The sequence below is a fragment of the Trifolium pratense genome, linkage group LG2 (assembly GCF_020283565.1).
Source record: "Trifolium pratense cultivar HEN17-A07 linkage group LG2, ARS_RC_1.1, whole genome shotgun sequence".
In the NCBI taxonomy this organism is placed as follows: domain Eukaryota; kingdom Viridiplantae; phylum Streptophyta; class Magnoliopsida; order Fabales; family Fabaceae; genus Trifolium; species Trifolium pratense.
Genome location: NC_060060.1, coordinates 49,253,953 through 49,326,041, shown reverse-complemented (window position 1 = coordinate 49,326,041; position 72,089 = coordinate 49,253,953). Strand labels below are relative to the sequence as shown.

The window sequence follows — 72,089 nt, the reverse complement described above, 5'->3', positions numbered from 1 at the left end:
AGACTACAAAAGTTTACAAATAGTCAGAGAAACAAAACCATAAACAAATCACACAAGAAATATATAACAAGAAAGATATGACTTTCGTTCTTATGAGATTTTTCTGTGCGGAAGAAAATTATTGGAGAAAAAAAAGGACTAAAATATTATGTTGCCTATTTTTTTAAATAATTTTACGGGTTATATTCATATTAATACGGGAACCTAATTTTTTTGGATATATCTACGGGTCTTATGTTTGTACTCATATATTAGTAAAATTGTTTATTTTTTTTTATAATTTTACGAGTTATAGTCATATATTAATATGGAGACATAATCTTTGGTGTGAATTCTACGGGACTTATGTTTTTCCTCTTTTTTTTAGACTAACAACAAACAATATTCATTTATTCAAGTAACTACAGTACGTATGAATCTGCACTGAATCTGAATCGGAGGAAATCTGCAAATCTGGACAAAACAAATATCGTACTACAACGGAATTAAACCGAACATCGTACCAAGACGCGAACTCAAGACAAAAAATTCTGCAATAAGAAGGGATTAAAACAACATCAGACATGAACAACAAAAGAAAACTCAAATGAAACATAAGAATGTGTGAAAATCACTTATTTAAATAAAAAATATATATAAAACAATCAAAAGGGGGTGATTTCAGATCAAAATTAATCCAAAATCACCCCTCTTTGGAAGATGAACAAGAATAAAAAGGAAAAAGTAGGGTTTACTATGTTGTTGTTGTGGGACGGCTATGAAAAAACAAAAAGTGACATGTGTTTTTTCTCTTATTAATAAGATTTCATGTTCTTTAATAATTAATGTAGGACCATTATACTCATGAATTAATAAGATAACCTTTTTTTTTGTGATTTATACGAGACTTATAATTTTAATCATATATTAATAAAGTTGTTTATTATTTTATAATTTTGCGGGTTATACTAGATCAAATAATACAAGGACCTAATTATTTTGTTCATTTTTACAAGACATATATTTTTTTATTAATATATTAATAAGGTTGCTCATTCTTGACATATATTTATACTCATGCATTAACAGAAGGATATAATATTTTGTGTGATTTCTGCGGTGCCTTTTTTTTTTAACAAACTAAAATGAATTTTATTATTAATAATGAGTCCTGATTAGCACAAGGTGTGCCAAACAAAACAACAACAGTTTATATCATACACGTATGCAGGGTCTATGTTTTTACTCTTATTAATAAAATTTCCAGTTTTTAACTATTTTTCGTGAACTTATATTTATACTCATATATTAATATACGATAACCTGATCTTTTGTGTGGTTTATGCGGGACCTATGTTTTTTACTCATATTAATACGTTTGTCCGTTCTTTTATAACATCTACGGAACCTATAAAATACTCATATATTAATATGGATTTTTTTTTTGTGATTTCTACGGGGCTTATACTTTTATTTATTTTGTTTTACAATTTTACGGGTTATACTCATATTTAATACGATGACCTAATTATTTTGATGATTTTTGTGAGACCTATATTTTCACTAACATATTAACAAGGTTACCTATTTTTTAATAATTTTAAAAGGATATATTTATACTCATATATTTAATACATGGACCTAATTTTTTGGTGGTTTTTACAAGGCCTATGTTTTTACTAATATATTAATAAGATACTCTATTTTTCCATAATTTCTACATTATCATTTATATTCAAATATTAATACGGAGACATAAGGTTTTTTTGTGATAGTTTTACCATTGTTCTTTTTCTATTTTTTTTACCAAATATTATATCTTTCTATTTTTTTAATCTACTTCCCAATAAATTACTATTTTATGTTATTAAGTAAGGAGCGGCAACGCCGCGACTCCCGTGCAGACGCACGGGTGTCCTGCTAGTGTGTTTATATAGGCTATTCTAACCTAATGGGCTCATGGGCCAAATACAAATTACTAATAGAAGATTACTCCTAATAATAGAATATTTACTATTTATTTACAACACTCCCCCTCAAGCTGGTGAATGAATATTTATCATTCCCAACTTGGAAACAATTCTTTCAAAGTTATTGTCGTTCAGCCCCTTAGTTAGAAGATCTGCAAGGTTGCCTTGGGAAGAGACATATGGAGTGTAAATTAGACCACTATCTAATTTTTCTTTGATGAAGTGTCAGTCAACTTCAATATGTTTGGTCCTATCATGTTGCACTGGATTATGAGCTATGCTAATAGCAGATTTATTATCACAATAGAGTTTCATTGGTTCATCACTCTTTATCCTCAAGTCTTCCAAGATGCTTTTCAGCCATAGTAATTCACATATACCTTGTGCCATTGCCCTGAACTCTGCTTCAGCACTAGATCTGGATACCACGCTTTGTTTTTTACTCTTCCAAGTCACAAGATTTCCACCTAAAAAAGTGCAATATCCTGTAGTTGATCTCCTATCCACAATTGACACCCTTACCCACACAATTTTCCACTTATTCACCTTGTCTCAATAACAAGAAAATATCCACCATGTGAAATTTTATATTGGGCCTAACTCATCCCTACAAAACCGGCTTGTAAGGTGAGGGTTGCCCCTAGTATATAAACACTACACAGGCCATATCTCTTAGCAATGTGGGACTAAATCCACCCCTTCACACCCAACACAATGAAGGTGTTGGAGGCTGCAATGAAGGCAACCCAAATGCTGCAATTAGGCATATGGGGGCGGACCGCAATGAAGGCGGAATATCCAACACACCCCCTCACGCTCAGGCCCAATGGGCCTGAAGCGTGGACGATGCGGGAAGCCCAACAATAGATCTAGGATAGGCTCTGATACCATGTGAAATTTTATATTGGCATCTCTTAGCAATGTGGGACTAAATCCACCCCTTCACACCCAACACAATGAAGGTGTTGGAGGCTGCAATGAAGGCAACCCAAATGCTGCAATTAGGCATATGGGGGCGGACCGCAATGAAGGCGGAATATCCAACAAAATCATTTGTAAGAACTTGCTCAATTTAACCGGTAACGATTAATTGAGTGTCTTGAAATGTCAGGATTGACTGAGGTGAATCAGCTCCAGAGTTGGAAGAACAATGATCTTGGAGATCATAGAAGAATTTTGATATTGGCTTATATCATAAAAACTATTGTAATCATGAATTAAATTATAGTGGATAAACACACAGATGCGGGGACTGGACGTAATCTAAGTTTTAGGGTGAACTCGAATAAGATTTTACGTGTTTGATTATCTCTTTCCTTATACTTTTATTTGTACAAACATATTATACACAAATCACATTTCATTTATATTTGTGTCTGCCAGAGAATGATATCAGAATGTGTTAATAGTTTTCTCTTTAAATCTTGCTTAGCTCATAACGTGATTTACTTTTCAATTAAAATTTTAAAAGGTTCATAATTTAAATCCCTCTTTATTGTGAAAACCCTTATCACTTCATCACACATTATGTGTATTATTGAAATAATTAAATAATATATATATTTTTATGGAATGTAACCAAATAATAGATCTAAATGGTGGCGACCATTTTTTCTTTGAGCAAAACTTTCAAATTAGCCCTACAACTATGAAAGTGTACAAATGCATGTGGGGAAGTTGTGTACCATCTAATCTATGGTGAAAATACTTCACAAGGTCGACTTTAACTCAACAAAGAGGTATTATTGATCTTACTTTTGGGCATTTATTATGTACTTTTTGCTATTAGTGTTGTGAGAACTTTACTCATATTTTCTTCCTTGTCTAGTTTCATCTAGTGTGTGGTGTTCCATTTATGCCTAGCAAGACTTCAAGGAAGTCTAAGCGAATGTATGTGTCACTTTCTACAAGATAACTCAATAACTCAATTACGGTGACGAGTAAAAATGGAGAAGATCATAACTCTAAAAATTGGACTAAGATTATTACACAATTTTTTTCTTTATATTTATGAGTATTGTGCGTAAAAAAGTTATGTTAATATTAATATAGACTTAAATATAAATAAAAGTTAAAATGTATTTAATTTAAATTTAGATTGAATATATTTTAAATTTTGTTTATATTTAAATCCGGATTCTCATAAGGATATTACACATTTTACTTGACCAATAAAAAAGATATTACACATTTACATGCAGTAATAAATTTCGATCTTTAAAACTGAAATTAGACGGTTTAAATTACACAATAATAAAATCAGTACAAAAGATCTCAATTATTAATTTAAGATCAAATGATCGAAATTAAAAATCGTACGTGTCTTACTATTATTGCGTGAAATATTTTCCCTATCTATTGATTATTATTTTTTTGTCAAATACCTAGTAGCTAAAATTTCACTCATTAAGATGAATAACCGGAGAGTTCCAGATTTAGACAAGATCCCTACATATATAATACAATATCCCTACCAACTGAGCTATGCTCACGGAGATACTCTACCAATCGACTTTTTAATGGAAAATATAATAAGGTGCATCCCCACTCATAGGAAGAATAGGTGGTGTCTGATTTTTTATCTAGAAACTAATTACTAATTATTTTTAAGATGAATGTTTCACTTTATCCACTAGATACTCAATAGAAAAAGTTCCCTCCAAAAAGATTACATTGTTTTGGGAGTTTCAAATAGCCCACGCAAGGTCAGCCCGATCCGGCCTGGCCGGGGGGGGGGGGATCATATAAAGGGGCCGGCCCGGCCCAACCCGTTAACTTCATGGCCCGCCACGCTTAGCCCGCCCTGATAAGCAAAATCCTACATGGCCCGATGGGCCGGCCCACTAATTTTCATAGTTTTTTTTATTGAAAAAAAATAGATTCAACTAAATTTATGTTATATTTCTCAACTAAATCTCTAAGAAGGTTGCTTCAAAAAGAAAATCTCCAAGAAGGTAATTCGTATCCCTATATTTTCTCATATAATCTCTCAAACAACAATTCTTCCTCTTTATCCTCATCAAACAAACAAACAAACAAATCTCTAACAAATAATCTCATTCTAATACAATAAGTTTTTCGTCATATTATTATTATTACTAGTGGCCAAACGGGCACGTTCCATGTCCGTTTGTATGATCCACGTTTTCTATTTTGTCTTATGTTATGGTGAGTTTATTAATAAAAAAATTTACAGCTAGAAAATGCATTATATCATGGTGAGTTTGTTAATAAGATAATGTTGCAATTATGAAAAGTCCAGACCAAATTTTTTTGTATCCTCTTTATATATAGGTATAAATTTCCACCTCGTATCTTAGTTTTTTATATCTAATAATAAATTTAATTACTATAAAAGTTACTAATTTATCCTTAGTAGGTTTAACCATATTCCATGTTTTGTACCGATCGTTAGTTGGTTAAGTGGTGATTGGCGCTGAACTTGGTAGAGAGGACCGCGGTTCGATCCCCCGCAACTGCGATTGGAGGAGGCTGGAACCACTTGATGCCAAAACTAACCTCCGAACCAGATTAAATTGGTGGTGAAAACAAAAAAAAATTCCAAGTTTTATATCTTTCATTGTAATTTAAGTAAAATATATATATATATATATATATATATATATAGAAAAAATATAAAATAACTACAATAGAAAGATGATATGCTTAAAATAACCATATTCCAAGTTTTATGTCCTTCATTGTAATTTCACAATTTTTTTTAAAAAAATATAGAAAGAATATAAGATAAATACAATAAAAAGATGATATGCTTAAAAATAAGAATAAAACAGATTATAGATAGGAACAAAACATAAATAATAACAATAAAATGACAAAAATAATTATAGAATTATATATGAATTTATGCATAAAAATAGAACCAAAATATAACAATAAAAATATTATAGAATTTTTAACTTTTTTTTTTAATTCTTTAAGGGGCCGACCCAAAAGCCCATAGGCCGACCCATGGCGGTCCATGAAAAAGCCTGGCCCGATAAGGTCCGGACCGATAAGGTCCGACCTCCTTTTTATGAAGCCCGACCCGTGTAAAAATATAGGGCTAATGGACTGGCCCGATAGCCCGGCCCTTTTTTACAACTCTACGCAATAACATGCCAAATTTATAACTACCACAATCTATTTTTCCTACCCACACCCATGCCTTGGGACGGAGGCAGGTAGGACCTTCCTACACAATATTTTGAGTTTTTTTTTATTTTAAAAAAAAATATACATATGTAGTATATTTTGTTTCATAAGTGTAACTCAGTTGTATTGTCAAAAAAAAAAAAAAAAGTGTAACTCAGTTGATAGTTATAAGAGACATTATTAGAAAGGTCGGTTCCAAACTTAAATTTCTCCTTTCTCCACATTTTAAGTGTGTAAATCTAGTCACTAGACTCACTAAAAAAAATTGAATGTTGATCAAGCCACTAGGAACTAATTTTTATTAAATCACTAAATTAATCTATGATTTTGTAGGACACTCTCAAATAAATTCTTATGATTACTATTATTTCAAAAACAAAATCTTCGACTATATTAAACTATCAAATTGATCCTTATATCTAACTACTTATTATCAATTAAATCTTTATATTTTAACAACTTATACTAATTTGGTTCTTATTTTAACCACTTACTATATATTAATTAATTTAGTATCTTCGAAGGACTAATATGCATAAAATTTGACAGAATTTAAAATCTTTTTGAGATAATTTATAAAAGAAAAAATTAATAATTTCAAAGACCTACTTAAAAGCGCCCTACAAAATCAGAGACAAAATTACCGATTTGTTCATTTTTTACCTACACTTTGGGTCCGTTTGAATTAACTTATTTTTGAGCTTATACAAGCAGTTTATGTAAATTTTTATGTATTACTATAAGTTTGTCAAAGTAGTTTATGATAAAATAGCTTATAAAAATACAATTTTCACTAGTGTGAATTTATAAAATAGTATAAAACCTAATTTATATTGCATAAACTCAAAAATAAGTTAATCTAAATGGTGTGCTTTTGTCATGCACGTGGGGCTAATTTAATAATTTAGTCTACCACGTGTGTCCAATCATGATGATACACGTGCACAATATAGTTCATAAGTGGAGCAAAGAAGAAACTAGAAAAACAAAAGAGATAGATTGGGATGAGAAATCACACAAATATATGAATCATTTGGTTTGATATAATTTTTATTCTAATTTGGGGCCATTTTCTCAAAGGAATGTCCACCTAAAGTGGAACACAACTCCTTCATTTCTGATGAATGAAAGGGGCCATTATTCATAATACGTATCCCACGTTAGGTTAATTCCAAAAAAGTTATAAAAACCAAATTCATTTTTCATCTGTATTTTTATATTTTATAATAAATATAAATCTTGATTTCCTAAATATCTTTTTTTTTTTAAAATAAAAATTAAAATAGTCCAGTTTTCACATTACACACCAAAATACCCATTTTTTGACACATTTAAAACTCTCATTTTTAGGAGATGCGACTTCTGAACTACTTTTTTAATGAAATATGGGAGTCGAAAATATTGTGGAATGTTGTGGGTGACTCTACTAAACCTTTATAATTTTTATTTATTTATTTTAATATTTTTTGAATAATTAATGATTTATAATTTTTATTAAAGTGGGATTTTTGAATTTATTTTTTTTGAAAAAAGGGATTGAAACAATCATAATTCTCTTATGATACATGCATATACACTTGGTTGCTTTTTTAATCTAAATTTGTAAAGCTCCATAGTTGGATCTCAACAAAGAAACACTTGGGTCACATCATGCATAGAGAAGAGAAGTGGTGAAAATGAGTGTTTGCTTTGATATGAAATTAAAGAGAGCCATTCATTTCTTCAAAACACCTTCGAAATGTTTTTTTACCATAAGGGTCCATTCTCAAAGCATTGCGGCCAGTGTACCAATTGCATCACTTCATTTAATTGGTAGCTATAGCTTTCAATTTGACCCATAAGTCAAAGTGAAAGTATGATCAACATTTTTTTTTATTCATTTTACTTTATAGAAACATATGATGAATATATTGCATAATTTATTCCTTATTTCTTATATTTTGAACATATAGAATTGGATATGGTTACAAATTATTCTCCTTCCGTATTTTAGATTTAAGCCGAATAACATCTTACTCTCTCGGCCCCAAAATAGAAGAAAAAATTGGTCAAAGAAAGTTGATGTATTACCTATAAAAATTTCAAATTCAATAATTATTCTAATTAAAACCACAAAAACAGATATTGAAATATAACCTCAATTGATTGAAACCTTTTGCACTATAAATTAAACCTTGAAAATTTTGACCAATAAAGTCGAGTCTCCAAAGATTCAACCAATTAGAACATTGCAAAAACATTCAATAGTACAAATTTAGTCCTTATCCCTCTAACATCATCAATTGCTCATACAATCAAGAGTAATCAAGAGTAATCAATTCCCTCTACCTTGTGGAAAAATAGAGTAATCAAGAGTCATCATACAATCATACAATATGTTATAGAAGACTTCATTTTCTTGGCCATTAAAATTAAAATATAAGTGCTTTACATATATAGCACAAATAGAGACTTATAATGAGTTCATATATAGGTCAAAGCATCTAGTTAAAGGCACTTTCCCTTGCCTCATAATTTCATGCTTGAGTAATTGTTGATCTTTTTTTTTTGTGGCAATGTGCAATGAAGGCTAACATGCATATACATAATATGGACTATATACACATGAACTTTTGTGGTGATTATGAAGTTGTAACCCCTCAAGCATACATAAACTTTTACATTTTCAAACTTTGTGGGTGCATATTCATTAACATGTTTGGAATGTGATGTGTTTATTATTGCAAAGTCAAAAGTAAAGTATATTGCCAAAACAGAAACCTCCAATACTAAGGTGATTTCAACATCAAAATGTTCAGATTTAATAATATTTATATTATTATTGAAAATACTCTTCAAATTAAATTAGATCAAAGTTCGGAGGAAAATTTAGAGAGACGAAAAATAAAAATTGGTATAATTGGATTTGGAGGAACCAAAAATATACTTAACCCTAGAATTAATATTGATTCAATTTTTTTTAATGTGGTTTTGGCTAAGACATCATGTTCTTCTGGTACCTTTTATGAGTGGTTAGCATAAAAATTATGTTTAACTTATGTAAGTCTATACTATATTTAAAAAATGTCAAAATTTTGTCCACTATAAAGAATTTTAAAACAGAACAAAAGATTTTTGGAATGAAAACATATCGTTTTTATTTATAGATATTAAAATCAAAATTCATTATATTTGTTAGAAATGAGAGTTGGGACTAACTAAGCCCTACAAAACCGACTTGTAAGTTGAAGATTGCCCTCACTTATAAATACATATTTATGTCATCTCACAACCGATGTGAGACTTCTTAACAATATTTGTAAGTACGAAAAACTTATTTAATATTAATCCTAATATCTTTCTATATAGCCGGCGCCTTTATAAAAAAGGGATTTTTTTTTTTGGTTTTCACCCTCTGGTTTCTAGGGAAGGGGGCCCTAGTAGTCCAAAGTTCGGGGCGAGTTCTGGCATCAAGTGGTTCTAGTCCTCTCCCAAATGCAGTTGCGGGGGATCGAACCGTGGTCCTCCCTACCAAGTTCAGCGCCAATCATCACTGAACCAACTAACATTTGATAAAAAAAATAATTTTAAACTAGACTTTTTGTGAGAAAAAATAATTCAAACTTATTATTTTATTAAAAACTAAAAAGGGAAGAACATGGCAATGTTCATCCTAAATCTAGATATACAGAATGGGGGTTCACAATACAAGCACATAAAATATGATGAAAAGTTGTTTGTAATGGTATAAAGGAGCAATTAGTCAACAATATAAATTATAATGTAAATGATTTGGTGGATATGGAATGCGATAAAATTCTCATCTCTAATTAAAAGATAGTAATACTCTATATGATTAGTATAGGCTTTTAATTTCCTTCATTAAGCCCAAGATGATCAAGAGGTACTTCTGTACTTGGCTTATTAAGTTGGTAGAGAATCTAATATCTACCTAGATTTTGCAAATGGAGATATGATCAGATTCATTGCACAAACATATAGATACAAGTAAAAAACCTTAGCTTCTTTGTCTTGCAAACATGTCTAATTAATTGCTTCATAAACAAAGCATTAATTCTTTAATTATTGTTATTGATTAATGAATTACTAGTATATGGTCATTACAAAATCAATTTAGGATTACAAAGAAGGTTTTGGTCAAAATTAGCCATTCATTGAATGACATGTGTTACACTCAAGATTTTAGTTAATGCAAGAAGATTTGGGTGGCTTCATTTTGCAATTTTTTTTTTTTTGATGATATCTATTTTTATGGGATTTAGCAAACTCTTAATTTTTTTAATGTTCTCTTTTTGCAAATCCTTATGCTTCCTCTAGACATATAGGCTCCCTAGAAACCCTAAGATATATAAGAAAATAATGTGATCTCTCGGTCTCAATTATAAATAAATATTCATTTTTCAAATTTATTAAACAATTAATATTTTTTTAACTGCAAATATATTTATTAAAACAAAATAATATACAAAAGACGTATCATAATTATACAAAGAAAAAAAATTCCAACAAAAAAAAGAGAGTCATCTTAATTAGCCAAAAAAAGAGAATCGTCTTAAATAATTAACGTATCTAATTTATATTAAAAAATAAATGATTACTCAATGAATATGAAAATATGATACTACTATTTGCTTATGATTAAGGTCGAAGGAATTACATATACACATTAAATTGAGCGCAAATTGAACATATGCACATTAAATTGAGGGAAATCTCAAGCACAATGTGAGAAATATAAATGTAAGACTAGAACTAGAACTAGAACCGACCAATTGTCTACAAAAGGACAAATATTTGCTGGTATTCCATCAGTGTGTAAGGTTCTTTACAAGTACAAATTTTTGTCCCATGTGTAGATCAAGGGTGTATGAACCTATATAATAATAGAAGTATGCAGCCTGTCTTTAATTTCTTGAACCAGAAGATAAAAATTATTCCCTATACTATATGATAAAATAAATAGATGGAAATTCAAGAAATTGGCACAAATATCAATGTAATATGTAAATGGATCATCTGCATTCGAATTTTCAATGCAGTCGTTTTATAGCCGTACGATCACAATCGGACGATTTAGATAAATGCAGTTAATAAATACAGTTTTAAATCATGATCGTCTGATCTTGATCGGACGACTGTAAATCAAGTGACTGCACGACTACACCAAAAATTCGAATGAATGGAATCCTGGTCCATGTAATATGGACTCAAGAATGGCTATTCATATTCCGACAATTCAACATAGAAATGCTTCAAGAATGGCTATTGGTTGGCTAAAGATGAGACAAAGTTTGAAAAGAAAAAAAATCTTTAGTGACCATATCATTTGAGAATAAACCACATGTTCTATGTCATAGATTTTGAAGTAATGTTGATAGATTAATATATTTTGACGTAATGTTGATAGATTAATGTTATTTTAGATTAAGTCTTACAAACCCAAAAGAAATACAGTACTATTTAGGATATACACAAAAAAAAAAAGAAGTAATATTCCTCATTATTTTAACATGATTTTTTAATACTCCCTCCGGTCCTTTTTATAAGGAACAATTTGGAAAAAAAATTTGGTCTTTTTTATAAGAAACAATCATTAAATTTATTCTTACAATTCCATTTTTACCTTTATTAAATTGTATCCATTCCAAAATTATGCATTAATTAGAGTGATATATTCCCTAAGGATAAATTAATACACCAAGGTTAGTTTTGGAATAGATTGTAAAATTTTAGAATTTTTATTAAGAAAGATAAGGTTTCTTGGTATGTGTGTTTTTTCCAAATTGTTCCTTATAATAAGGACCGGAGGGAGTATCTTGTATAAAATTACCATTTATAAATGTTGACGGACCAAGAGAGAGAAGAAAAAAACAAAATTACAAGTACCAACATATTTTTTATGTCCATGCAAGTAATATTTCTCTTGTTGATAATAATTAATGATTAATTTTATCAAACAAAATGTAGCACACAAATTAAATAGACCCCTTTCAATATTTTTTTTCTTCGCGATTTTAGGTTTTGAATCATACTACATTCTTGTAAAACTAACTATAAGGTGATGAGTGCTCTTGTTTACAAGTTATTTTAAGACTTTCGATTTTTAGATTAATGGATTATTCAAACTTATCTACTAATAGAAGCACTTTTATCTCAAATCCGCATCTTCAAGAGATTGTCCGCTTTGGGGTTAACCCGTCACAGTTTTGTCCTTTATAGAAAAGGGCTCTCGGTGATTTGAAATGTGTAGGTGTTGCATATAAACTACTCTTAACCTCGATTACCAACCGATGTGAGATTATTTGGTGTATCCGGAACAATAGCTCCCCAGTCAAGGCTAAGGGGCTAAAGAGTGTCGACTCACGAGCATGTGCGGGTTCGTTTCCCACATGCGGCACCAATGTTTCGATCCGACCTCAAGTCCACATCTCCGAGAAATTGTTCACTTTGGAGTTAATCCATCACGGTTTTGTCATTTGTAGAAAAGGCGGTTCGGCGGTTTGAAAGATGCGGGTATTGTATATAAACTACCCTTGACCTTAATTACCAAGTGATGTGGAACTATTTGGTGTGTCCGGAATAGAAAACAATTTATAACAATTTCCAATTCTTGGCAAGCTAAAATAGATAGAAAACGCCTGTTTTCCAGGTAGCCCCTTGGTTGAGGAGTCACTTTGCAACTTAGAGGTACTTGGTTCGAAATTTGACATTAGAAAAAAAAAAAAAAAAAAGATAGAAAACATTTAGATGATTTAATGACCCTAATTTCTATATGAACCAACAAACACACTCTTCCCACTAACCATGTGATATGAATGAATGAGCTAGTGGAAGGGTTTTCTTTATATTTCAACCACCAAAAATCAGCACTATGTCTATGCTATTCTCAAATGTATCATTCTTTTAGGCGTACGCCACTATCTATGTACATGTTTTCTATTGCCTTCCTACATCTCATAACTATTCCAAGTCAAACTTGATTAAGTATCCACACAAGCACACTATATATGTATTGGTTTTTTGCAATTGACAACATCACATGTTTGCCACCTAATTATTATTTGATCTATACATTGTTTCAACTACACAACATTCAAATAGATGTTAAAATAGAATGATAAAAGAAAATTAGCACAATTTTATTAATTGAAAGCTTTAACTTCAGCTATGGAGAAATAGAACAGAATAATATATTTTTTTTCACTATCGACATCAGGTCTACTAATTAAACCGCCTAATCTGGTTCGGGAATCAGTTCTGACTTCAAGTAGTTTCAGTTCTCTCCCGATCATATTTGCGAGGATCGAAAAGTAGTCCTTCCTACTAAATTCAATGTCAATCATCAATGGAACTAGAGGTGGGAATAGGCTAGGCCGAGCTAGGCTTTGCCAAGCCTGAGCCTGGCCTGTCAAAAAATTGAAGGTCTGAGCCTGGCATGTGGCCTATCATAGGCTTAAATTCTAGGCCTGAGCCTGGCCTTTTGAAAGTCTGATGTGGCCTGTTAGCCTGTTTAAAAGCCTATTTCATATGAACATATTTAAATAAATAATTATATTTATTTTGAAATATACTTATGAACTAATAAAATAATGTTCCATTTGATATTTTAGAGAATTTGACTATATATGTCATCATATTTCAATTCTAGTTTATAATAATACATTTATATATGTTAAAAACTAATGTAGATTAATAAACTTAAATTACTTAAAAAGTTAATAGATTTATAATTTAATCAAAGTATAAATTTTAATATATAAATAATAATCGTAATAAAAATATTATTCATGTTAACTTAAATAGGCCGGCCTAGTAGGCCTCAAAGGCTTTTTTAATGGCCTGCGGCCTGGCCTTTTTAGCTAAATAGGCTTATAAAAAAGCATTGGCCTGCTCTATTTAAAGAAATAGGCTGGCCTGGCCTGAGCCTATGTAGGCTAGGCCTTAAGGCCATGTAGGCCGGCCTGGCCTGTTCCCACCTCTAAATGGAACTAATGATAATCATAAAAGAATTTAGATCTAAAAGAATATGAACGAAATGTTAGAAAGTGAGAAATAGCAACTCAATTTAATTCACACAATATGTTGTATTCCCTATTCATCTATTCTATATATAATCTTTTGTGTTTGATGTTAGGTTGACAATTTCTATTGCCCTTCCTCTCTCTTTGATTTGCGCTTGCAGGTTGCAGTCACAACAAAACTTGTTGTGTTATCTTTTCCTACCTTGATTGTATATATTTACAATTGTCTTATTTTATTTTTTTTGGTAAAGATATATATATTTTTTTTAATTGTAGTATCTACAAAAGAATTTGTTCTGTATCTTTTCTTTTCTTGATTATAGTATCAGGCCTCATTACATAAACCAAATCAATAACATTGGATTATTGGAATACTGGAGAGTTAAGATAAAGAAATAATATTGATTTGGATATAAAAAATGATATAGGGATTTTAGAAAGAAGAAAAAAAAAAAGGAGTAATTTAAAGAACAAAAATGTGAAATTTGATTAGTAGTATATTCTAAAATGTACTAGTATAAAATAGGATTAATAGCACTTTTATGTTCTGTTATTTAGGCGAGTTGTGGTTTCTCCTCCAGTAATTTTATTTTTTACGAATTTACCTTTGTGATTTAAACATTTCTTGTTTTTAATCCATCGTAGTATCTAGTGGCATTTGACTATACTAATTAGATGTTGTGACATGTGTCAACAATTTTAATGATGGAATTTTTTTTAATATCTAACTCAAAAATTTACTAAAATAAATGGGTTAACAACATTTTTGCCTCTTGCTATTTGGGTGAATTTTGATTTTACCTCCTATCATTTGTGTGAATTTTGATTTTAGGTGCCATGTAAAATGCCAAAGAATTTTCAAATTACAAGCTAGGTGGAATTACAAAAAAAAAAATATTACAAAGGAAAAAATCAAAACTCATCCAAATGACAGTGGTGAAAATAATATTAACCTATAAAATATGCAGTGGAGTATAGTTGAATTTACTTAAAAGGAGTTCTCCATAAAAGAAGAATTAACTAAAAAAAGAAGGGATCTTAAACCTCTAGATAAAACAGGGGCGGAGCTCCCTATGGGCTGGGGAGGGCTGCGGCCCATCCCAAAATTTTGATTTTAATAGGTATATATATATATATATAAACATAACTGAAGAAATTCATAAGATGCATGTTTGGTTCGGTGGTCATTGCGTGCCCACCTAACCTAGGTGGTTCGTCTTCGACTCCTAGGTAGTTTGATTTTATCATTTTACTTGAATTTCTTTAAACTACAAAAATATTGAGATTTTTATTTTTTTTTACAAATCAATGATTTGGTAATCAAGGATGAAGTTTAACTCCAAAAATCCAATGTTTATAATTTTTTAAGTCTTTCTTGATTTTGAATAAAGGTATGAGCAGAAATTGAGTGTCTTTCTAATCTTTCACATTAACAATTATTCTCACCTCATAAGTCTTATATATATATATATATATATATATATATATATATATATATATATATATATATATATAAATAAAATTTTGCCACGGCTCTCCCCAACTTTTTAGTCTAACTCCGCCACCAGATAAGGGTACAAGAAATGTTGGTTAATTGATGTGAAGAATCTATGAACCAATATTAAAGAATAAAAAACTTTTAGCCACAAATATACTTGAGCATTCTATAAGCTCATGTTAGTAGCTAATCAACCTATTATCAAGTTTTCATTTAATATTTAAAATAAAGTTAATGATCAATTAAAGTACTACTTAGTTAATTAGATAAAGGAAACAAACAAATCAATGGCAACAAAACTATAAATTTCAAAAAGAAAGAGCCAATAATGACATGGCCCTCTAATCCATAAAATATATCAGCATCTAAGAAAAAGTGTTTCTATGGATCCAAACACTACACAAAAGGTCTTTTACTAACAACTAAGAAAATCAATAATACAACAAAAACTTTCCCAAAACCAAAAATTAAACAAATAATTAAACCAAGTGCCTCTCAACTCACATTCCCCACACCCTATAAACACCATTACAAATCAAAGAACTATCTTCATCATGAGTGAAACTTCTACCCACTTTTGTAGCGACTATAACCTTCCTAAATTTGACATTAAACCAACCCTTTCATCACACACCACAATCAAAATCTTTGATCCACTCCCCTCAGCCATTGCAAAAATTGCATGTGGATCTAAACTTTAAAAGAAAGCTTGTAAATGTACAATCACAGAATAAAGAGTTTTGATACAATTGTTTTTTCAATTAATAAATTAATTATGTTCTTTGTGAAATAAATATAAAAAATCATTATAAACTCTTGCACTTTAAGAAAAATATATTCTCATAAAGAAAACCATCATTAATTCATTATCTATGATATCTTACTTATATTTTTTATTTTTATTTTTTAAAAAAAATATTCAACATTTTATTTTTATCTATAATAAAAAATTTGGAAATTTTAAAATTTATTTCTGTGATAAAGAATATTTAAATGACATTCAATTATTACAATTTTTTTCGACAAATATAATTTTAATATAATATTAAATTACTTTTATATTAAATAATACCTCTTTATATTTCATACAATAAATTCATTAACTAAATTGTTTAACTTTGTCAAAAAACAAACTAAATTATTTAACTATGGTTGAATATCAACTTTATCAAATCATGTTGATTTATCAACTTTACTGTAATTTCATATGTGATGTGTGTTTAACTCAGTTGGTGGTAGAAATATTGTCTATGTGGAAGAAAGAGAAAAGTCAGCTTATCAATGTCTTTATGCGAAAAGCTTTCCTTTTGTTTCGAGTATCCAATTGAATAAAAGGTAGCTCAATAATAGTTACGGTTCGAACTCCGAACACCCCACTTATTCATTTAAAGATGAAATTTATAGTTACTAGGCTACTTGACAAAAAAAAAAGTTTGATATAAAATTGTTCGTCTCAAAGACTAATTTCTTCTGAGACTCAAATGGATGGAGACTCTTTCAGTATTTTTAAGAGTTTTAACGATGCTCCATGACCAAGTCAGATATCAAACTCAAAACCTTAGTTAAAATAAAGTACATTATGCAATTTCATCTAAACGTTATCAAATCTCTTGGTTTTTAATTTATTTTTTACATACGCAATTTCATCTAAACGTTATCAAATCTTTTAATTTTTTATTTATTTTTATTTTTTACATTAACCTTCTAATTTAAAAAAAATGACATGATAATTCAAAATTCAGCCTAACTAAAAATTGTTGTCATAAATCGAATTCAAATTCTTCCTAAAAAGTTCATTTGAATACAATATCTTAGAGTTTTATTGATGTGCAATAGGAATCATAATATTTTTTATTTACAATTAGCTATCGAACTAAAAACCTATAACATATCATTCAAACCTCTCATCACTAAAACAAACGCCTATATACCAATCGTCAGTTGGTTCATTGGTGATTGACTCTAAACTTGGGAGGGAGGACCGTGGTTCGATCCCCCGCGGTCAGATTAGGCGTGTCCGTGTCCGACACCGACACTTATGATTACACTAAATTATGTCATTTTTCCAAAATTTTATCAGTGTCGACGTGTCAGTGTCGTGTCCGGTGTCCGTGTCTGTGCTTCATAGCCCGCAACTAAGATCGGGAAGAAGTTAAAACTACTTGATGTCAGAACTGATCCCGAATCAGATTAAATTGGTGATGAAAAAAAAAATTAAAAAAAAAAAACGCCTATAGGAATCATTACTTTAAATAGTTTAACCACACACTTATCTCTTTCCCCTCTCTAATACTCATCCTATAGGATCACACCCTCTCTTTCTCAAAAGCTTTAACCACACTTAACTTTCCCCCTCTTTCATTCTTCAGCATCACTCACACTCTCTCAAACATTCCAATCATTTCTCTCTTTTCTTCATTCAAACAATTTCACAAACACATGGTGCTCAAATCCTAACTCCATTTCAAACCCATCAAAACATTCAAAACCAAAACACCCTCAATCAAAAATCGAAAACCCATTTCTACAAATTCATTCTTCTCTTCATCTTCACATCAAAAATCACTTTTTTCAATGGCCCTCGAAACTTTACTCTTAAGAGTAAAAACAGCTTTTTCAAACAGTTTCGACACAGTTCACAAAACGACACCGTCTTCAAAAACAAACCCAAAACGCATCGCCGTTTTAGCCTTCGAAGTTGCCGGAGTTATGTCGAAGCTTCTTCATCTCTGGCAATCACTTTCCGACGCAAATATTGTTCGTCTTCAAAACGACGTCGTTTCACTCGAAGGTGTTTTGAAACTAATCTCAAACGACAAGTCGTTTTTAATCAAACTCGCTGTTGCTGAGTTCGCTGACTCACTCAGACTCGCTTCTGACTCAGTCTCTCGACTCAGTCTCAACTGCAATAACCCAACACTCCGATCTTTCCACCGAGTTTTCACTGAGTTCGCTGACTCGGGATTTGACTCAGTTGGTTGGACTCTCACCACCCCAAAAGAAATTGAATCCAAACATAGAAGAATGGAACGTTACGTGACTCTCACGTTAACTCTTCATAGAGAAATTGATGAGCTTTCACTTTTAGAAAGCACGTTGAGAAAAGCACTTCTCAACACCAACAACAAAAGCAGAATCAGTGATCTTGAACAAAAGATTTTCTGGCAGAAACAAGAGGTAAAGAATCTCAAAGAAAAATCATTATGGAACAAAGGTTTTGATAATGTTGTTCTGTTATTAGCAAGATTTGTTTTCACTTTGTTAGCAAGAATTAAGGTTGTTTTTGGAAATGGTAATGGAAATGGAAATCATTTACCTTATTTATCACGAAGTTTATCAACTTCTGCTGCTGTTTATCCTTCAGATCATCAAAAAGATCAAAACTTTGTATCTGGGCCGTTGAAAAGTTTCAAACTTGATGATTATTCTTCTGATCATAAAAAAGTTGAAAACTTTTCATCTGGGCCGTTGAAAAGTTTCAAACTTGATGAGAAAAAAGTTGATTTAAGAAATGGGTTTTTTGAGTCAAATTGTAAAGTTTTGAAACCACCACAAGGTAGTTTAGGTGATTCAGCTTTATCATTACATTATGCTAATTTGATTATTGTTATGGAAAAAATGATTAAATCACCTCAATTAGTTGGTGTTGATGCTAGAGATGATTTATATGCTATGTTACCAAATAGTATAAGATCATCATTGAGATTAAGGTTAAAAGGGTCAATTGGATTTAGTGCTTGTGATCCTTTATTGGCTAATGAATGGAAAAATGCTTTGGGTAGAATACTTTGTTGGTTGTTACCATTGGCACAAAATATGATTAGGTGGCAAAGTGAAAGAAGTGTTGAAGAAAAGAGATTGGTTCTTAAGAAATCTAATGTGTTGCTTTTGCAAACTTTGGTTTTTGCTAATAAGGTGAAGACTGAAGCTGCTATAACTGAGTTGCTTGTTGGTTTGAATTATATTTGGAAGTTTGAGAGGGAAATGACTGCTAAGGCTTTGTTTGATTGTAACAATGATTTTAATGGGTTTTTAAGTTTGTATAAATCTAGTTAAGTGTATGTTTGTTTTTGCGATGAGATGAGTGTAGACGTGCGATCTTCAATCGAGTATGTGGCTTCGTAAAATCATGGCCGGTGAGGTTGAAGAAATTATGGTGTAAATGATATTGAGATATGAGATTTATAATTTGGACGCAGAACCAAACAAGTGCTAATAAGGATATGAGTTTTCAATCAATATTTTTCTCTCTATTGGGTGGTGATTTTGGAACTCTCGGATTCTCTGCTGGAATTTCTTAATGTCATTGCAGTCGGTTTAAGTCATTGAGTAGAGATCGAAAAACTTGCATTCTCACCTTAAAAATTGAAAATTTGAATTCTCAATCGTTCGATCTTCAATTAATGGAGTATTGACCACAGAGAATCCGTTTTCGTAATTTTGCATCTCTAAAATTTATGGTGGTTTAGAGAATTGAGATTTTTTTTGTTCCAAGAATTATGTATATGAAATACAGATGAATGTATGTAACGGTAAATGGGTTTTTAGTAAAATTTACAAAAAATTGCATGGGATTTTTCATGATTCATGTCTTCCAAAATCTCATGTGAAAATATTCCTACTTGAGTTTTTTTTACTTTAATTTTATTGATACTTAATTTAGTTGGGTTGAATTAATTATCATTGTTGGTTTTTTTTATGGCTGCATCAATAGTTCCAGATTCATTCATTTTTGAGTGGTACATGTGGTGACTGACTGACTGGTGAGTAATAAACTCTAGTTATAAAAAAAAAAAACTAACTAATTATAATAAAAACTCACTCACTTATTGAATTTTTTATTTTTTCCTGAGCAGAAACAAGCTCACTCACTTAATCATCCTATCATTGAAAATTAGAAGAATTATTTAATGATAATATAATTTTGTTGTGAATTGTTGATGTAAAGTTTTTAAATTATTAACATTATGCTGACATTTCATAATTTGACTAATAAGTAGATTGAAGAAAGTGGTATTTAAAAATAATTTTAATAGTCCTTAATAAAAGAAGAAGATTTGGGTGATCACAAGGATTTAATCACTCTATTTAACCAAACATATATTTTGATGTGAGTGCGACTAAGTGGAGTAACTAAATGCCTGTAACTATATAACTTTTAACTATATACCGTAACTTTTATTTTGAATAAAAGTTACATGGATTACATCAGATTTAAAGTACAAACTACAATCTAAACGATCCAATTCAATGAGTTTTTTTGGTGATCAATAAAAAATAAGTATGAATTTTTTAATGACGTAATAATAAGTTAATTAGAAATGATGAAAAATAAAGACAATTGTGTTTTTTTTTCTTTTCTAATGATCATGTAAGAAGTGTTAATTTACGATAATTTTGAGGGATTTGAACACTGCCTTATAAAGTTATAATATCAAACTTTTTCTACCGTCGTTTGCGATAATTAATCTTCGTCGAAGAATATGTGTAGCACAAAAGGTGGGTTCTCCCCTCCCAAAAGAGTTTTCTCCTTACACACATGACATGAGCTATAAATCGAAACTCTGAATACATTTAAGAGGACCAAAACTCTTACCACTTGAACTAATTTTTTGTTGGTACACCAATTTGTTTTAGCATAAGAAAGGAATGATATTTGAAGCAAAGTGAATAAAAATTAAAAACTAACAAATACGACTATTGTCAACGAGACCATTAAATCTAGTAAGAAAAACTACTGATAACTTAAGGTGTGATATTACTTAGTTAAAAAAATGAATTATTTTAATAAATTTATGTGTTGGTTCTCCTATGCTGTATCCACAAGCTTGATGGTAGAATGTAGTAATCATCCACATTTACAATAATATTGTGAAGGCATATTGGGGCCTAATTGTTTGATTAAATTATGCAAAAGCATACAAAAAGGACAAAATCCAATTTTTTTGCTTTCAACTTGGATCGTATCTTTGCTATATTTTAGTTTCATTTGCTCTCCTTTCATGTTCTTTAATTTTTCATCTTTTTTCTAAATCTTGCTTTTTTATTTATTTACAAAAACATGGATTGATCACGAGCTTGTACAAAACAATGGTCCAATTAAATATCTAGTAAATGTCACCTCCTTTAGGAATATTTATAGCTCATTCTTTCTATCGTGTCTTGCCTCTCATATTAAACTATTTTGACAAAATACATGTTTGCAAACTTTGCATCATAGAATACAAACACTTGCAAACATTTCATATTCTATAATGTGAAACACTTACAAACTCATATATACACGAGTCCCGCCACTTTACCCTTCATTATATCAGTTTTTTAAAAAAACTCAAAACTTTTCTAAAAATCTCAAAATTCATAACACCCATAAAAATCTGTTTTTGCTTTAAATTTGTGGTCGAAACTTACTCACAATTTACAAATTTTTGCATGTTTTTTCTTTTCTATGCATTGGTCAAGTTTGCACTCTAGAGTGCGGACATTGTTCTGATGTGTTCGAACTCTAAAGTGCGAACGTTTTTTATCCTGTGTTTTTTTGTTGATTTTACTTACAATTTTTTATGGGGTGGAATGGGTAGCTCAACTGCTTAGGCTAGTTGAGTTAAGAGTTACGGAGTTGGAGGTCCGATGTTCAAGTCATGACTAAGGACAATTTGACGTAAACCTAGATATCAAATTTTGAGACAGATTCTTGTGTGTACACTCCGCACAATATGTATAAGTGGATTGGAAAGTAGCTATACTAACAATTTATCATTTTTTTTTAAAAAAAAAAACTTACAATTTTTCATGCATATTTTTCTTACATGTTTAATGTGCTACTGCTTTAGAAATGAATAAATTAGTGAATCGCTTGTGAGTAAAGAGGGAATCAGGGGCAATTTGTTTTGTATATATAATTTGTATGGATAATTTTATCGCACACATATAACTTGGACGGATAATTAAGTTAGAATGTGTTGTGATTATTTGATGTTTTAAACTTTTAATTTGTATGGATAATGTGTTTTAATGATTATTGAAAAAAGTTCAATACTATAAACAAAACTTATGGTACGTGTTCTTGAAAAACAGTTAACATTCTAGAATGCGAACTACGTAACCACCATATTGAATTCAAGAATGCAAACCAAGGTAATACATGCATTTCTTATATGTGGTCTAAAACACACCGACAATTGTGTGGTCTAAAACACACCAAAAAATAGATGTATTTGGTTCATTTTCAATTAGAACACAGAAAAATGAACAAACTCGACATTAATGATTTGGAAAAAATATTTCCATGCTAATAATATTGTAATTAATCTATTTATTTATTTATTTATATATCAATTCCTTCATGATATTAATTCCTCCTTGATGCTGCACTTGTGTTGGAAAAAAATTTCGAGTACAGATCAATGGGCGGCTTTATGTAGAGCTCGATATCTCAATTTCGCGTATGCATATGCCTTCAGACCTGATCTTGATTTTGTGGAAAACACCTTCAGTGTTGTGCATTAAAGCTAATACAGACGGGTCGGTGCGTGGTGACGCAGCAGCAGCTTGCGGTGGATTAATTCATGATCATTCCGCTTGTTTTCGTGGTAGTTTTGCTAGTAATCTTGGCTTGGTTACCGTTCTTCATGAGAAACTTATGGCAATGCGCCGACAAACTTGCCAACTATGGGCATATGGTAGTTGATTCTTTGTGGTGGAGCTCATTGCCTTCATTTTTTCGGGATGATTTTTTACATGGCAAGCTGGGTTTCCCTTGTTACCAATTTTTTTAAATTCGATTTATTTTTCTCGTTTTTCTCGATTTATTTTTTACATATTTTTTTTTTCTTTTCCTTTTTCTATATATTACTATTATTATGAGCTATAGGTAGAGGATGAGAGTATTTAGAAGTGTCAATATAATTGAGATGTCGACTTGCTCCCGATGCTTATATGCTCTTAATTTATCGATTTATTTATTTATTTATTTATATATATTAATAGGCCTAAACCTGAAGATGCCATATGTACTTTTTGTTTTGAACATGACAAATAGTATATATAATATAGATAATAATAAAAATTATAATTTTTTATTTGTATACCCAAAAACATATTCAAATTAAACAGCGCTAGATGAGTTTTTTTTTACGTCAAAACTGATTTAAATAAAATCACAAACATCCACATACACAAGTAAACACATTCTCGCCATTACTATTGTTATTCGTTACATAATAAGATATCATAGTAATCCGTAAGTTCTAACTCAACGGACGATTATTTCATACAAACATGTTAAAAAAGTAGAGTTATGAAAGCTAGATCTTTCCTTTCTCTCCAATGCAACAACAAAATGTTGGTTGGACTGATATACAGCCACCCCCTTCATGGTAGCCCTTTTGTTTACAAGAATTGGAACATGGACCATTTCTACCAGCATCACCTGGATTTTGACCTGGACATAATGGTGATTGAAGGCAATGTATTCTTTCGTCTAGTACTGTCACAATCAATAAAATACTGTTTAACAAATATATTTAATTATTTAGTATTGCTAAGAAGTGTCCAAGGTGTGTGATAGCAAAGAAAAATAAAAGTTTTTATTTTAATTTGTGACACTTTTATGAGAGTCATACAACATGTGTTATATGAGTGTCGGATATTAAAGCTTGTATGATATTAGAACACGTCAAATTTGAGAGGTGTGAGTGTTTTATAATATATATAGATAAACTAGTATGTTATGTTACCTGCAAATACGAACGGAGTAATGCATACAATTGCAAAGACAAAAAGGAGAATATTGATGCGGATTGCCATGATTATATGCAATTGTAAAGATAAAAAAGGAGGATATTGATGCGGATCACCTTGCAAGACATTATTTATAGGTTGTATATTTTCTTGTTAAAAAAAGAATAAACTAGGGAAGTCAATAAAAATTTGATGGAAAGTCAAATCATCTTGTTTATATTTTTTTATTAAATATAATTATAGTAATTATTAATAAATAAAATAAAATATAACCATGAATCAGAACTTTCAAAGCATTGATTTATTACCTAAAAGAAGCATTTATTTATTTTCTTTTATAATATAATTAGGGCCGGCTTCGACAATATAAAAGAATAAAGGTTCAGTTTGATATTAAAAATGAGCATCTAATAAAAAATTGATTTTTTTAAATACCCTCAATTTAAATTGTAGGTAATATAAAAACCAATAATTATTATTATAAATGATTTCAATTTAATTTGAAATGACTTAAAATATATTTGCTTGCGACTGTTTTTTGTTATAGTCATTAATTTAATGATAATTATATATTTGGGAATATATTTGCAACTGTTTTTTGACTTAAATGGAATAAAAAAACAATCTTACAAGACGGATGTTACCAAAAACAATTGCAAATATATTTTAAGTCATTAAATTATATTTATCTGTTTTCAAATATATTTGCAGTTGTTTCAAATATATGAGTTAAAATATATTTAATTTAAAAAATTCAACTGTTTTCAACTATAAATATTTTTGTTAAAGTTAAAACAGTTGAAAAAATGATAATTATCATTAAATTTAATTTAAAAACATTAAAAATAAATGACTTAGAATATATTTGCAACAATTTTTTGTAATGTCTTGTACAATTGTTTTTTCATTCCATTTAAGGTTGGGTTTGTTTTGGCCCTACTTTTTTAGAGCTTAAAAACTACTTTAAAAATAAAGTTGAAAATAAAAAATTTAAAGTTAAAGTTGTTTGGTATTTGAAAACTCATAGGTCTAGTGAAAAAAGGAGGGGCCAAAATCTTAATAAAAGACAACTGATTATGATTAAGAACAGTAGTCTAATAAAATTGTCACTCGCTACTTATAGTGCGGAAAGTTCTTGCATCTTAGAAAACGAATGGGTTACGTTTGATAATTTCAAGGGGCGTGTAACGTTTTTTTGGGCGCAAAAAGTAAATCTCAACTTTTACATGTATATAAGAAGATAAAGATTTAGCCTTAAAAAAATTTCCCTTCCCGTCTTAAATTTCAACCTTGGATATTGGCGCTTTTTTTCTCACAGCTAACACACGGTATTTTCCCTCGCGTACTTCATTTCCTCGATCCAATCGTTTTAATCTCATGTCAAATGGGATTAATGCTACCTTCTCCTGAACCTGCAAATCATTCATATTCAGACAATCAAGCTGTTAATAATGATGATATTTTATCAATGCTTGATATTTTCAAAGACATCGACATATTTCCCGAGTAAAATATTGCTGAAGGTGCACTTTTAAGTGACATTTTTTAGGGTTTGGGAGACCTAGAATGCCGAGTTTAGCACAAACGGAATGGCTACTATTGGTGATGTTGGACGTGACGATTTAGATTTCATTGAGTTGACTGATCTAGACTCTGGGTTGTTTTGGCAGAGTACTATACCCGGAAGCTGGAGTCAAAATAAATAAATTTGTTGGCTTTTTGGATAAAGACTCGAATTCAGTGGATTTTTATATTGTTCTCACACAGCTAACACACAGAATTTTACATATTTTACAAAACATTGACGCTGACATCTTTGTGTATTTTTAGAGCACATGTTAATGTATTAAAGATAAAAAATTTATATTAAAAATTGTGCATTTTATTTATTTAAAAGTCAAAAGTTTATTTTTTTTTGGTTAGAAGTCAAAAGTTGATTATTTCAAAAAATAATTACAATTTGTAGAATCCTTAATTGTAGAAAAAATGTTAGCCCGGCCCTTTTAAAATATAAGTTAATTGTAGAAAGAAAGAAAAAAAAAGTGGGAGAAACATTAAAGATAATTGCATATGGTTTTGTTTAATGAGAATTAGAGTATCTAATTTTGATGATTAGTGATAAATAAATTAAATTAAAAAATTTGAAATACAAGAAACCATTCCAACCGCCAAAGTAGAAAACAGAACGTACAAAGAAATACTGTTATATAAGAAAGAAGGGCACACTTTCATTCTTGTCCTCTAAGCAATTGCAGCTACTCACACTCTTTTCTCTATTCCATTTCTGAGGTTAGTTTTATGAATACACCATTATTATTACTACTATGTTCTTCATATTCAAAATGCATGTGTATGTTTCTTTTCTTAATCTGGCTTCCATAAAATTATTATGTTCTTCATTTTGAATTTCTTTCTTTTTCTTTGTATTGTTGATATTCATGAATGAATAATGAATTTTAACCTTAAATTGTTCATCTTCTTGTTTTCATTAATTATAAATTCATAATGATGCAGAACTTTCTAAATGTATATCTGGTTTTAGGAATTCAAGAAACCATGTATGTTTGAAATCTCAAAGCAAAATTTTTATGGTCTATTAGGTTTTACCAAATATGGAATTTAGCATCATATCACAATAGAACATGTTTAATTATATAATCTCATTGATATGAATTATTCTGACTAATTATTAATTAATTGCAGAATTTGATCATTACATTACTAGTTCAATTGCAACACCTACTGCAAATATGGATAGAAATGATGATAGTACATCATCAATGGATGCAGTATATTTTTCGACAGTGGTTCGTTCGCGTAGTAGTAACTTGTCCCGAATTGATGAGAATTCTTCTGACCAGGCAGATCCTCTTCTGCAGCATAACACAGCTTTGCTTACCACAGTATCATTACCATTGGATCCACATCCAATGATTTCTCAAGCTTGGGAATCTCTCAGGAACTCCATAGTACATTTTCGTGGTGTTCCCGTCGGTACAATTGCTGCTTTGGATGATTCTGATGAAAAACTTAATTATGATCAGGTACCAGACACTGAGATTCTGAAAATTAACGATATTTCAAACGATTTGTGAAATTGAAGGTCTACGATCACATTAGTTCTTTTAGATTGTCAATTCAGTTCATGACAATGTCTAAGACGGATTAGTGTAATCGAAGATGTTTAGTTTTATGAATAACTTTAGAATTTTGTTAATTTCTCCTTTTTCAATTCTTACTTGCATTGGAAGCTAGATCAGTCATTTTGATCCTTAGGCATATATAACACCCCTTGTGCTTGTAGGTGTTTGTAAGAGACTTTGTGCCAAGTGCTTTGGCTTTTCTGATGAATAAGGAACATGCAATTGTTAAAAAATTTCTCAAAATGACACTTCGCCTTCAAAAACGCAAGAAAATTATTGATAGGTTTCAGCTATCACCAGGTGTAATGCCAGCTAGTTTTAAGGTGAAACACGAAGCAGGAAAGAAACATGAGTCCATGGTTCCTGACTTTGGTGGAACTGCAATAGGTAGGGTTGCTCCTGTTGATTCTGGATTCTGGTGGATTATATTACTTCGTGCGTACACAAAGTCTACAGGAGACAAATCCTTGGCTGATACTGATGAATTTCAAGAGGGTATGCGCTTGATTCTTGATTTATGCCTTTCAGAAGGATTTGACACGTTTCCAACTCTACTATGTACCGATGGATGCTGCATGATCGATCGTAGAATGGTAAGTAGCAATAAGTTATGTAACAATGTGACTTCAGATTCAAAGCATATCTAGTAGTACTTCGTAGTCATAGGCTATGAGAACTGAAACTAAAAGTGTATATGGCAAGAGTTTAAGATATTGCTTTATTAGGGTTTCTAACATTCATTTTTCTGACCAACTATTTTCAGGGCCTATATGGTTATCCAATTGAAATTCAAGCACTGTTCTATATGGCTTTAAGGTGTGCCAAGAATTTACTTAAGAATGATGATAAGCAAGGGAAAGAGTTGATGGAAAAAATCGAGTTACGCTTGAAAGCCTTAAGCTATCATATGAGAAACTATTATTGGTTGGATTTGAAGCAACTTAACGATGTATATCGATACAAAACAGAAGAGTATTCACATACTGCAGTAAACAAGTTTAATGTGATGCCTGACTCCCTACCTGATTGGATTTTCGGTTTCATGCCTCATCGTGGTGGTTACTTCATTGGCAATGTAAGTCCTGCTAGGATGGATTTTCGCTGGTTTTGCCTTGGTAATTGCATTGCAATTTTGTCATGTTTGGCTACTACTGAGCAATCAAATGCAATTATGGACCTTATAGAATCGCGTTGGGATGTATTAATTGGCGAGATGCCTGCTAAAATTTGTTATCCAGCACTTGAAAATCATGACTGGAGGATCATAACAGGATGTGACCCCAAAAATACTAGATGGAGTTATCATAATGGAGGATCTTGGCCAGTTCTTTTATGGCTTCTTACTGCAGCTTCCATCAAGACAGGAAGGCGTCATATTGCGAAACGCGCACTTGACATTGCTGAGACCAGATTGCTCAAGGACAACTGGCCTGAATATTATGATGGAAAACATGGTAGATTCATTGGGAAGCAAGCTCGGAAACTCCAAACTTGGTCTGTTGCCGGTTACTTAGTTGCTAGGAAGATGTTCGATGATCCATCACATTTGCGTATGGTGGCCTTTGAGGAAGATAAACACCTAAGCCCTCAGCACAGAAGATCAAAATCCTTGTGATTAGTTCTTAGGAATTACATTACATGAATTTCTTAGTAGATGATATGCACATAGAATTAAGATCATCTAGGCATTAAACATAGAATGTATATCAATGTGGTGTATCACATCACATCAGTACATCATTTCTTAATTCCTTTATTCAATGTCATATCTAGCTACTCTCAATCCTTTTATGTCAAGGATAAGACCAGTGCTATTTTCCTAATAATGTTTGTCTTAAATCTTTTGATCAATCATGTATTAATTACTGTATTAGTGTGTAGGTTTTCTAATTCTAATATAATAATATATAATATAATAAAATTGATTACTACCAAATTTACTAATTTGTTCTTATTTATTTTGATAATATTCCAAATTTTAAATTCTTCATTGCTACAGTATAATTTTATTTTACTTTATTAATAAAATATGCATAAAAAAGGAACAAACAAAAAATATGAATCTATGCATAAAAATAGGAACAAAACAAAAAAAAAATTATAGAAAGATTATAGAAAGAATAAAGAATAAGATGAATACACATAAAAACAATAGAAAGATTTTAGAAAGAATAAAGAAAGAATATGATGAATACACATAAAAATATGAACATAGAAAAATAAACAATTTTACTACCAAGTTTATTAATTTGTCCTTATCAATTTTACTAATATTCGAAATTTTCTACCATCTATATAATTTTTCTCTAATAAAAACATCTATATAATTTTTCTCGAATAAAAACCAACTACTGATAATAATATAATTAAGTTAATTACTTTCAAATTCACTAAAATACCATAAATATTCTCAATCAAATTTATCAATAGTTTAATTATAATTTATTTTAAAATATATACGGAACAATAACTTTAATAAGACAAAATTATTATTTAATAAATTTTACAATAAAGTGCACAATTTAATTAAAAAAAAACTTCACTTATATTTTAACAATACTTTTGTAACAAATTTTTTAAAAGTCAATGGACCCTAGCACAGATCTCTAAACTAATTCAAGTATGAATAATTAAACCAAACTTTTCCCACCCACCTACATGACTTTGGATGTACACATCTTAAAAATGTGCATATTTTATGACGTTTGAAATTACACTACCACTGACAAATTATGTTATTTGAAAGGATACTTAAAGTAACACATGTGATTTTCAAGAAATGTAATGTGATGAGTAAAAAATAATCCACATTTATTGTACATTTCAAGGCCAAAACTGGTTTACACCAAAATTCTCATCTGTCTAATGACTTCAAAACCAAACTCTATTAATTTACTTGCTCAAGTCTCTTCTGAAATCTATCTACTTACAAAATTAATGAAAGAATGATCCGGTCGAAGCATGTCATCTCCTTCTAACTTTGTTTTTTGCCGAAAACAATTTTTCGAACTGTGTTTTGACACAGTTTTGCCACAGCTAGTTTTGCTTTGAAAGAGAATATTTCTTCTGCAATGTAATAAAAATCCTGCATTCTGCAGGAAAATCTGAACTTGATATCTAGGGATGTATACTTTCCTTCCGAAAATTTATAAAACAGCACCAATAGGAGGCAATAATCATAATTGTCAGAAGAAATAATGGAACTTCAACTTGAAGATTTACAAGTTTTAACAACTTTCCTAATCCTTTCAATAACTAGAGGGATTTCCTCAAATGATATAGTCGTAAAACAAATACGAAACCATCCTGGTTCTATGCAATGGCAAGCTGATCCAGGAGTTATATTGATCTTAGCAACACTCATAAACTTCTCCCATAATTCAAGTTCGCCTTTCTCACTATAAGGTTTGATTAAACCACTCATATCGGCCCAACAGAACATACCGGCACTGCTTTTAGCGCACTTGATTCCTAGTTTAGTTAAACAATCAACAAACTCGTCGTGCACACGCCTTATTCTATGCCGGTTGGTGTCAATGTACTCCTGAATGAACCGTTTATCTGAAAGCATTGAAGTAACTATCCTCTGTGTTGGAGCCGATATAGTTGCAAATCTACTCATTTTTTTGGCTGCATCCAAAACAGTTTTGTTGTGTGAATATATAACTCCGACTCTAAAGCCGGCAATCGCTAGGTCTTTTGACAGGCCGTATATTATATGAACCCGGCTTTTATCTATGTATTCGGAATCTAGAACTTCTGCTATACTCACAAACTCCTCGCTTCCGTACGTTGAGCCTGCAAATACTTCATCGGCTATGATATGAATGTTTTTATCTTCAGCAAAGTCCAGAAGACTGAAAAGCATTTCTGGCGTCAGGATATTGCCGACGGGATTTGAAGGGTTAGAAATGAGAATCCCACGAACTTTAACTCCTCGTTTTCTTGCTTGACTAAATGCTTGTTCGAGAGCAGTGATGTTTAGATTGAAATTGTCGGTACTTCGACAGTGAACAGGTATTAAGTCTATCCCTGGACGCCATCTTACATCCCTGTCAAAGCTGCATAGTTACATTTTTTATTAGCTTCTAAAATTAGCATAAAAAAAATAGGAATCTATGAAGCACTGACACAAATATTGACACAAGACACTGACACCGAAACATGACAAAGATAATAATTTTAACAAAAATGGGAGTAATTGAGTGTAATTGTATGTGTCAATGTCGTATCAAACACCAACATGTATCAGTGTCGAACACCAGACACGACTTTAATCTGAAGTGTTGATGCTACATAGATAGGAATCAATAGCTTAAGAAAGTGCCATGGTTTACCCTGGATAAAAAGGTGTAGGCACAAGGAAAGCATTTCCTTGATCTGCCAAGCAGAAGGATAGTATCTCGATTGCAGGAGTTGCTCCAGATGTTAGTACCATATTTGATGGGTCAAATTCCACCGATCCTCCCATAACCTGATGCATAAAATCTGCCAAGGCCTGCAAAATCAAAGCAAAAACAACAAAAGTTTAACAGACAAACAAAACAACCTTAATTAACTATATTCAAATATAGAACAGTAGCTAACTAATGGACAAGTCCACTGACAAAGATGGCCAAATAACAAACGTTAAAACAGCATATATTTTGTAATACGGACCGTCAAAACATTTTCCAACTAGATATGGTCAGAATTTGCCATAATGTCTTACTATGAATCATGTCTAACAATCAGTGTCGTCAAGCGTGGATCGCAGCAAATAGTAGTTTCTTCAAATTCTACGACACTACAGCACTATGGCACCGTAATAACCACAAACAGCTATTTGACAACACTTTATACTAAATAACATATTGCAGCACGATAGCGATTTGTTCAAATTTCTCTATGCTATAACACCGCAATTTGACAACACTGCAAACGATAAACCATTTAAATATAAACTTAGCCTAACCGTTTAACCTATAGTTTTCTACGGTTTTCCTCTATTTCTAAGTTCTAACTAATGCACCATTCCCCATCTGTCTATTCTCTGTACTAGTGCTTGTATGAGTCTTCTCTACACATGTCAACCACCAAAAGAAAAGACTACCATCTTTTCTAGAATGACTGTTAATCTAACTTTCTATCTAATTATTTTATTCCTAATCCTATCTTGTTTTGTATGATCACTCATACATTGTAATAAAGTTACCATGTTTCCTGCACTAAGACCAACATAACTCTAACTAAAATTCCTGTTTGCCGTATTTAGATCAAGGTGTTTGTTTTCAAAAGCTTACAGTTACCCTCTTGTACATTAATAAGAGAATTGTGAAATGCAGCAACACTAAAAATTCAAGTTCTATATTTATTTAACATAATGAGAAGTAGCATACACTAACGTTACTAATAACTTTAATAAAAAAATTTCAGCTGCACTACAATGCTAAAGCATTACTATAGCTGTTATTTAACAACACTTTGTACTATTGACAACACTTTGTACTAAATAGTGTATCTCAATATGGATTGATTCAAATTCTTCTATGCTATAGCACTGTAGCACCGCTATAACCTCTATTCGACAACATTGAATCAGTTTACAAGCTTGTAGCTCAACTAGCATTGGATCCAATATGGGAGTATATGGATATTTTAGAGGTTTGACTCTCCAAATCCTACAAATCCTATAAAACTATTCATGTACCTTACTAAACATCTTAAACTTTTTGACCCCTGTCATTTCCATTCTTCTAAACTAAAAAATCGCCATCATCAACAACAGCAGCAATAATAATAAAATACTTAAAACGAAGCACGAGAAAAGTGCGCTTGCGCTTGCATATTATCCTAGCTTCAAGACTGAATGAAGAGCTGTTGTGTAAAGATGTATATTAAACACCATTGCAAAACCAATAATATGTCTCTACAAACGGCTTAAACTTTTGGAGTAACTAGGTCACATTCACAACACACTGTAACATCTATCCTCTTGTGCTACACAAATTCTATCCCTTCCATATTTGTATTTGGTGAATTCTAGCACTTCCATTTAATATTAATAATAACAACAATAAACATTATCCTTTTCCAAAAAAAAAACAACAATAAACATTATAAAAAATCTATCACACACTTTAAGTGTAGAGAAGTGGGAAATCCAGGGTTCGAATCTCAACCCCTCCAATAATATATCTCTCATCTAACAACTTAGCTACACTCACGGGACCTAGTAACCTAAACATTATAACAGCACAGAAAAAATACACATGATTTCAAGCATAACCCAAGATTCAAATTAATTAAAAAAATTTAAAAAAAGGTACAATCCAGAACACTAACTACAATGCAGAATAATTAAAAAACCAATCAGATATTACAGAATATCACATCACTACAGCAAGCAAAAACACAGTAAAATCCAGCACATTAACAGCAAATAAATAAATAAACATAATTATTCACTTACAATTTTCAATTCATTCAATCCATCAAAGGCTTGATAAGGCGCAATTCCATTAATACTCAAATTCATATCACTATTTCCCATCACTGATCCTTCCAAATTCTTCACCAACCATTTCTCAATCAAATCCAAACACAACTACACAACAAACCAAAACAAAACAAACAAAAAAACCCAAAATTAATAAATAATAAAAATTAAAAAAAGAAACATACCCAGAAAAGAAAAAGACAAAAAAACAACATAAACATCGTAGAATCCGAAAATAAAAAAGACAAAATTTTTACCTTGTTATCAGACAAACCTAGCTGAATAATTCCATTGGGGTTAACAAAAACATCATAAGGATCTTGTAAAACTCTATCCAAGCCAATATAATAAAGAGAATCATCAGGTTTAGAAAGAATGGAAGCAAGTTTTGAAAGACGAACACGAGAAATTGATCCACGAGAAGATAAATTAGAACGAGAAGAAGAACGAGGAAGAACAAGAGTAGGAGAAGAAGAAGAAGAAGGTGAAGAAGGGTTATTGTTAGAATTTGAATTAGAACGACGTCGTTTAAGATAAAGTTGAAAAAAGTAAAAAAGAGCACAAGGGATTAAACTACCAAGAAGAAAACCATTACGACCTTGAACTACACTTTGAAGAGGAACAATAAGTTTCATACCGTTTCGTGAAGAAGATGAAGATGAAGATTCGGTTTTTGGGTTTTGGTTTTGGTTATGGGTTTGAGAAAATGGGTTAATGGATTTTTTTTGGGTTTGGGTCATTGACCCGGTTTAAAATGGTGGATGATTAAGTGGGTTTGATTTGTGTGGTTGAAAGGAGAAATTAAAGGAATGAAGGAAGAAGAAGATTGAGAGAGAAAGGAGAGAAGAAGAAGGAAGAAAGAAACAAACAAAGTGTATTTGTGTGCGCCAAAGGAGAGTGTGTTTGTTTTGTTTTTTTTTCTATCTTTTTGTTTTTTGTTTTATATTTTTCTTCATTTAATTACTAGTTTCTCCTATGTTTTTGTTTTTGAGTCCTAGTAATTTGTAAACCAACAATCATTAAGAACTTATTTTAAGGTGCATTTAATTAATTAATATCTCATTTAATTTATTTCAAAAATTGTAATAATCAACTTTATTAATTAAAAGATATGGTCCATTATATTTATTACCTATTTAAAAGAATTGAAAATGCAAAATATCATATGCTGCCAAATTTAATTTATGATCACATGCTTGATAATACGACCATAATTATATGCATCCAATTTTTTCTTGGTTTGTTAACAATCGGGCTTATAGTACTCCAAGTAATACTTGATTTATGCTAACTTGTGTTTTTTTGTTTTTTTTTCGGTGAACAAAATCGAGTATTATAGTATTATGTTGTAATGGTAACGATTGTTAATACTATTTTAGCTTTTGAATTGCTAATATGTTTTAGAATTTTATAATACTTACTATAATTTGTTTTTAACTTAAAAAGAAAAGTTTTGTAGCAAAATTTTTTTGACCAAGCGCGTGATCATACATCAAGTATTTGACAAGTATTATATTATTTTTATTTTTTTTGTAATTAGGCAAGTATTATAAAATTGATTATTGCTATTTTTGAAGTAAATTAAATGGAATATTAGTTAATTAAATGCACCTTAAAATGTGCCCTTAGGGCACATGTTAGCAGAACCCTATGTTGAATATTCTCATACCTAGGGTTGGGAACAGGCCAGACCAGGCTTTGACAGGCCTGAGTCTGGCCTACGATTTTTCTTCAGGCCTAAGCATGACATACGACCTATCAAATGTAATTTTTTTTGGTTTGGCCTGAGCTTGTTTAAAGCCTGGCCTGACCTTGTAACCTGTTTAAAAGCCTGTGTTACATAAATGTCTCTATATAATTTTTTTTTTGTTGAATCACTCTATATAGTCTTTTTAAATAGGTTAAACAGGTCTTAAAGACTATTTCACATTTAAATTTTTATAATTTCTACAACATTAAGAAAAAGCTAATGAAATGATTAGCACAAGAATTAAAAGCTAATAAAATAACAAATACGATTACGAAAAAGTTAAGTATGCCATAATAAAATTATTATATAAACAATAATATTACATAAATAATAATTATTAAATATAAACAGGCCGGCCTATCAGGCTTTGTAGGCTTTTTTAAAAGTCTGAGTCTGACCAATTTATGTAAACAGGCTTTTTTCAAAGCCTGAGCCTAGCATTTTTAATAAACAGGCCAGGCCGAAGGCGCCTGTAGGCCGTCTGGCCTATTCCCAACCCTACTCATACCTAATACTTTCTCCGATCAAATATATAAGAAAAAATTTATTTTTTAGATTCATTGTAAAATTGATATATCTAGATAATATTGTAATTTAGATACATCAACTTTCAATGAATCAAAAAAGTAATTTTTCTCTTAGGAAGGATTAGTAGTATTTGCAATTTGGTTTTAATTTTGTTGGAGTAATATCATTAGTTAGTTATTATTATTAATGTCTCCTAAATTTATGTTTAAGCATCTAAAAATCCATATATTAAACAAAATCATAGTTCGGGACAATATGTGCACAAACTAAAGAAAATCAAGAGTTTTCGAACTCAGATTTCACATTTCTTCATATTTATATGTGTGAAAGTCTAGTCACTAGGCTACTTGATAAAAAAAATCAAGAGTTATCTGTTACAAAAACGAAAAATTTAGCTACGAGCTACGAGTACACATAGAGGTGTATATGTGTTGGACAAATTCAGTCAATCCAGCAGAACCCACTTAATCAAATCCATAAAAATAAAATTTGGGTTTTAGGCAAAACCGAACTCACACCCAAAGAACCCAATGATTCGGTATTGCTATAATTTTTTTTAAAAAAATTCATATAAATAACAAAGTTTTTTTTTTTTTGGCAATGAAACCAAAGATTTTGCTTTTGCCAACAGCCATTTTATTATTAAAAGAGAAAAGTCCATGTTAAATACTCTAATTTCCAAAACAAGTTGTATGTGTGTATATTTTAAACGACAAACACATTACTCTTTCATACTTCTTCAAGTCCTAGCTATTTGACTTTCCTTTCATCATTTAAAAGTAGTGATGCTAAAAAAGTATCATTTTTTTGTGAACCGGACGAGACCTAAGATTTTAGAAGTGGATTTGACCTATAAGGAGAGATGGGCCGAAACATCGGTTGACCCCTTTAAATGGCTTGATCTGCCTATCTTATTAGATAAGGGGAGCTCTCAGTCACACCTAAAGGGAGATATGCCCAAAAAAATAGAGACACGTGGGACACATCCTATTACTTCCTCCACTACCTCTAGTATTCTATCAACTACTCCCACTTTTTGCTTCACCTATTCCTATGACATGTCTATATATAAGGCATCATAACATCAGGAAGAGATACATTTTCTATAAAACAACACGGGCAGAAACATTTGACCCCCACTATGGGTCTCGAACCCACAACCACAAGGTTAAGAACACTTTGAAAATAGTGAAAATAGGTTATTTTTAATAATAAAAAAAAATTATTATATTATCATTTTATGATGCTAAGAAATAGTTAAAATATGTTACACTATTTTTTAATAAAATACAAAGGTTGAGTTATTCTTATGGAAAAATATAATGATTCATCATTTAGTAATTTAATATTTAAATAACACATTACCCACCTAACCCAACCTGAAAATAAGTGGGTGTATTCAACCCGGGCCAATACTAAAATGAGTGGTTATTTTACTCGACCCAATCCGAAACCCCTTATGCGATTCGAGTTTTAATTTTGGCCAAACTCAATTCAATCCATGTACACCCTAAGTGCACCCACCTAAGCAACTTAAGACAACATGCTTGATGGTTGTACGATATAACAACACACCAACGCCTAACATTACAAAAGTTTAACAAAAGTTTAACATCCCTCAAACTTAAACAAGCCAAAGGATGTAAATACCACATTAATAAGACACACTCAAAAAGCTTCACCTTCATTTTAATGTTGTACCATAGCACTCCTAATTTTATTAACTTTTGTTTTTGATCCCTATACAAAAAATGGCATGTTTTAAGCCCACTAGATTTACCTAGTGCTGAAAGATTTGAGTAGTATGCATTATATCTTGAGTTTGAACATCCACTCCTTTGAAAACAAAAAAAAGGCATTTTTATTATAAAAAAACAAACCAGCATGTTTTGTTCTTCTAAAAATTTTATATGCATGTAGTTTTAATATCTCTAGCTATTTTTAAAAATTGTATAATTATACATAAAATTTTAAATTTTTGAATATTTTTTGAGCCATATTTAGAATACTATAATTACACGTGAATGAAAGACAAGTTGACAGTAAATTGTTACACTAAATTTTTCTAGATGATAAAAGCAATCATCTTATAAACTACATGCATTGATTTATGAGACGCAACATTATTTTGCACGACTCTTTGAACTCTATGTTGAAGATCAAAAACCTTTGGTGTTATGAATAAAAAAATGTCAAATGCAAAAAGAGTGACTTTAGGGATTGTCTATCCCATGGTAAAAGCCTATTTTCTCAATCGTAGAAGTGGGAAACCTATCTAGTTAAACCCACAAATGTATATTTCGCTCATACACTAGAACATTTGTTGGCCTATAGTGTCAATTTCCCTTGTTGTAGGTCGATCAAGAAGTTCATAGACGCTTTTTTCATCACAAATACCCCCGCGCGTTTAAAAATATCAAAATAGATATCCTAACAAAGTCATGCATGTTTTGAAACATGCAATCTCCCTAGTTGAACTCAATGCTCCCCAAATGTATTCATGCACACCTTACGATAAATAGAGCAAACATCATCAATAGGACATATTGAAATCATAAAGTGATACTTAAAGATATTATGCTACTCTATCAGTGACATATGTTGACCTGATTGATTTGAGATTTAGATGTTTGTAACAAACTTTAACTTTTCTCTTTTTTCTTGGTAAAGTAGTTTAATGGCTTACTCACATTTTAAGCATAGAGAAGTAAAAATTCCCAGGATAATTGGTGGATTAGAAGATTAATGAAGTTTTCAACAGATGTCTAGATGATAGAGTGACATGTTGATTTTGACTTTGCGTAACTATATCTATGATGCTTAGATGCTTAGATGCTTAGAGGATGGGAACATATGTTGTATCAATCCTATCCTATATATTATGTAAAAGATCCTATGAACACTCAGAATATGTTTTAAACATCTTCTTCCTTTTTGATGTTTCTCATACCTACATTATGAGTACACAATTATACCTACATTATGAGTACATGGACCGGGTGTGGATAGCAAAATTTTACCAAGGCCCAACAAGAAGTGGTCCAATATGATCCAATCCACAGTTTCAAATAATGCAAGGCGGGACGAGTTGGGATGGCGCCAATAGTTGGAAATTATGGCGCTAAGTGTAGAAAAATATCTCCTCCATGATCTCTCACTCTGATGACTCTTAAGGAAGAAGATAATAATCACCCACCATGATCCACCGGAACAGGGGGTAAGGGGGAAAATAACCACCCCTAAGAGCGCCATTCACAGAGGAAGAAGGAGGAGGTGGCCGAAAAACAGGGTAATGGAGCTTGGAGAAGAAGGAAGGAGACTCTATAAATAACATTGATCATTCATGGTCAAGGATAGAGACATTTTTCTATTTTTACTCATATGGACCTTTCTTTGGTCTAGACTTGTATAACATTATTTAATCCAATATTAATAATACAACTCTTTTGAGTGTTCACCAGAACGGTACACAATTAGCCAATTTTTCTTTAATTTTGTATATTTGTTTTTGTTTTTTGACAGAGCTATTGTTTATTTTATTTTTTCAACATAAAGGAAATAGAAGAAAGACAAAGGGGGCTCCTCTAGCTCATCACGTGCTTGCTTGGTGAGGTTTTGCATTTTGATGATAAACTATTGGTCCGTGTTGGAGTTTTGTTTTTTTGTTCCTATATGGGATGTGTGTGGAATTATGATATGATATGATATGATAGGATTATATTCTTTTCCAAGTCAAAAACTTCATGACTTCAATGGCTTTATATGAATTTATGCTATGATTGCAAATTTGCGATGTGTCTTTTTGTGTAAGTAGGTTCCAATTTTTATTGACCGTCCGTTTCCGTTGCATAGAGGTTAATTAATGAATATTGTGTTTGCAACGTATAAGGATCCTCCTGTTTTCTATGATTTTTATTTCTTCTATTATTAATTTTGTTTAATTTTTTTTTTTTTTGACAATTTTTTTTTTTTTTTTTGTTTGTTTAATGTTTTGAAATGTATAAAATAGATATTGACACATAATGTCATATTTTTGCATTTATATTTTTAAAACTATATAACAATGGAGAAAATAAAAAAAATAAAACGGAAATTATCTCAACTCTTTTGCAATTAGGTATGAAAATGGAGCAAAAAATTAAGACTCCATTTAAAAAATAAAAATAAATAGATGAATATAATTTAAAAGTTTGTTGAAGAGTTTTTTTATTAAGAAATGTAAAAATATAATCTTGATATAAATGGAGCGAATTTGAGATGGATACTAATGTCCTTATTACTCACCCCGCCCTTATCTTCTAAAATCAGAAAATAATTCAAACCTAAACCTAAACTTAATCAACTCTAATTTTCGTGGATTTTGGCCGAAACTCATAAGTACGAGTTTTATAATTGGTCATTATGTAAAAGCTATATATAGTTTTCAACGTCTATTTCTTGTGCATTTAACTTCTTAAACATTAAACTTTTTTTTCTAACATTAAATGCAATTTTCTATATTTAAAACCTTAACATTTAGTTTTGGTGCACATATTAACAAGTCCCTTTATTTTAAACCGTTGTTATGGTAGAAATATTTTTGTAACATATAATTTATAGTTGCTCTATCTTGCACTACTCAAATAGACACAAGAGTTTATGATTGAGTATACGTTTGTGATTTTATTTTATTTTTAACTTCCTATCTTTTCACAATTAAAAAGGACCCATTTTATTATATGAAAAAAAAAAGAAAAAAGGACCCATTTTATAAACCTATACTTTTCTCGATTTGACAACAATATATAATATATAATAGATTTTGTATATCTAACACTTGTTTTAGCTATAACATTTATATTTTTCCACTAATTATTAGTGTCAACCCTCCAATTTTCAAGAAAAGAAACATTAGCAGTCCACAATGTAATAGGAAGGTAAGTAAAATCCGACAATAATTCTTCTATGTAAAAATTAAGCTTAGTTTCTCCCGAACAATTTGTTCATTAAGTGGAGCTCATTAGACTAAGCAAAGAAAGTTTTCAGTATAGAATAAATTAAAATTGAGATGTAAATTAGCAGGTAATTAACTACCATGGCATTAATTCGAATGAAACTAGACTCAAATTCTTTAAGCAAAATATATATCAGATAAGCTTGTGGATAAACATGTTTGATCGAAAAGGGAGACTCCATTAAAGATGATCAACCAAGTTTTTCGGTTGAAGTTAGTTATCAAAAAAATCAAAGAATACTTTGCACAAATTATATGATTGAAGAAACAATAGTTCTCTATGTGTACTGGACACATTAGTAGAAAATGATTAATAATTTCTTTATTTAAAAAGAAAATAATAACTGATTTTAGTCGTAAAGTCCTTTGTAGTAATCACAAAAATTGAAGTCATGAACAAAAATGAAATGTGCTTCATACAATCTTAGATATACAAAACTCTAAAATTAGTCGTATAGAAGTGAATAAATACTATAACTATACTAAAATTAATAAACATATCAGAATTTTATTTTGTTTTACTTTCACCATGAATTTAATCTGGTTCGGAGTCAGTTTTCAGCTCCCTCCTGATCGCAATTGCAGGGATCGAACCGTGGTCATCCCTTTCAGGGAGCTCCTAATACGAACCTCAATTAAAAGAGACTATTGTCAGACCTAGTAAGTTAGTTACTCCATACAGTAGGTCCCAATATTTTTATAAAGTTACTTCCACCAGATGGTTTACAAATTAACGCCTCATACTCCTTTGTGGTGGAAAGATCTTCTACTTAGCGGATTCATTGAAGAAGGTGAAGCAAACTGGTTCGGAAGTCTATCAAAGTGGGAGCTGGGTAATGGCGAATCAATCTCGTTTTGGAACGATGTCTGGTGTGGCGATTCGAAGTTAAAAGAGAGATTTTATGACATGTTTCAACTGTCACAAGAAAGAAATAGCAAGGTCTGCAACATGGGTGAGTGGACTGATGGTCTGTGGGCTTCGAATTTGCGTTGGTCTCCCCTCGACGCGGAGGAGTTATCCAGAGTCGATGAACTAAAAAGGTGCATCTGTTCTGCCATTGTACAAGCAGACAAGTGACAGATGTGCTGGCTTCCGGACCAGCTTCAGACATATTCAGCGAGTGGCGGTTATATTAAGCTATGCAACTTCAGGTTGGGGTCGGAGCAGGATAACAACTTCATCGCTGCGACTAATAGGTTATGGCAAACTATTGTTACTTTGTTAAGGGTTTGAGTACCCCTGTACTCACTTTAATACAGTTTCTTGCTTATAAAAAAAAAGGTCCCAATATTTTTATGTTTCATTTTGGGACTTGGTATGTAAATAACAAAAATATTAGGTATTGGGTGCGTTTTCTTCTTATTTTTTTCTACCAACCCCTTCTGCCATTTGGTGTTCTTTAATTTTTTCCCCTAACAAAAATCAGAAAAATATTGGGCAGGAGTGATTTGTAGCTTTTGTGGCTGTGATTAAAATTTTGAAGATTACGAGTTAGACGATGGAGTTAGGCACATTTGATATTGTGGTAATTGGTGTAAAACTAGCCAAACAAATTAAGATATAAACACACAAATGAAAGTCTCAGACATGTTGATTACACTAAAAATCATTAAAATAAAAAAGAAGCTACCGGCTATAGCCACTAAGGTTCATCAGTGGTCCTTTAAATTAAGGTCTATATTAGGATTTAGGGTCTCCCTTAATTTTATGGAAAATGCTAAACAGTGTCATCGGGGCACTAGTTAAGCTTAATAATAAAGAAATTTTATTTTGCAACTTATGCATTCAACACATTAAAAGTATAAAAAATTACTTTATAAACAAATCTAGACCATAATATATTGACATCAACAAGGGAAGGATGACAAAGTTTCTAAATTGAGCATGAAGTTCTAAAAGTAGAATTCAACATAATGACATGTACACGATTCTCATAATGACATGTTTAGAATTCAATCAAATTAAAATGCAGAGATGCTTCTTCAATATGAATGAAAGGTGTCAGATATAACACAGAAACTGGTAATACAGCAAATTGAATTGGCAAAAATCAACGTATCCATTTTAATTATAATAAATTAATAGCTAATAATACAATGTTTAATTTGCATAGGGCAAATGACCAAACTTTGAAAAAGATCCATGAAATTGTAACCATTTTTCTTGAAAACTATGTTACCAAATAAAAGAAAAATAATTCAATACCAAAATTTGACCTGAAGTGGTGGCTATGAGCGAGAAACTAGGCCTTCACAGAAACAATACGATTCATCGCACCGACAATGTTCTCTCATTTCTCCTCAATTTTTCAACAGAAGTAACTATAAGTATAACTACCAATCACTCTGGAATTTCACCTTCCTCCAGTTCCTCTGCCATGGGGAACTCCTCAATGGTGGGCAACAAATTGATTTCGTTTCCATCTTTCTTGGCAAATACACTGTCAAAATCGAGGAATTCTTCGGGATTCAAGTGACACATAAGATCAGCATAGGCATCATCCATTAAATCTTGATCAAAGTCAAATGTCACATCTTCGGGCAATTCCAAGTCCTTGTCTATCAGAGAAGATTGTGAAAGATTACCCTCAATGTCTCCTTCAAACACTTGATGTGATGAACTTGAAGCTTCATGCTTCATGAGATCAAAAACTTTAGGATCGTCAGAGTTGTTGTCATCTTCTATCACCTCTTCCCTAAATGATACGCCTTCCGGAATTAGGTTAACTTCACTATCTTTTGGCGGTGATTTAGGTACACTAGGATTGACAGCCTTAATAACTTCAAAATTGATACTGTGAGATGGCAAGAAAACAAAAATCACAGGATACTCCAAAATGACTACATTTTCCAATTGTTGTTTGATTGGTGCTTTCATATCCAACTCTTTGAAAGGTGACTTGGGACCCTGTATTAACATGAACAAGAAGAAATTTATAACTAAAAGTTAATTTTTGATATAGGGTCCATTTGTTACAGCTTTTTTCCGGGGTAAAATCACTTTTTAAAACCACTTTTAGAAGTTTTCATCTGTTACAGATTTGAAAAAAGAAATGATATCTAAAAACTGCTTCACATGAGAGATGGTTTAAGTAGTTTCTGAAAGTGATTTTCCTTATGATAAACAAACACAGAATAATATTTTCTTTTATAAAAATCTCTAAAAAGTAATTTCTAAATAATTATTGAATCTCTAAATCACTTTATTTATAAATTTATAATATGTAACAAACGTGCCCATAGTCAATCAGTGACCTAAGAGGCTGCTAGCTTTTATACCAAATAAAAGGTAAAGAAACCCACCTTCGGGTATTTGCGAATGAAGAGCTTGAGATGATCCAGTTCGTCATCAAAAAATTCCTTTAGTTGATGATTCCAAGGACCAGGCTGGAAGTGCTTCTCGAGAATGGAACAAAAGCTTGTGTTTTCATTAACTCTGAAAGAAATTAGTGTAACTTACTTTCAAAATTGTATTCTCTAAACTCTTAAACATGCATTAAGAAGATAAGGTTTAACATCTAACTCTAAATCAATGATATCATCAAAGTGGTTTACCCGTGGTCATGTAAAACAACACTTGTTGAGTGAAAATGCCATTCTATTGTCCAATTTATAGACTTCTTCCTGAAAGCATAACAAACATCATTGAAATTTATTTGAAACAAAAGCTTCCACCTCAATAATCTAAATATGAAACATTCTTATCATCCAGTGTTGTCAATTGCAGATAGCAGAAAATAGTGGTATGTTCAAATTTCACTATGCTGCAATGTTATAGCGCCGCAATAGCGACTATTTCACAACAGTTTACTACATAACGTATTGCACAACAATAGCAATTTGTTCAAGTTCCGCTATTCTACAAGTCTATAACAACACTTTTTTTTAAGACAACAGCACTGTTGTAATCTATATTTCCCTCTGACATCATAGCATTAAGAAGATAACACAGCTCAAGAAAAACTTTAATTAATCTAAACTTCACACAACCATTTTGTATATTACATATCATGTATGCACAGAAAGTACAATGATAAACAAGGAAATAATAATGAGTTAAGCACAAAAGGAAGATATTTATATTATGCATCTTCCTATAACGACAAATGTTTGTCGTCAAAGATGAAAGTACCTATGGTCATATTGAGACCGATTCTTCTCTCTTTGTGACATTCCATTTGGGAGAAACAATAGTTTTGTCCTTCGGCTTCGAGCAGCATTTTGTAGGCTTTTGAGGTAATGAGGTAACTTAAAATTTGTATACATGCCTAACTTAGATCTCGTTCTCGAAGCAGCTTCAGCAACCCTCTTCACTTCCTCTAACAAATTATAATCTAGATGGAGGAAAGAACAAAATAAACAAAATAAATTTAAGGGAAATAAGAAGTTCTAAGAAGCACGTTTATGACAATCCCAAAACCATAACAAGAAGCATGGCTAATCAAGAATATGTACAATCCAAAAGTGCTAAAAAATAGTCCAACTAGGAATATTGAAGTTTAAAATAAAAAATAAATAAACTAATGAAAAATATCTCATGAACCAAAAATAAAAGGTCCTTTTGGTTGATTCAAGGGATCGTGGCAAACAAGAAGTAAAAGTTGTTTCACTTATGCAGCCAACTAGGAAAAAAGCTTACGAATCACCAACGCATACAAGTTGATTCAAAGGATCGTGGCAAACAAGTAAAACTGTTTCACTTATGCAGCCAACTAGGAAAAAAGCTTATGAAACACCAACGCATACAAGGACATCAAATACAACATTGACACTAATATGTAAGTTGTTAAATTTAACCATGTGTGTCAGTGTCGGGTCAGACATTGACACGTGTCAGACACCAGACATTCCTTCAATCTGGAGTGCAAGTGCTATAGAAAGATACTTAAGATCCAAAGACATAACATAGAATATAGCTTGAATAGTAAGTACCAGATAATAAGATATTGTCATTAAACTGAGAAATAGGAACAAATTGAGTCCGGTTCCTCTTGCCGGTACAGCCAGTACGCAGTTTGTGAGCTTTTACACAAGGAAGACTGCACGATTGTATCGAGCAACCAGGGCACTTGTACTTTGATGGATTAGATTTGCATTCTTCACATTGGATTAGCCCTTTGGAAATGGTTTTAATTGGAACCTTCTCTACTTGTTCTTCACTATGGGACACAGAAACAGACATCTTTATGCTTACGAGCAAAAACCGTCTTTAATGTGAACAAACTCGATCTCAATTCTTTTCACGTAACAAGGATCACCAAGCTGCACAAGCAACCATTACATGACAAATTTTCAAACATCAAGCCAATGAAAACAATGAAGCATGAAATTGCACACCTAATTACCCATATTATTATTATAATACTAAAAGTATGAAACAAGCATCTTTATCATAACTTAATTAACAAAATCTTGCAATATCAATGAGATTTTGAAACAATAGACTATTATATTACACAAGTCAAAAACTAGAAATTAGTTTTGTCAGATCAATTCTATCAGATGTTCTCTCGTTTAACTTCTCGAAAAACCTAAAAATTTGTTAAGACTAATTCATAATAATAATTTTTTTGAAAAGTTTGCATAAGTTAGATGCTAGTCTAAGTTATTCTAATATGGGTATATGTATATCCACTAATGACCAGTGTTATCAAATAGCGGCACTATACCATGACAGAATTTGAACAAATTGCTAGTGTTCCGCGATACCCTATCTACATTAATAATTGAATAAATCTAAAATGCGAACATTTGCTTATATATGAGACCGGAGGGAGTAGCAGCCATTAACGTTTTGGCGGCAACTGCACCCTGCCTTTCAATTGATTTGGACTGTCAGATTAATCTAATCACTGTAATCATGCCACATGTCTCCTGTTATTTTTTTTAAAAATAAACTGCATTGCAAGGGGAAAAAACAGAGCATCTTCTCCATACCTTCCACTGTATGGTTGCTGTTGGCCTTCGGCCTAGCCCATGCTTGACAACAATGGATGCAATTGAGGGGTTGAATCTGATCTAATTATGTGAGGTAAATTAACGTGTATGAAAATTGGGGATGGGATAGGTGAACCACAAGCTTGAGTACAAAGAAAAATTTCCAGTATGAGGAAAATAAAGAGATTGTGATGAGAGTGAGGATGACGGTCGATGTGGAGTGGAAACAATGAAGTGGCTCGATGTGGAGACATGCAGGTTTTTATTGTTTTCTTTAAAAAAGAAAAGAGCAATGTGGCATCATGATTCTATCAATTGAAAGGTAGGGTTAGAGGATCTGCTTCCCGTCATAGCATTGCGGCATAGCCAAATACTTAGGCAAGTGCTTGTGAGTTGTGAGCATAGCTCAGTTGCTAAGAACATTGCATGTAATATACGTAGGACCAGAGTTCGAACTCTGGTGTTTAAAAACGTAAAATTCTAACCACCAGACTACTAAAAAAAAACAAAAAAAAAAAAAACTTCGGTCACACTCTAACATTACATACCCTATCTACTCTCAACTCTTGAGGTCACAACACTCTTAACATTACATCCACCACTTTATGCAATTCAACATAACCAACTACTTTCCACTAAGACAAATTATAATAATAACTAAAATTTAATCAAATCAAACCGAATTTTATCTAAATTTTTACAAACAGTAAAAAATACCAACAATCTCAAACTCTCAAAGGATTCCATTTTTAGCCAATAGGGAGAGAAGGAAAACCTGGACGGAGTTACTCAACGTTTGCGGCGGCCAACAACGAACTCCACCAGCATTGTTAGTGATGATACGAACTCCGTCTTCGTTTAATTCATTTTCCGGCGAGGTTTTGGTTTATATGGCGAGTTGAGTTGAGTTGAGTTGAGTTAAGTGCGTCTACAAACAATGTGATAGAATAGAATAGAAGTTGTTTGTAGTCAACAAGATGAATTGAATTGGGTTGGGCTTATGGAATTACAAGTTTTTAAATGCACCCCCAACAATATTTTTTAATCTCTAAAATATCCCTCTCCAAATTTATTTTATATTATATAAGATTTTTACTTGCATTTATTATTTATTATAAATATAAATTTTAAGTTATAGATTTTTTTTAAAAAAAAATACGGTAAAGATAAAATTTAAGGTTAATCAAAAAAGTTTTTTTCTTTAACATAATACTGCAAAGATAAATTTGATGATAATTCATAGTTCGGTTGTAAGGTGAGTAAAGTTTAACAAAGAAATGTTTATACCAGAAATTAAACTCGGATTTTCTCGAATGATCATCTTAAAGGAATTTTGTTAACCACTTGAGAACAATTACTTGGTTATTTTTTTTGAAACAACAATTACTTGGTTTTAAATCACATAGACTTTGTAACAATGTCGTTTAATTTACCCGTTCCGATGAGCAAATTACACTACAAGAATATCTAAAAAAAAAAATTTGGTCCAGTAGCCTAGTGGCTAGAAATTTCACGGCGAATAAGTGGAGTGTCCGGGGTTCGAACCCCAACTCCTGCTTTTATAACGCTATGTCCCTATTAACCGAGCTAAGCTCACGGGGACCAAGAAAATCTCAATTTACAAAGCTAAAAAGAAATTATTGGCAACAAGTAATGCTATTCATGCTTGATCCTAAAACGCAACATATGTTAGTTCTGAAGCGTATCATTTATTATATTCACGACACTCTTGATTTTGGCCTTCAGTTATATCCCTCACCTATCAAAATCTTACACTTATGTGAATTGGGTTGATTGTCCAAACCCCAGACGGTCCACTTGTGGCTACTGTGTCTATCTTGGTGACAATTTGGTTTCATGGTTTGCTAAACAAAAACACACTCTATCTCGGTCCAGTGCATATATAATCTGAGTACCGCATAGTGGCTAATGTAGTATATGAATCTTATTGGATCAAAAACTTACTATCAGAACTACATTGCCAAGTTACAACAACTACTATAGTCTATTGCGATAACATGAGTGCAGTTTATCTATCTAGTAACTCAGTTCAACATCAGTGATCAAACACATCGAGATGAATATACATTTTGTACATGGAAAAGTTGCTCGTGGCCAAGTATGAGTCTTACATGTTTCCCCACGTTACCAAATTGTTGGCATATTCACCAAAGGACTTCCGTTGCAACTCTTAAATATCAGAATCTCATTCTCATTTTAGGCACATCTCGATACTAATAAGTCACGAAGTTGACTTAGTGTGTGTTTGCTTTTTATCTCATCGTCGTTGACTCATTGTGTGTTCAAGAACATTTTATTGTGAAAATTTATAAGCTACAAATTGTAGTTTTACAATCACTTTTTAGGGAATTTGGATACTCGAAATGAGTAAAGCATAGAGTGAGAAGATCAAGGATTGTGATCGTAATAATAATTTAATGATTTGTTATAATGTACATATAATATTTATCTTTGATTTATTAATTAATGGTTGATATTATTTAAATAAACCACTCACTTTAAAAGGAGACGATCCCTTTTAGACACTGCGAAAATAAATTGCTATTTAATAAGTTGGAGTCTATAAAGCACAGATCAAAACATAGACACCATGCATGATCATCGTATCATACATATACACTAATATACGTTGATATTTGTTAAAGTGGAAGAGAGTGAGAGAGAGAATAGTTTCATCAATGAGCATTGATTTTATTGATCATATGAATACAATTTATAGAGATACAAATTGTAGTGTATTGCTTGGTTAACAAGCTAACTAGAGTAACTAACTCAGGTTAGTTACTAACTAACCAACAAACCAAAAGTAGCTACAACAACCCGTTATAACTAACAAACTAACAACTATCTTGCAAAGCAAGTAACTAACAAAAACAGAGGGACGAATGCTCCAGCATCTGGTACAACATCTTGTGCAACTGATTGAATTGTTCTTCAACAATATTAATATAAGGACATGACAGAGACCAAACTTAAGGGACCAATTTAAAACTAAAAAAAAATAAATGATCAACTTGAAACTTTTAAAAGATAAGAGACCAACTTAAAACATAAAATAAAAATAAGAGATCAAATGTGTAATTAAATCTAGTTAAAAAAAACACAATTCAATATATAATTATATATATATCGGTGTTGAACATATTCTCCACAATAAGCTTGTTTGTTGTGTTACTCCAAAACTTTGACGAATATTCAATTTTAAAATTGGGGGAGCGTGTCCTTATTTCGTTTACTTAATTTGTTTATTGGGAATGGTTCGATTGTACATACTAGAGCTGTCAAAACGGGGGGCCCGGCCGATTTCGGGCCGGCCCGGTCGGGCTTCGAGCTTCGTCGGGCCGGGCTAAAAAGCCCGGATAAAAAACGGGCTACCAAAATTAGTGCCCGAACCCGGCCCGGTACGGGTTGTCGGGCTTTCGGTTCGGCCCGGATTATTTTTAATTTTTTTTTTACTTCTAGTGCTCAAACTCAACATTATAAATAGGATTAATAATTTTCGCGTGTCTTATTTTTATTCATCTGCTACTTATATTATATATATATAATAATCCTCGCGCGCCTTATTTTTACTCATCTGCTACCTACGAGTTTCTCGCGCCCAATTTTGACGCATCCGCCACTTACGAGTTTCTCACGCGTCATATTTTTAGTTATCCGCTATATACGAGTTTTTCGCGCGCCTTATTTTTACTCATCCGCTACCTACGAGTTTCTCGCGCCCAATTTTGACGCATCCGCTACTTACGAGTTTCTCACGCGTCATATTTTTACTCATCCGCTACGTACGAGTTTCTCGCACGCCCTATTTTTATTCATCCTCTACGTACGAGTTTCTCGCGCGTCATATTTTTACTCATCTGTTACCTACGAGTTTGTTGGGTGCCCTATTTTTACTCACCCACTACTTAAGTAGCGGACGGTGGTTTATAATTTATATTACAAACTAAGTTCAAATCATCTAAAACAAATTATTTATATTTATTTTTAATTTTAATTTTTTTAATTTTAATTTTTTCGGGCTTGTGGGCCGCCCGCGGCCCATTCGGGCTAGCCCATATTTTAATCGGGCTTTATCGGGACGGGCTAAAAAGCCCGGAAATAATTCGGGCTAGGATTTTTCAAGGCCCGAGCCTGAGAAAAAATCGGGCTTGACGGGCCGGCCCATTCGGGCTAGCCCGTTTTGACAGCTCTAGTACATACCCTCTAATTTAAGTGCATGATGATAGCATATTAGGGTAGGACAAAATTGGAACTTTCTTCATTAATATTAGAAGCTCTTCTGAAAATTTCTCTTCATAGTATGTAGACGGCATTCCAATCAACATATGTGGTACGAACAATTTTTCCCATGAAAAGACAAACATGTGGTTTAGAAATTTGCATTGTAAATGAATAGATGATGAAAGGAAATGACAAATGCTGTCTTCTACGTATGAAAGGAAATGACAATTTTTCCCACCTGTGGTTTACATACTTTTTTTTTTACAAGACCTATGGTTTACATATATTGATGATAGTGAATCACTACTCTCAAATTACATAGACTATTCAGTTGCTTTTACTAAGGGTCAAGTAAACGGTAACACTCTTGATCTTGCAAGAATAACTTTATCTCACGCTTCTCGCATTACATTTGATTATATTCTCAGTTGTATTGCTACTATTATTATGAATGAAATAATTTAAGTTTGGTTGCGTAAAAAAAAAGGACAAAAACAATAAAGCGAGAGAGAGAATGAGAGAGAGTAAAAACACAATAAGTGTAAGAGAGAGTTGTCCCATAAGTTGTATAAATATCATTTCTCATATACATGTAGATGCCTCTAAATATGTAACGTTGAAAAGGCCAAAATCTTTGATTGTATTTGCACCGGATCGAAGTTAATCCTTCAACCTAAAACAACTAAACATCATATTAAGACGAAAAAATAAAGAAACATCACATTGAGACAAATCCAAACAAACAACATAGCACTAAGACGATAAAATTACAAACAAAACATTAATACTCCTTCCGAACCTTCATTAAATAATTAATGTATCTGATCAAATAAATCTATGAATGTAATATCTCTTACAAAAAGGACCGAAAGGAATATATACATCTGAAAATCATATTTATTTATTTTTACAAAAAAATCATATTTATTTAACTAAAAGAAAAAAAAAATGATTTAGAAGGTTGATTCTGTATCAAGAAAAAAATAAAAGTGGTGATGGAAAAAAGTTAAGAGAGGAGATGAAGCCTTTATATTTTTAGAAACCTTCCTTTCATAAGTTAAGAAATTCAAAATTTGGTAATAATAATGTTGTCACTAACTTAGGCCGGCGCCATATAAAGAAAGAAACAAACTAACTAACCAAACTCTTTATATTTTCATTTTCAACTCTGTTTTTCTCTTTCTGTCATTCCCCTGTTTTTTATCCATTCTCATCAACGAAATCTTCGCAATTTTAATTTCAATTATTATTATCATCATTATTATTATTATTCTCAGTTTTCAAAAGAATCAAATTATTATTCGTAATAATAATCAAATCAAATTGTAAATTAATTATCATCAATAATTAATTTATTACATTCCAAACTTCTCTCTCGTTTTCTGGGAAAATCGAATAACAACCGAATTTCCCAGAAACGAGAGAGAGGTGCGACAGGTTTTAATGAAACATTGAAAAATCCATATTTGTTTCTGTTTTTGAATTGGGTTTTATAAATGTTGCTTCTTTTCTTATAATGGTAGTTAGGATTGTATAAGAGAGAGAGAGAGAGATAAAGAAGAAAATAAAGATGGAAGAAGAGTTCGTTGAGATTGAGGTTGAAGATTCATCTTTATGTTTAGATGATGAAATTGATCATACATATGAATTTGATGCTCCTATGTTTTGTGATTTTACAAAAGAAGAAACATTTTTGGATGCTTGTGAAGCAGAACAATGGTTTGAATTTGCACAAAGTTATCCACCTTCACGTAAGAATTTAAGTTTTTTTTTTTTTTTTTGTGGAATTTAAGGTTTTTTTGTGAGGAATTTAAGGAAAGTTATTAAACCTCGTTATGATGTTTTTTTGTTGTTTTTGAAAAATGGGTTTTTTTTTTCCGGAGTTAAATAGAATTACCAACTCATGAAAAGTTGCATTGTAAATTTGTGATTGGATGTTGTTTAGGTTTTGAATTGTTTCTTTTTTTTGTATGTGTTTATTTTTTTCATGTGTAGCATTTTTGATTAAGTTTAAATGGGGAAGCAATGGTCAAGTAGAATCTGAACAAGTTTCAACAATGGAAGACAATAATAATAAAGGTAAACTTTTCATAATTCATGCTCAATGTTTTGATTTTTGTGCTAATTATTGTGCCTTGTTACAAGGTTTTAAGTCTATGAGATAAAGTTCCTTTTTTATGTGTATGAGATTTTATTGTGACATCAATTGCGACAACTTCGATCATTTTTTTTTTGGTATTAACCTCTGAGAAGGGCTCCTGGTAATGTAGAGTTGGGCCGCGAGATAACTAAAGTCTGGTTAAAAATTGTTCCCATCACGAATCATGGTTGATTGTAACGTGACTCTGATGGCGATTATAATTATTTTTTGTTGCGAAAAATGAACTTATGATTATGATATTTTTTATTCACATTATTGCCTAATTAACCTTTCTGTCAAGCTTATTGAATTATCCTTAATTTTCTAGATGGCAAGAAAAAGACTCTCAGCAGGTCAAGTTCATCAACATCTAAAGCTTTCACTTTTATGAAACCAACAGCAAGTCATTTGGCAAAGCTTAAGAAGAACCCTCCAGAAGTTCAAAACCCTAAACCTCAAACTTCCAGAAGGTATAAGTTACATCCCACATTCTAATTTGTTTATGTCGGTGAACAATTTTGTATTTGTATCGAGTGCACCGTCGTCAAATAGCTGCTATAGCAGTGCTATATCGTAGTGATAATTGAACAAATCGTTATTGTTCTGCGATATATACTATTTGGTACAAATCACTAGTGTAGCGGATTTTGAATAAATTCTATTTTCCGCGATCAGCAATCGACAACATTGATTAAGTGCCTCATCGACTATTTGTCATTTGTCAATTGCAGGAATCAAGAAAAAAGTTCCTCATCCATAAGTTCTACATCCACAGATGGCCAATTAAGCAAAAGACAGAAGCTTGAAGCCGGTTACTCGCGCAAGGTACAACGAAGCCTTTTTGTATATAAACATTTTCTAAGAAACTTCTATATGTAGCAAATGTATTTTCGAAATTCTTTTGAAAAATAAAACCTACTACTTTAATTCAATTTCGATATTTGATTCAGTTCATTTGATTCATTTGTATTCGTGACAGGTTGCTCAACTGAAGCATCAAAATCTTCTTACACATAAGAAAACGAAGGAGGTAACCCGTTTTTAATAACGAAATATAATCAACCACCATGTAATCAATAGCAGATCACCGAAAATAGCAGTTTGTTCGAATTCCGCTATGGTGGTATAGCTATAGTGCTGATATAGCCGTGATTTAACACTTATACTAAATAGTGTATATCGCAGAACAATAATGATTTGTTCAACTTCCGCTACACTATAGCGCTATAGCTGCTATCTGACAACACCGAGACATCGTTTGTTTGATCTAGATCTCAATTTCTTGTTTGACATTTGACAATATTTTTTTTTCATACACATGGAAAATTATACATGTTTGATGCAGGTTGATCATACCGATGCCTCTAAACCAAATGTTACTATACCTAAAACACCTAATCTGCAAACAGCACTCAGAGCACAGAAACACAAGTAAATCAATTACTTCTAAAGATCCTAATTAATAACCATTGTTTTACAAATTTTTAGTGAATTACTATAACTTATAACTTATGTGAGAAATTGTTGAATGGTTTTGTGTCTTTTCGTAGGTCTAGAACTAATACTGAATCAAGTGAACATTCAAAGTCAAGTTTTAAGGTTCCTAAAGCTCGGCCCTTACCTAACAAAGTAAGTATTTACCGTTTATACTCGTGAATTTTTTATTTAGTACTTAGTTTGTGTTTGTGAAAACAATTATTAAACGATTATTGAATACATATGTTGACGATTATTTATAAGCTATTTCTATAATCAAAGAGAAAAAATAGTTAAATTATTTCCATATGAGTTATATAAGTCGTTTTCATAAGTTATCATGAGGATTGAGGAATTTATAACATGAAAACACGAAGAGTCCATGATATATGTTCGTATATTTTTTCAGTCACAGTTTTCTGATAAATGTTCCACTGCAGGGTGGAGTTACTTTGAACAGCAATTCCGTCTCAAATAGTGAAACAAGGTAACATCTAGACACGAGTGTTATGATAAAAAAATACATGCGTATGAAGTATAAATACAGACACCAGACACAAACACGACATTGACATGTGGACACAATAATAATTTAAGAAAATGCAAGTTATTGAATCTACCACACGTGTCAATGTCGGTGTATGACACTAAACATACAGTTTCAATCTAAAGTATTGGTGTTACATATATTCTTGCATATATTTTTTGTATGCATGTTCATGAGCAATTATAACTTTGCTCTCATTTTGTTCTATTCTTTTCAAAGGACAAACACTAGTGTTGGCTCAAGGCAAGAAAAGAGTAAAATGATTAGCAAACTCCGAGGTAGCACTGATAACAAGGTAAATAATCAATAAAATTTAAGAGCAATTTTTCTTTCTATTTCATTTTTCTTCAAAATAAGTCATTGATTATTATATATGTATGTTGTGCTCAGAAACTCTCAAGTAAAGGAGAAAGAGGTGTCTTCAAAAATATCAAAGTACATCCATTGGTAATACATTGAGAGTATATATAAATTCATCATGTTTCTATCAGTGTTGTCAATTGCGGATCGTGTACAATAGTAGTTTGTTCAAATTCAGCCATGCTATAACACTATAGCACTGCTATTTGACAACATTTTGTACTCTCTGGTTTTGAATATAAGCAAAAAATAACTTTTTAGGTTCATTGAATAAAACATGTATCTGGACCATAAATTGATCCAAATACATGCTTTATTCAATGAACCTGGAAAGGTTTTTTTGCTTATATTCAAAATTGGAGTATACTGTGTATTGTTGAACACTCTGTAGCTATGTTATAGCGGCTATTTGACAACACTTTGTAGTATAATACGTGTCGCAGAATAATAGCAAGTTGTTCAAATTCTGCTATGTTATAATGCTATAGAGCCGCTATTTGACAACAATCAGTTTGTTTGTATTTCACTTTTACTCATTTTTTCTTCTTTTTCTTAGGAACAAAATGACAAGAGTTGTGAGGATGAACCACCCACAGAATTACTTAGCAAGGTAAAAATAATTTCAAATTTGTTGTCATAATTTATTATCAAGTAATAATCTCTAAGGTTAACATTTAGCACCTAAGTAAATATTTTTATATGCTGCTTTTTTGTATATATTTTGGTTTTTGATTTTATGGCCTACTTTGTAGCTCACCCTAACTTCTGAAGCCAAACAAACTGCAAAATCACAATCAAAGGAGCAGTCAATTTCTAAGGTCCATCTCTCTTGGTATTTCATATGACATTTTCATTTCCTATTTTCACTTTTCAATAGAAAAGTAGTTTGTGGTAAAAAAATAAAATAAAATAAAATAGAAAAGTAGTTTTTTTACTTGGTTTTTAGTTTTCTATATAAATCTTAGAAAACATATATAAAATAAAATGATAACAAAGTAACCTTTCTATAAACTTTTTGTGTGTGTTTCTTCCATCTCTAGTGACTCATGGTTATATATTCCTACCATTACAGGGCTTGAAGGAAAATAGACAAAGATCGTTGCGCCACGAGCACGAGGTATGTTAGTAGTTGCGACTTGCGAATGTACTTTCGCTAAAGTTTTTGTTGTGTATGAAACACATTCAATTAATATGAGCTAATCAAATTTCATATTGTATTAGATTATACTTGTTCACTTGTCACTTCGAGTTTCAATGTATGCAATGTTTTTTCAGAAAATAATTTTCTTTTAAAGAGGTCACAAGAAAACCACTTTTCTTTTCACAAAATAAGCTTATCACAAGGTTTTGAATCGCGGCCACAGTCGCATGATGCGGCTGTAGCTGCAGTTGTGTGTTACTAAATTTTTCTTATATATGCAAGTCTCATTGTTATCTCAACATTTTATTTGAAGATGATGAACTTAGTCAAAGAAGAAATTCAGAGATTATATGGCAAACAATATCAATGTGCTCATGAAATGGGGTCCCTTGTGACAAAGCACACCTCAATGTTGGTAAGTACAACCAAATCTAAATATAACTTTCTTTTAACCAATGCTTGAAAACCTAAATTGTTTAGTTCAACTAATTGAATTGCGGTTGGTTCAAATGGTTATATACTTGTTTTAATACTTATTTATTTGTTATTTGGTTCAACGACAATTTCACTCTAACCAGTTGAACCAACCGCAATTCAATCGGTTGAGCTAGTTCTATCTTTGATACGGTTTTTAGAACATCATTTTTAAATTTGTTCATAGTGCTATTATTTGCATACTTAACAATTATATAATTTACACAATAACCATCCTTTTTTTTTTGATACAGGAACTTGGACATTAACTGAAAAATAGAGTCATGGTTCTCATCATTTGCTTATACTTGGCACAGAAAATTCCACTAATAGTAGCAAAAACAAAGGGAAACAAATTATATTTTTGTGCCCATTCCTTCCCTTTTTAATTATTTGTATAAAGAAAGTTAACAAATGCAATGTCAGATTGATACAGTTTAAGGCATATGAATGCTATACTTGTAAATTTTTATTGGTTTTTCCTGCAATTACTACAATTTGTGATACAATATTTTAGATTTTCCCGCCATTGGCTGTCCTTGGACGCCATCACCGTCATGAATCACACTAGTTATTTGATTCTTCCAAGTGAATGATTAGTAAAAGAACTTGAATGTTGGAGTACATCAAGATATTTCCCGCCCTTGGGCACTTTCACCGTCATTGATTTTGTTGGGTTTCAAGTGTGAGTGTTTAAGTCCCACATCGACTATGTGTGGGAAAAATGTTGGATTTATAAGAGAGGCAACCCATTAGTCATGTAACACCTTAAGGTTTTGGGTTGGTATGTGGCGTTTGAGTGTTTAAGTCTCACATCGACTATGTGTGGGAAGAATGTTGGATTTAGAAGAGAGTTAACCCATTAACCTAACACCTTAAGGTTTTGGGTTGGGATGTGACGTCTACCTCTCTTGTGTGGTCCTGGAGCATTGACCTATTGTTTCTCCTGAGCTTCCCCGGACTCCCATTTCTAGTGATTTGATTCATCTAAAGTGAAAATGATTAGTAAAAGAAGAATATAATGATTGATATTCTAATTACTCGTGATTTATTCTAATTAAAGTCAATTGTTTATTTCAAGAGTTGAACTCCAATATTAGCTAGATCATATTTTGTTTTTCTAGAGTGCCAACTAATATTATTGGTTGATTAATAAATAAATTATTGGTTTTTGTACTCAATAAATTAAATATTAGTTGATATTAAATATCAATCGATTCACAATTACTCAAATTGAATCGTACGTGTCAATTGTTTATTTCAAGAGTTGAACTCCAATATTAGCTAGATCATATTTTGTTTTTCTAGAGTGCCAACTAATATTATTGGTTGATTAATAAATAAATTATTGGTTTTTGTACTCAATAAATTAAATATTAGTTGATATTAAATATCAATCGATTCACAATTACTCAAATTGAATCGTACGTGTTCCTTCCAATGTAGTCAGGTTCGAGATCCTACGTCGGATCAGTAGGCTGGTTGAGAATCGTAAGATCGGGATCGTAGCTCGATTCGTAAGATCCTACTAAGGGTAAAATTGTAACTTCACATATATACATATACACATAAACACACAAAAAATATAATACAGAAACAAAATAAACATAATTAATTAATATTTCATAGAGATCATTCCAAATGTTCATAAGTTCATAACAGAGGGTTGGAAGAAGCATCAGCAGGGTTACAAAAAAAACAAAATGAAAACCGAGGGGTTTCATGTAGGACAGAGGTTTGAGTGAAAGAGATGGTTGAAAGTGAGAGAGGAGTGAACCAAAGTGAGAAAGGAGTGAGAACAAACATACACTAACCGCCGGCGAGGTTCACAACGACGCCGTCTAGAGCTCAGGTAAAGAAAAACCTCTAGGATCGTAAGAACCTATGACCCGGTGCGAGAACCTGACTACAGACAGATCAAAAAAGGAACCTACATGGGTTCTAAGCTCGTTTGGCCTTCACGAGCTCGTAGAATCGTAAGAACCTAAGACCCGGTGCGAGAACCTGACTACATTGATTCCTTCTGAGTACGTGGTAAACCTCCTAAGTCCTTGGAAATTTGTTCCCACTTCAAGCCTATCGTGTTCTATCTTAACTAGTTGACACACAAATTCAACAATATTTGTTTTCATATCGATCGGTGCACCAATAATTTTTCTTCAAGTGATGATACATCTTAGTCGAACCTAGATAGATGGAAAATCCACTCGTGAGCCTCTTCTAAAATTCATCTTTTAAACTTCGGGTGGTCATTCGACACACAACTTCTCATTCTCACTCGACCATATGTCACATGACATTTCTAGTTCATTCAACACTATTCCACCTTTCCAGTGAGTGACGTTAAAGTTAAGATATTTGAAGTCTTCATACAGATTGCATTTACGCATTAATTGTTGTTTATTTGAGATTGACAGCATTATAAAGTTAAAATAACATGTACAAGAACAAGATGTGCAGGTGCCATATGTTGAATAAGATGTGTTAGACATTTTGATACAAGGTAAAGTACATGTACAGACAACATGCTGAAACAAGATGTTCCAAACATTGTGTAGGACATCTTGCCCCAGAACAACAGATTGAAGATTTAATCTTATCCAAGGCACGCGAATCTCTCCAAAGTTGTTACAAAGCGCGAATTTATGATTGTCAGTTGTTTAAAGGTTTGTTAACAAAGTTTGTTATCAAACCTATGTGATTAGATATGATTGGGATCTTAACTAATAATTAAAGCATTCAAATTTAAACTTTATCTTATAAAGTTAGTTTTAAAACAAAGTTTATTTTAAAACTGAATCTTATTATTATGCAACTCAAATACTCTCAAATCAAGAGGAGCTACATGCCAATATAAAGAGACTCAAGCAAGCGTTTTTAAGCACCGCAAAAATTGAAGATCTCTAGATAAAAGCTAGATTGCGAGTCAAAGAACATGTGCCCACTGCACATGGTTGTACTAGCCTCTAAAACTTAAGTGATAAGGTTTAGAAGTTAAGATTGTTTGTTGAATGGTTATTCAACATCATTGATAATCTACTGAAGGTGTTAATCACTTGGGACTAGTGATTTGGGGAAATTGAGTAGGTTCTCATATCTAGGAGGAGTAAGTTCTTTGGTAGAAAAACACTAGGATTAAGAATAGGCATACATATTAATAGGTTTTGGTGTGCGTTGTAAGACTAAGTATTAATTCGGAGTAGTGAGTTTCATTTCTTGGATTGGTATTCCCATAGTAGGTGTGGTTTCACCGAATTGGATAAACAATTTATTGTGTCGTTTATTGTTTTCAGTATTTATTTCAGTACAATTATATTGATCCTGCAAACTAGTTGTCGTACTGTTTATACTGATTTTTGGTAAACAACCGCTAGTTTAAATTAATTACTTGAGAGATCAACTAGTAAATCTCGGGACAATTGTTCATGCATTATATTAAAAGAGGTTTGAATATTCATCATTAAAGACATGCTTAGTTTGCAAAAAAAACAATGTGTTTGTTCTATGAGAAAGTAGTTTATGAAACACAGACGTGAAACATAAATTGAATGCGAATAAAAGAGAAAGTTCACTCGAATGAGAGAACCAATTAAATGCAGAAAGTTGTAAATACTTTGAAAGTAAAGACTTGTAAAAAGTAGAATTGCATTTAAAATGTAAAAGTTACAAAGAAAATAGAATGGTTCACCGATTCATACATCTTTCTCGAGTAACTCGTTTCTCGCTTTAACATGGGTACTTTGAGTGTTTGAGAGTTTGTGTAAATGAATTGTGACCCCTATTTCGACTATACAAACTCCTATTTATAGAAAAACTAAGTAACTGCTACTTTAACGTTGAACTAATAATCTTCTGCCACGAACCAAGGTCTTGAACTGTTATAACTGTCGAAGTCGAATCACATTTGAAGGATGAAAAATACTCTAAGTCCATGACTTTAAACGTTTCGATTCATCAATTGTCATCGAATCATTTATCTACTTTGAAAGATAGAATCTCTTCATATCTGGTAGATTCATATGAAGCCATATAAAGCATATTTTCCATCAGAACTCTCTTATCCTTAAAGACATTACCCTTAACCTTCATTAAATGATAAGATAAGAGAGTTAAACTCTCTTGTTCTTGAAGACTGATGATAAATTTCGCAAGTGCACGAAAATCACGTAGTAATAAAATATCGATCCACAGGGATTGTGTGATCAAACTAGTCGAACGGTGTTCATAGACATTATACAAAAAATACACATGAATTGGGGGTATGTTGAGTAATGAATTGCTAGAAAATGTGCTTGATAATATGGAAAAGTGAGGTAGAATCATCGGAATCATCTAGGCTATAGCTAACCGCATGCAACCTACAATGTATAAGAACTACTCAAGTATTCACAACTAGATCGACAAAATAGTGAATCGCAATCTCTTGTCAAAATCCACTCTATTCGTTGTCGATACTCCCCCGATCTCTCGGGCGGAAGCTACCTACAACGAATGATATTAACGCACGTCAATCGTTTGCTACACTCTATGCCTCAATCTCTCGACCGGAGACACTCGAGCGCTCAATTCAATTCAGTTCAGACATTAAATCAATACTCTCGCACGTGACTTAACTCAGAATCATTACAACACTAATGAAGGATTGTAAAGCATTAGAAACAGACTTGAATTGAATGAATACTATAAAGAGAGTATGATCTTACACAATTGCAGGTTACATTCAGATGAACTACATCCTAAACTACCTAGATTCTACCTCCGAGGGAGTTTAGCTCCTCATCGTTCTTCGTACGCTTCCTCGCTTCATCGCCACGGCTTGTGAATCCATGATCTGATGCGCTTGGAGCTCTCCGCTGGAGTGTGAATCACGATCTTCAAGTTCCAAGATCAGAATGTAGTCCAATTTCGCAGAATTTTCCAACCAGAAAACAGAATTATGCAGAAAATATATATACAGAAGGCAACCACGCCGCGCGCCAGATCCATCACGCCGCGCGTGGTTGCAATTCCATCAACTACGCCGCGCGTGGTAACAGAATCACGCGGCGCGTGATCAAGTCAGAGAGCATTCCTCTTCTTCAGCAAAGCTTCACGCCGCGCGTGGTCCAAAGCTACGCCGCGCGTAGGCAAGGCAGAGAGCAATCCAGTTCCTGCACCAAGGTTCACGCCGCGCGTGGTCAGTTATCACGCCGCGCGTGATCAGAGTGAAAATCTTGGCTCTCTGTGAGCTCCATCACGCGGCGCGTGATGGGCTACGCCCCCAGCGTAGTGAAAATCATTCAAATCCTGCAGTTTTTCCTGTTTTCTTGCAAAACAAGTAATCAAGCTAATGGTTAGATTTCTCTCATATTTATTGCTAAAAACCTACTAAAATGTATCTAATGTTGCTAAAATAGGCATGGAATAGAGAGTGTGACGATTTGTCATCACAACCCCAAACTTGAACCTTTCCTTGTCCTCAAGGAAACAACTTTTACCTCAAGCTTTTGTGTCAAGACCTTGGCATTTTCCTTAAATTCACTCAAATCATACATACGTGAGACTCACCTGATGATCAATGATCCACCTGCAAACAATGCTCAATTGCACAATCGTTCCCGCAAGACATTTTCAAGTAGTTCACACTTTTTGACCAAAGCTCTATGATTTCATCACACTACTCACATGCACTCTTCAATTTTGGTAATACACTCAAATCAACACATCAATGCAAGTCAACAATAATTTTGCAAGTAATCTAAGAATTCATTCGGTTCACTTTGTGCACACACATTAGAGGACTTTTAGGGTTATAACGTGGCTTGGCTAGGGTGGATGGTGACATTTTTGGATAAGTAGTAGAAAAACTTGGAGTTAGATCCCCCTAAGGTCAACAAAATTTCATAAACCAAACCCCTTTTGAACTATAGTGGACTAGAGAACTTTTTCATATCAACAAACAAAGTTTTGCAATTCTTTGAACTCAAGGCTATCACTTCTTTTTGTACTTCTTTTCCATTTTTTTTTCACATACATCTCTTCTTTCATTTTCACTTATGTTTTTTTTTTCTTTGCCTTGCAAAATTTGAAATTTTTCTCAATTTTTCAAATCAAAACTTTTTGAAAGTTCTCTAGTACCCTCACCCCAAACTTTATTTGTTGCTAATTCCAAAGAGCAACCCCAAACTTAGTAGTGAGCAATGCGCATCAACCACTAATTAGGTGCCTAACCTCCAAGAAAGTCATTCCTTTTTTCATCAAAAATTTCTTAAGGTTTTGCAAAAATCACATATTCTTTTTCAGCTCAAATTGGGTAAACAAAGGATAAGTATAAGTAAGGGTGGGTAGAAAGGCTCAAAGGTACCAAGAAACATGCCTCGTGTGTGCTACAAAAGTACCAATCAAATAAAAAGACGACAAGCAAAATTGAGAGACAATACATGAGTGGATATCACACAAAGAAGAAAAAGGAGTGTTTGGCTCAATACCTCTCGGTTGGGTCGAATCAAAGAACCGGTCAAAAAGTGTGCGTTCCCTTCCTTTGCCTCTTGATCACATGAGTGCAACAAGCTATTGCACTGCAAGTTTCACATATCACACACGGAGAAAATCAAGTAATTGATACTCAAGTAACTAGAAAGAACATGCCAAAGTATTGAAACGAACTCTAAAAGGTAAAAACCATTCCACAATTAAACAAAAGAAGATTCAAATTCAGAGTACACAAATAAAACATCCAGCCAATATCCAAGCAACATCAAACAATTATTCATAAGGTAGCATAAGAGTGAAAAGGAAGAAAGGACCGTAAACTCATGGGTTGCCTCCCATGAAGCGCTTCTTTCTCGTCATTAGCTTGACGCTTCATCATCACAAGTTTAGGGAGGATACTTCAACTTTGATTCAACCCGGCTCCTCTTGTTTTCTTCATTCAAAGGAGCAATATTAATATCAAATAGTAATGATTTCACACTTCCCGAATCACTCTTGAGATCTTCCCCTTTGGTCTTCAAATTGGTTCTTTCCTTCTTACTAGACCGTGATGGAGATTTCTTAGAGCCTTTCCTCACCGAAGCTTTCAATGTTGAAGTGGAAGACTTTTGAGGATTTACAACCGGATCGGGCTCTTCTTCTTTGGCCATCTTGTGCAAACAATAGATAGGAACCACACCATCCAAGTCCCATCCTAGGTCGTCATTCACTTTCTCCGCTTCTTTTAACAAGTCATTCTCTTCTAGTGGAGTGAGCAAATCACTTATGATCACGGGTTTCCTAGAGTCGCCACCCAAAAACACATACTTCCATTTAGGAGGAAGTTCTTTCAATTCCGGTGGCTTTTTTATTTCCTTTGGCTCTTTCTCCTCTTCTAGGGGGTTATCCAAGTTTTGAAGAAATATTTCAATCTCATGATCCCACTCTTCTTCTTTCTCATCTATTACCACTTCCTCTAGCACTTCCACTCTGAAACATTCGGATACCACTCCACAAACTTCAAGGTCTTGGTTCTTGACCTTCTTCATCCTAGGATAAGGCATTCTAGCATATGGTGAAGGAACTTGAAACTTGGAATCCTTCACAAGAGGTTTCTTGCCTTTCTTGGCACTAGACTCATTCTCCACTCTCTTTTCAACTTCACCCTCATAAGCTTTTTCTTCCTTATTTTTTTCTTCTTTCTTATTTTCTCTTCTATTTTCAACTACACCATCCTTCATCTTTTCAACTACACCATTTTTACTCTCATCATTCTTAGGATTCTCCACTACTTTTTGTGATGAAACTTCTCTACTTTTCAAATTAATGGAATTACAACTTTCATTACGAGGATCCGTGGTGTTTCCACAAAAACCACTTTGAGTTTGTAGAGAAGAGACTTGACTTACTAGTTGACCCATTTGGTTTTCGAGATGTTTGATGGAGGCTTCATGACGTTCGCTTGACACCTCTTGGTTTGCCTTCATCACCTCAAAATTGCTTTGAGTCATCTTCATGGCCAAGATAAGAGTATCTTCAAAAGATTCAAGGTGATCTTCAAAATGTTGATCTTGAGGAAATGCTTGATTCAGATTAGCTCCATAAGAACAATCCATGTGATTCTTCACTCCAAGATTGAAGGTGTTGACATGAGGATTATTTTGAAAGGTTGCTTGCACCATACATTGAGCTTCTAATTGTTTGGTAATGATTTGTAGAAACACATTATTGAACTTGCAACTAGTTAAAAGTGCCTCTTGATTGTATGATTCAAACATGTCTTCCTTCCACTTTACGATTTGCTCGTGCTGCTTTCTCAATCTCAGAATCGAATTCCAGCTCAATTGGACCTGTTCTCCACATGCACAAGGAAGCACACAAGTAGAACGTTCCGGTAGAAAATATAAAATAGAAAAATAAAGAAAACACAGAAAATATGAACACTATCGCCTTGTCGAATCAATCACAATCCCCGGCAACGGCGCCAAAAACTTGATGATAAATTTCGCAAGTGCACGAAAATCACGTAGTAATAAAATATCGATCCACAGGGATTGTGTGATCAAACTAGTCGAACGGTGTTCATAGACATTATACAAAAAATACACATGAATTGGGGGTATGTTGAGTAATGAATTGCTAGAAAATGTGCTTGATAATATGGAAAAGTGAGGTAGAATCATCGGAATCATCTAGGCTATAGCTAACCGCATGCAACCTACAATGTATAAGAACTACTCAAGTATTCACAACTAGATCGACAAAATAGTGAATCGCAATCTCTTGTCAAAATCCACTCTATTCGTTGTCGATACTCCCCCGATCTCTCGGGCGGAAGCTACCTACAACGAATGATATTAACGCACGTCAATCGTTTGCTACACTCTATGCCTCAATCTCTCGACCGGAGACACTCGAGCGCTCAATTCAATTCAGTTCAGACATTAAATCAATACTCTCGCACGTGACTTAACTCAGAATCATTACAACACTAATGAAGGATTGTAAAGCATTAGAAACAGACTTGAATTGAATGAATACTATAAAGAGAGTATGATCTTACACAATTGCAGGTTACATTCAGATGAACTACATCCTAAACTACCTAGATTCTACCTCCGAGGGAGTTTAGCTCCTCATCGTTCTTCGTACGCTTCCTCGCTTCATCGCCACGGCTTGTGAATCCATGATCTGATGCGCTTGGAGCTCTCCGCTGGAGTGTGAATCACGATCTTCAAGTTCCAAGATCAGAATGTAGTCCAATTTCGCAGAATTTTCCAACCAGAAAACAGAATTATGCAGAAAATATATATACAGAAGGCAACCACGCCGCGCGCCAGATCCATCACGCCGCGCGTGGTTGCAATTCCATCAACTACGCCGCGCGTGGTAACAGAATCACGCGGCGCGTGATCAAGTCAGAGAGCATTCCTCTTCTTCAGCAAAGCTTCACGCCGCGCGTGGTCCAAAGCTACGCCGCGCGTAGGCAAGGCAGAGAGCAATCCAGTTCCTGCACCAAGGTTCACGCCGCGCGTGGTCAGTTATCACGCCGCGCGTGATCAGAGTGAAAATCTTGGCTCTCTGTGAGCTCCATCACGCGGCGCGTGATGGGCTACGCCCCCAGCGTAGTGAAAATCATTCAAATCCTGCAGTTTTTCCTGTTTTCTTGCAAAACAAGTAATCAAGCTAATGGTTAGATTTCTCTCATATTTATTGCTAAAAACCTACTAAAATGTATCTAATGTTGCTAAAATAGGCATGGAATAGAGAGTGTGACGATTTGTCATCAAAGACATTTAAAGCTTGACACTACTTTCAATAATGAATGTCTTCGGAATTAGAGATGAAAACATATTTTAGCTCGAGCTAAAATATGGGATAACACGTACCAGTTGTCTGAGACATCGTGTAAGCTATCTGTCCTGCCAAGAACAAAATTTCATTAACAATTACGACACATGCAACACTTTTCTACTAAACGCATTGGCCACAACATTAGCCTTTTTAGAACGGTACTTCATTTCGAAATAAAAACTTTGTACTCGTGCCCATATTCTATTCAGTTCGAAATATCTTTGTTGACATATTTACATTGTATTTGCATTATGTTATAAATAAATATTTTTATTAAAAATGTTTAATAGTGTTGTTATTTTTTTAAATTGATACGCATATATTATTGTATAACAATATAAATAAAATATATATTATATGGGTATGGGGCAGGGTGGGTACTACAATTACCCATACCGCATTCAATTTCCGTTCATTTTTTCGAGTAATTATCCATATTCAAAATGTAAATTTTTACCTTATCCATGGTGAATATTTTTTGTGATTATCCGATAAATATGGGTTAAAATATCATCCATACTTTTGGCTAGCTAAAGAACAAACAAGACACCAACAAACCAACACCAACAAATAAACAAAGAAAAAGATGATACAGTGCACCGAGAAAGAAACGCAATGCTTCAAGAAACAAATAAACTAGTAAAGACCACTAGATATTAATTATTCAATAAATTTAGAAAAATGAAATATTTATAGAAAAGATAGGATAGAGTATTAGTTTAACCCCATTTCACATAGCCTAATGCTTAAAATAATCAGAGACGTTGAGATGAACATAATCCAAAAACTCAAGCTAGGGGCGGATCTATTCAGGTGTGAGGGGGTGCACCTGCACACCTGAACCTTGGATATTTAGCCCAATTATTCTGTTTATTGCAATTTTGCACCTCTTGAAATTTTCAATTTGCACCACTGGCCCATGATTATCTCAGCCACGCGTCACTTAATGCTGACTTAATGCAGAATGATGTGTCAATTTGGCTTTTTATTGTTTTTAAAAGCCAAAATGCATCCCCATGGAGGATTGAACTAATGCCCCTCAAGTAACAATGAAGTTCTTTTGCAATTAAACCAAAGTGAACGACTTGATATATAGTTGCATATATTTGTATTATACCCATAACTTTCTATTATGTTGCTTAAATATATGTATATTTTTTTATTTTGTATCTAAATACTAACTATACTTATGATAAATAATTGTTTACTATTTATATTTTTCCTATTTAAATTTTCAAGTAATAATGACTAAAATTTACTTAATTTTTTTTTTGACTTAAAATTTGATGTGGTTATTAAAATTTTAAAAATTTAATATATATTTTAATATTTATTATTTTATTTAATAATTATTAATATATATAAAAATTTACACCCACTGACTCGGGGTCCTGAATCCGCCACTGGCGGCAGGAGCATAGTCACAGCCACCATCGTCGTCGTCATCTCATCATCATCACGTTTAAGAAATTTATGTGTGGTCTGATGATGGGCAATCATAAATTCTCAGGTTGCTAATAATTAGTCGAAGTAAGTTGGGAGTTGGCGTTAAAGTCTTCTAATGTTGAGTCACAATGATATTGTAACATCAGGGGATCGTCTTAGTTTAATTTCAGTTTAATTTTAATTCGTAAAAAATTGAGAAGTTGTTATTCTTTCTGAAAGTTGTATTTCCTTTGAACACTTTTTGAAGTTTAGATATTCCACTACATGATATTTTTTTAAAGTTTAAGAATTAGTTTTAGTTGAGCATAGTTGAGCATATGTGACGCTTTTGAAATAAATCAACCTACTTTTTATCATAAAATCAACGGGGTTTAGGGTGTTATGAGAGAGAATCTCAGTGTTGTTGAACGAGGAACAAACCACTTTGTTGAACGGGAAACTGCGAGAACTCCCCACCTGACTATTAAAAATACACTTTGACTAATTAAAATTTGAATTTTGACAGTGCAATTTATCCATATGTTGTGTTCACCACATTTTCATTAGAAGTACGAACCTCCAGATGGTGAAATCAATGGGAAACCAAACATAGACAACCTTTTAAATAAAGATAAAATAAATAATCTAATGAAGATAGACAACTTCGTCATTCCCCGTTCAACCAAACATAGACAACTTCATAATCTAATGAAGATAAAATAAATAAAAAATAGACAACCTTTTAAATAATACAATATAAAATAAAAAAAGACATAGACAACCTTTAAAATAAAAATGCACAGAGAGAGAGAAGTACTTTCCACCCAACTATGTCCCTGTAACTTATTTGAGAATCATGGCATATTTAAATTTTATGGAAACCATACTCCAAAAAATCTTAAGGCCATGCAAAACTAGCTGAAATATATTTAAATATGGTTTCCATAAAATTTAAGATTTGAAATAGAGTGACATGTATTTATTTGAAATATAATTGAGTTTATAATTATTTTATATTTGTAGAGTTCAATTATAGTTTCAGTGATGAAGACGGAGACAAGAGATAGAATCTCCTAGTATGTTTTTTTTTTGTTAAGCAAAGACTACTATAAGGGAGTAAAACGGGTACTCAATCCCTTACAAAGCAAAACAAGAAATCACATGTTTTGGATACAAACCAATGGATCTATGCACCAGCTAGAAAAAGAAATACAAGACTTAAACCCATACCTACCATTAACTCACGCCCATGAATTGTAAGGGTTGGGTACCCCTTGTACTGCTTATAATTCATTCTTTGCTTATCAAAAAAAAAAAAACTCACGCCCATGAAATAGCTTTGATGTCGTCCAAAAGAGAAAAATTATTCGGAATGCCTCCATTAAAGATGATATTGTTTCTAAGCTTCCAAATATTTCATGTTGTTGCCAACCAAATCAAATGATTGATGCGTTCCCCTTGTGGCCGGCGGGAATCCCTAGTATGTATACATTCACAAACCACTGCTTTTGTGCCTTGTGGCCGGCGGGGATCCCCCGAAACATTTACAAACCCCAAACTCGGGCTCTAACATTGTTGATAAGTACACCACAAACACACATATTGGAATATCTTCAGCTTTAGGACACACATGATGTTGTTCACAATCCCCATTAGTTTTGCAGTCAACTAATAAGAATTAAGGAAGTTATCAAAATGGGGTGAAACAATTTGAATAAGAAAATTTAAAGGTAAAAATTAGGCTTAATTAGTAAAATGGTTCCTTAAAGCATTTTTGGTTTCACATTGGTCCCTTAAAGAAAAAAAAGTCTGAATAAGTCCTTTAAAGAAAAAAAATGTCTGAATAAGTTTCTTAAAGACTTATCCGTTAATCAGTTTAGTCATATTCGGACATTTTATTAGGGACCAAACTGATTAACGGAGATGTCTTTAAGGGACCTATTCGAACCTTTAACGACCAATATGAAACCAAAAATGTCTTTAAGGGACCATTTTACTAATTAAGCCTAAAAATTATTAGGAATCTTTATACATATATATCAAATTTAAACAAAAATCATTTTAAATTAAAATTTATTTTAATAAAGATTAGGGTGAAACAAGTTTTTGAACCGTATAAATATTCTAAAATTTCATTTTTAGTTTATATAAAAAAATTCAGCAGTTTTGATTTCCCAAATAATTTCTTTCCTTTAGTCAAAAAAAAAAAATTTCTTTCATATCTTTTGACTCCTATTACTTAGTCAACTCATGTATACTTTCATATTTTGAAATGGTTTTTGTATCTATGTTTATAATGATATAAAAAGCTCTCCCACAATAATTTAGAATTTTTTAAATCAGATGAATTAAATATAATTTTTTTAAAGGCCAAAAACTTAGAAATTCATATCTAATTCATCCATATTGTGTTGTGAAAAACTAAATTTTTGAGGGAGAGATTTTTATATTATTCTAAATATAAATATAAAAACTCATTAAAAATTATGAAAAAACGATCGAGAAATAAAACTTTTGTCTGAGAGGTTTATATAATGTACTAAACATGAATGCATAAAACAATAAAAAATTTAAGTAATATAGACGAGTTGACAAACCACTAGGTTTGATCTACTGGTGGTGAGGGGTTTGAGTAGTAAGCATGAAGTCCTAAGTTCGATTCTCACTGACTCCATCGTAAACAGAATATATATACTACATCCATTTCAAAATATAAGCAAAAATGAGTCAAAGAAACTTAATGTATTTGGTTAAAATTTTGGACCCAATACATCCATTTTGTTGATCAATTTTTGCTTATATATATAGATGAGTTAACTTAAAAGCAGGGACTGAAAGTCATACTAAAGATATTTGAGGATCAAAACTTGCTGAAATACTAGTATTTTATAAGAACTAAAAATGAAATTTTACACGTCTATAGGGATAAAAAATTTATTTAACCCTATAAATTAATATAAAAATATGATATGATATTAAATTTTGTATAGAAATACAAGTATCAAACTAAATTTTGAGATGGCAGAGTTCACCGAATTTAAAAACGATGATAAAAATTACTTACGGCTATTTGTTACATAATTCAATATGGAAAAAATTATAATCATAGTATAAATAACCATATAAACTTTAGCCATATTTCTTTTTGAGTATAGAAATAGGAATCATTTGTTAGCTTTATAGTGTGAAAAAAAATTCATGGATAATAATTATTAAATTCATGTTACTTACATATGTATATGTATGTATAAAATATGTTTGTCGCTTTTGCTCATTCAATTAA

The 72,089-nt window shown here is 32.1% G+C and overlaps 5 protein-coding genes and 1 long non-coding RNA gene across 7 annotated transcripts; 3 read left to right on the top strand and 3 right to left on the bottom strand.

The window, feature by feature from the left end:
• The first annotated feature begins 18,197 nt into the window (after nt 1–18,197).
• LOC123904857 (protein PSK SIMULATOR 1) lies at nt 18,198–19,679 on the top strand. The gene has a single exon (XM_045954463.1). It carries the CDS (start codon nt 18,198–18,200, stop codon nt 19,677–19,679), a length of 1,482 nt encoding a protein of 493 aa, XP_045810419.1.
• Nucleotides 19,680–25,954: 6,275 nt separating this feature from the next.
• Nucleotides 25,955–29,123, top strand: LOC123904856 (probable alkaline/neutral invertase F). The gene is made up of 4 exons (XM_045954462.1): nt 25,955–26,036; nt 27,069–27,409; nt 27,670–28,101; nt 28,272–29,123. The coding sequence occupies exons 1-4, from the start codon at nt 25,955–25,957 to the stop codon at nt 29,121–29,123; spliced, it is 1,707 nt and encodes a 568-aa protein (XP_045810418.1).
• A 1,459-nt stretch (nt 29,124–30,582) lies between these two features.
• LOC123911488 (probable aminotransferase ACS12) lies at nt 30,583–34,916 on the bottom strand. The gene is made up of 4 exons (XM_045962907.1): nt 34,244–34,916; nt 33,960–34,094; nt 31,846–32,006; nt 30,583–31,569 (listed from the first exon to the last, which is right to left on the bottom strand). The coding sequence occupies exons 1-4, from the start codon at nt 34,724–34,726 to the stop codon at nt 30,714–30,716; spliced, it is 1,635 nt and encodes a 544-aa protein (XP_045818863.1). The 5' UTR covers nt 34,727–34,916; the 3' UTR covers nt 30,583–30,713.
• Nucleotides 34,917–43,239: 8,323 nt separating this feature from the next.
• Nucleotides 43,240–48,165, bottom strand: LOC123911487 (box C/D snoRNA protein 1-like). Its single transcript, XM_045962906.1, has 6 exons — nt 47,970–48,165; nt 46,190–46,519; nt 45,390–45,591; nt 44,813–44,881; nt 44,561–44,693; nt 43,240–44,165 (listed from the first exon to the last, which is right to left on the bottom strand). The coding sequence occupies exons 2-6, from the start codon at nt 46,437–46,439 to the stop codon at nt 43,599–43,601; spliced, it is 1,221 nt and encodes a 406-aa protein (XP_045818862.1). The 5' UTR covers nt 46,440–46,519; nt 47,970–48,165; the 3' UTR covers nt 43,240–43,598.
• A 4,386-nt stretch (nt 48,166–52,551) lies between these two features.
• On the top strand, nt 52,552–58,088 carry LOC123911486. Of its 2 annotated transcripts, XM_045962903.1 has the most exons (15): nt 52,552–53,190; nt 53,435–53,518; nt 53,908–54,049; nt 54,311–54,404; nt 54,559–54,609; nt 54,925–55,010; nt 55,130–55,208; nt 55,496–55,542; nt 55,822–55,897; nt 55,993–56,049; nt 56,519–56,572; nt 56,715–56,780; nt 57,035–57,079; nt 57,417–57,518; nt 57,832–58,088. In XM_045962903.1, the coding sequence occupies exons 1-15, from the start codon at nt 53,010–53,012 to the stop codon at nt 57,844–57,846; spliced, it is 1,179 nt and encodes a 392-aa protein (XP_045818859.1). In that variant the 5' UTR covers nt 52,552–53,009; the 3' UTR covers nt 57,847–58,088. The 2 variants fall into 2 exon arrangements, with proteins under 2 accessions (XP_045818859.1, XP_045818860.1); XM_045962904.1 differs by lacking the exon at nt 57,832–58,088 and having other exon boundaries at nt 52,587–53,190; nt 56,715–56,794; nt 57,417–57,506.
• Nucleotides 58,089–70,151: 12,063 nt separating this feature from the next.
• Nucleotides 70,152–72,044, bottom strand: LOC123911485. The gene is made up of 2 exons (XR_006810544.1): nt 71,871–72,044; nt 70,152–70,474 (listed from the first exon to the last, which is right to left on the bottom strand). It is a non-coding gene; the product is annotated as an uncharacterized LOC123911485 (long non-coding RNA).
• Between the last annotated feature and the right edge of the window lie 45 nt (nt 72,045–72,089).

Bases quoted from the DNA above. Each gene is read 5' to 3' on its own strand.
- LOC123911486 (XM_045962903.1), top strand. From the start codon at position 53,010: ATGGAAGAAGAGTTCGTTGAGATTGAGGTTGAAGATTCATCTTTATGT. The intron at 55,011-55,129 runs GTAAATCAATTA...GTCTTTTCGTAG, and splicing joins CTCAGAGCACAGAAACACAA to GTCTAGAACTAATACTGAAT. The intron at 56,050-56,518 runs GTAATACATTGA...TCTTTTTCTTAG, and splicing joins ATATCAAAGTACATCCATTG to GAACAAAATGACAAGAGTTG.
- LOC123904857 (XM_045954463.1), top strand. From the start codon at position 18,198: ATGGCCCTCGAAACTTTACTCTTAAGAGTAAAAACAGCTTTTTCAAAC.
- LOC123911488 (XM_045962907.1), bottom strand. From the start codon at position 34,726: ATGACCCAAACCCAAAAAAAATCCATTAACCCATTTTCTCAAACCCAT. The intron at 34,095-34,243 runs GTAAAAATTTTG...TTTGTTGTGTAG, and splicing joins TAGGTTTGTCTGATAACAAG to TTGTGTTTGGATTTGATTGA. The intron at 32,007-33,959 runs GTAAGTGAATAA...TTGATTTTGCAG, and splicing joins GATTGAATGAATTGAAAATT to GCCTTGGCAGATTTTATGCA.
- LOC123911487 (XM_045962906.1), bottom strand. From the start codon at position 46,439: ATGTCTGTTTCTGTGTCCCATAGTGAAGAACAAGTAGAGAAGGTTCCA. The intron at 44,882-45,389 runs GTACTTTCATCT...TTATGCTTTCAG, and splicing joins CGGTCTCAATATGACCATAG to GAAGAAGTCTATAAATTGGA. The intron at 44,166-44,560 runs GTGGGTTTCTTT...ATGTTAATACAG, and splicing joins TCATTCGCAAATACCCGAAG to GGTCCCAAGTCACCTTTCAA.
- LOC123904856 (XM_045954462.1), top strand. From the start codon at position 25,955: ATGGCTACTATTGGTGATGTTGGACGTGACGATTTAGATTTCATTGAG. The intron at 26,037-27,068 runs GTACTATACCCG...AATTAATTGCAG, and splicing joins CTCTGGGTTGTTTTGGCAGA to AATTTGATCATTACATTACT. The intron at 28,102-28,271 runs GTAAGTAGCAAT...AACTATTTTCAG, and splicing joins GCATGATCGATCGTAGAATG to GGCCTATATGGTTATCCAAT.